Raw genomic sequence first — 72,089 nt, forward strand, 5'->3', positions numbered from 1 at the left:
GATTTTCACAGTGATGGAATGTTGGGTTTTCCCAAGTGCAAATGGGCCATAACAGGCTGGTGAAGAGAGGCAGATAAAAAAAGGTAGTGGTGGCATAGATGCTGGAAAGAGAGACTGTCAATCAATACATTCCCTTCCTCCTCTTTGTAACTTGGGTTGGGAAGAGGTAAAGATCAGGAATTTTTTAGGCCTCCAGAGATACTTTCAGTCTTGGAGTTACAGCTTCCTTACTAGTGACAAAACAGCCAATTTGGGGTAGTGGTTAAGACATCAGGCTAGAAACTGGAAATCCTGCCTTAGGCATGAAGCCAGCCAGGTGACCTTGGGCCAATCCTTCTCTCTCAGCCCTAGGAAGGAAGCAATGGCAAACCACTTCCAAAAAACCTTGCCAATAAAACTGCAGGGACTAGTCCAGGCAGTCTCCAGAAGTCAAAAACCCCAAGGAACACACACATACTTGTAAGAGTCTGATGATGCCAGTTGCTTGGTAGCCCAACCCAGAATCTTAGGGGGAAAGATGGACCTTGTCATCCTGCCCTGAAGTTTACACTCATAGATAGACATATGATGATGCAAGGAAAGCCTAAATTTGCTTCTTATAATGGAAGTAGAGTGAGTGCTGCTTCTCTACCTTTGTCAGTATTGTGGCAACTGCATCACTTCTGTGACATAAGAGTGCAATCTTAGTGAGTTTAGTAGTGAAATACGATGGACCTACGGAATTTAATCAATCATCAGGAGGTAAGTCAAGCTAGCCTTCCCAGTCCTGTTAGATGAGTTGAGAATGCAACTCCCAAAATTCTTAGCTAGCTGGCTGGCATTCTGAGAGTTACAGGACCAACAATTTGGATGGTGTCAGATTGCAGAAGGCTGAGTAAAACAAATGCCACAATGATGCTACTGTAAAACACCTCCATGTGATGTGATCTTCCTATGCTGGCAGTAGGGATATATGACTTCATTTCATTTCTTAGATGGGATATGGGTCACTTACCACAAAGAAGTGAGACTGTAGGCTATATTCAATGTTTTGCTTGTCTTATATGTGATCTACTTGAGGAAAAATTAAAATATATCTCATGTCATATAGAATTATTTCCAAATTAGGGAGCTGAATATTTTATCTCTGTAGCCATATTTTGGGTTGTGCTTACTGAAAGCCTTTTCCTTCAAAGTTGGGCAATAAAAAAGCACATTCTGGAGCCAAACAGTACATCCAATAGATTGTAGCTTTTATTTATAAAATGGCAAGTTATCTTACTGTTCCATCAATAGCTCAAAAGAGCCCCTAAGCTGTGATTCCAGAAATAAATAAATACATTTAAATATAAGAAATCCCTTAATTGTTTAAAAGGCAAATGATTAGTCAACTAAGACCACCCTCTCAGCTTTAAAGATTTGATAGCCCTGGAATTACCTAGTTTATATAACCAGTATATGTGAGGAAAACACATTACAACTGGGTTCTATGTTTGCATTTGTTGTTTATTCATACAGTCGCTTCTGACTCTTCGTGACTTCATGGACCAGCCCACGCCAGAGCTTCCTGTTGGTCGTCAACACCCCCAGCTCCCCCAGGGATGAATCCATCACCTCTAGAATATCATCCATCCATCTTGCCCTTGGTCAGCCCCTCTTCCTTTTGCTTTTTCCATTATTCAGCAGATATTGGCGAGTTGGTCCCTAGTTCCTCTGCCTTTTCTAAACCCAGCTTGTGGATCTGGCAATTCTTGCTCCATGAATTGCTGAAGTCTACATTGCAGGATCTTGAGCATTACCTTACTGGCATGTGAAATGAGTGCCACTGTTCGATAGTTTAGTGTTTCCCTTTTTTGGTATGGGGATATAAGTTGATTTTTCCCACTCTGATGGCCATTCTTGTGTTTTCCAAATTTGCTGGCATATAGCATGCATTACCTTGACAGCATCGTCTTGCAAGATTTTGAACAGTTCAGCTGGGATGCCGTCATCTCCTGCTGCCTTGTTATTAGCAATGCTTCTTAAGGCTCATTCAACCTCACTCTTCAGGATGTCTGGCTCTAACTCACTGACCACACCGTCAAAACTATCCCTGATATTGTTATCCTTCCTATACAGGTCTTCCGTATATTCTTGCCACCTTTTCTTGATCTCTTCTTCTTCTGTTAGGTCCTTGCCATCTTTGTTTTTGATCATACCCATTTTTGCCTGGAATTTACCTCCAATGTTTCTAATTTTCTGGAAGAGGTCTCTTGTCCTTCCTATTCTATTGTCTTCTTCCACTTCCGTGCATTGCTTGTTTAAAAATAATTCCTTATCTCTTCTGGCTAACCTCTGGAATTTTGCATTTAATTGGGCATATCTCCCCCTATCACTGTTGCCTTTTGCTTTCCTTCTTTCTTGGGCTACTTCTAGTGTCTCAGCAGACAGCCATTTTGCCTTCTTGGTTTTCTCTTTCTTTGGGATGTATTTTGTTGCCGCCTCCTGAACAATGTTGTGAACTTCTGTCCAGAGTTCTTCTGGGACTCTATCTACTAAGTCCAGTCCCTTAAATCTATTCTTCACCTCCGCTGCATATTCCTTAGGAATATTAGTGAGCTCATATCTAGCTGATCTGTGGGTCTTCCCTAATCTCTTTAGTCTGATCCTAAATTGTGCAAGAAGAAGTTCGTGATCTGAACTACAGTCAGCTCCAGGTCTTGTTTTTACCGACTGTATAGATGTCCACCACCTTTGGCTGCAAAGGATGTAGTCAATCTGATTTCGGTGTTGTCCATCTGGGGAAGTCCATGTATAAAGCTGTCTCTTAGGTTGTTGGAAGAGAGTGTTTGTTATGCAGAGTGAGTTGTCTTGGCAAAATTCTATCAGCCTATGTCCTGCTTCATTTTGTTCTCCCAGGCCATGCTTACCTGTAATTCCAGGTGTCATTTGACTGCCCACCTTAGCATTCCAGTCTCCTGTGATGAAAATAACATCTCTTTTAGGCATGTTGTCCAGTAGGTGCTGCAGATCCTCATAGAACTGCTCTATTTCAGCTTCTTCAGCATCTGTGGTTGGGGCATATATTTGGATCACTGTGATGTTAGATGGCTTGCCCTGAATTCGAATTGAGATCATTCTATCATTTTTTGGATTGTATCCAAGCTCTGCTTTAGCCACTTGACTATTAATTATGAAGGCTACTCCATTTCTTCCGTGGTCCTCTTGTCCACAGTAGTAGATCTGGTGGTCATCTTTAATCTTGTCATCTCACCAATAACCACATCCAATTTGCCCTGGCTCATAGATCTTACATTCCAGGTTCCAATGGTGTGTTGATCCTTAGAACATCAGATTCGCCATTCACCACCAGCACCATTGGCCACTAGCCGTCCTTTCGGCCTTGAGCTAGCTGCATCATCACATCTGGGGCTAGTTGAACTCATCCTCTGTTCCTCCCCAGTAGCATTTTGACCATCTTCTGACCTGGGGGTCTCATCTTCCGATGGTATACTGACATATCGCTGATTGTACTGTCCATTTAGCTTTCACGGCAAGAATACTGGGGTGGGTTGCCATCACCTTCCCCAGGGATTGCATTTAGTCTGACCTCTCTGTCATGACCTTCCTGTCTTGGGTGGCCCTTCATGGTTTAGCTCATGGCATCATTGCGGTGCTCAAGCTCCAGCACCATGGCAGGATAACGATCCTTTGCTGAAAATGTTTGCATAACAAATGCATTTTCCACAGCCAGAAAGGCACTTGACACAAAAAAAGTCACCTTCCCTCTCAGCGTAAGGTTATCTTTTATGAATGGTTTCAAGACTGCGGGTGTGCATTAGGAAGTTTGACACACAAGTGGCTACTTAATGAGATTTGAGGGAACAAACTTCTTAACACGGACAGGTGAAACCAATAGATCTACAAGGGCATCCTGTGAGGAAGGAACACTTTTTAAAAAAGAGTAGTAGCTTTCTGTTAGAGACAGGTGCTGCACCAGATGCCAGAGGTAAATCTCTAGCCTTGAAATCTTTCACTGCAGAAGTAAAAGGTCCATTAAAGCCAAATGTGTCCCTTTAACCATTCATTACACAAGTGCATTAGTCGTAGTCAATTATTGACTTCCTGAGTGATTGGAATTGCTCAAGGTTGCCTGGACAAAGCAAATGAAGTTTGTATCTAAATGCAGAGAACATTGCTGGAGTTGTACTTTATTCCATCTTCAAAAAAGGTCATATTAGGGTTCTCAGCACCAGCCAATTTATGTCTACTCATAAGTAAGCCTCATTGATTTCATTCAGATTTACTTCCAGGTGAATGGTAGGTGATTGAAACCACAGGTGAAGAGGATAGGAAAATAAAATCTAAATTGTGAGATTAGAGGAGATTTCTTCACAGAGACCATTATAAGTAACTGTCCTTGCCAAAAAAACCCTGTAGTTGATTGAAAACTAAGGTGATTTCACAGACAAGTTCCAGTTGTCTCTCATCTTCACAAAACTAATAATTTGATGTTCAAATTTGATCATGTCATGATAAGATCTTTACATTGGTGCCATTTTTATTCACAATTAGATGCAAGTCTGAGACATTTCAAGGGCCTGCAATGTGGGACCATCAGTCAGTGGAGAAATACATGCTTCCTTAAATGGTTGGAAACATATAATACTGCAATAGGTAGAGCTACCATATCTTGGTTGTAGAACTCTGGACTACTACTACTACATGACAGCAAAATGGTAAAGTGTTCAGCTGCTGTTTAAGATCTTGGCTTAGAGCTTCCCTTTTAACTCCTGTTGATCAGAGGTAGAAGGGCAGGGGCCAACTCTGGATCTCCACTGTAATTCAAATTATGCATTTGGGAGTGGGGGTAGGAAGCTAACACCCCAACTCATGATGTAACATTACCATTAATAACATATATACTTGGATAGATAGATACAGTCTCAGTTAATGATGGAGGAGTGAAATAATATATAAATTATAGCTGTAAAGGTAAGGAGAACTAATGGTACCACAGCTAGAGAGGATTTCCTGAGAAATGTGTTACACTGGAGTTAGAAACCAAATTGTGAGAGCAGAGGTGCTCCTGAAGAATGCTTAGCCTTTGAATGACATGCTGAGGCTGGATCAGACAGAGCTGGAACAAAAACTACATTTGATTTAATTTAAATTAACATCTGATTAAGTGTAATTAAATGTAGTTACTATGACTATTATGTCTCTAAGTTTTGACACATCCTGTGGACACATAAAAAATCAGTTTCAGAGATGAATAAATTGTATGACTTATGTCCTGTAATGGTACTATGATAGTTATTTTTTCAAGGTCTGTATAATTCTGTTTACAATATTTGAAAAGGAGATTGATATTTTTAATGGGCAAAAAACACCTAAATAGATCACAAACAAAGAAAGCAATGAAAATTATCCTTTAAACAAACAGCAAAACAGTCCATGTGAAAATGCCTTAGCAATGATTTAGTAGTGAAAAATGGAAAAATGCAACATTGCCCTACAGAAAGTAAACAAGAAATGTTATTTTTTTCAGTGAAACACAGATCTATTCTATTTACTCATCAAAATACCATGTTATTAAAGGAAATCCTCCATTATGTTGAGACACTCAAATATAAGGATGCTAAAGTCATTCTTATCACAGCTGCTGCAGAAGTACAAGCTGCAAAACAATTTGGATATTGCCTAACTTGCTTGTTTTAGTGTAAAATCTATTACATTCTATATTGGATTCTGTCATGCCCCATTCTAAGGCATACATGCCCTACAACGTGATCATGCCTTCCTGTTGGAAGGAAGGGGCAGGAAGCATGTATAGGCTGCCCCCCTCAAGAACAGATTGCACGGGTGGCACGCCCAAGGGCGGGCGGCCATCAACATAATCACCAGCCACTCCAAAGGGCCCCAGGGCATTCACCTGAGGCGCACACAGAAGGAGGATAATGGCAGTTGGACGGCCCCACCCGAATCACCCATCAAGAGGGCCGGAAACGGACACACGGACAGGGGGGGCGGAAAGGGGCAAGGCCTACACACGTGTATATAAAGGGAAGGAGCCCAACACATGCTCATTCCCATCTTTCTCTATTGACTGCATCCTTCACAATAAACCAGATTTCCTTAGCCAGCCTAAGTTCAAGTCTGCGCCTTATTGGGGAGAAGCTACTCATCACATAAAGACAGGAATCAATTTTTTTTTTTTTTCTCTCGCTAGCACCATTCCAGGTATTCCTGTGAGGGAAGAACGCAGCGATGACCCATCTCCCGACGCAACGCGGCGGAGGCCCAAGAACCAGCGTCGGCACCCCAACCTTTGCAGAAGGGGCCAGCGGATGCCAGGCAGGGGTGGAACCGAGCCACAACCTCACCTTGATGCCCACCGATGAGACGCTGCCGGAATGGGTTACCCTCGACGGCACGGGGGATTCCCTGCCCGTGATCCTCAGGGCGGCATGGGAGCCGTTGCACACGACCTCAACCAGCGGCAAGGATCAGTGGTGGAGCAAGCAAGCCATGGGAGGCCTCCTGGAAGACGCAAGCGACGGGGCCACGGAAGTGTGCCTGGTGAGGATCGGGCGGCTACTCCACGACCTGGTGCGGGAACGCGGAGGCAGCGAAAGGGGCACCAGCAGCGCATCCCCGCCCCCACGCGATTCTGCAGCATGGCAGCGGCAGCGGCAGGAGGAAGCCGAGGACGCTGATGCTTACCGCGCGGAGGAGAAGTTCCCCCCCCCTTCGCAGGGCATTAGCTGGGAAGAAGCCTACGACGAATTGAGGGCAGCGAACAAGGTGAGTATGGACGGGGCAGCAGAAGCGCGTCCCCGCCCCCGCTCATCCCCAAAGCATGGCAGCTGCGGCGGCAGGAGGAGGCCGAGGGCGCCGGCGCACATGGTGCAGGGCTGCCGAGGAAGGGCTTCCCCCCCCTCTTTTGCAGCTCATCAGCTGGGGAGAGGCTGGAGATGAGTGGAGGCAGAGCCAGCGCCACCCGGAGCCTCGTCAAGGGAATCCCCACGCCGGAACCACAGCGGCCTACCGGAAGTAGGGATGGTGGCGCGCCCGGTGGGGGAATCCCTGCCCGAAAGCTTTGGTGCAGTGCGGGAGCCACCCCACGCACACACAGGCAGTGGCAGAGGCCGGCGACGGAGCGGGCAAGCAACGGGAGGTGGCCCAGAGGTCGTGCGCTGCGGAGCCGAGGAAGCGCGCCTGGCGAAGATGGAGAGGCTGCTACAGGACCTAGTGCTGGAGCGTGGAGGCAGCGAATGGGGTGAGTATGGCCGGGGTGCCAGAAGCCCACCCCCACCCCCGCCCGACCCCGAAGCATGGCAGCCACAGCAACAGGGTGTAGCGCGGCAGGAGGAGGCAGAGGACACCGGCACACACCGCGCAGGGTTGCTGGGGAGGGGTCCCCCCCCCTCTTCTGCAGCACATCAGCTGGGGAGCAGCTGGGGACAAGGGGAGCTGAAGCCGGAGCCACCTGGAACCTGGCTGGGGGGACCCCCGCATCGGAACCACAGCTTCGCACCAGAGGAGGAAGTGAACACGCACCCGGAGGTGCCCTGGAGCCCACCAATGATGGCAGTGAGAGACCTCACGGTGAAATTCAACGGCAACCCGGCCATGCTGTCCTTCTTTTTGATCAACGTGAAGAACTACATGGCGGAATATGGACCCTGCTTCCGAACGGAAAGGGGAAAGATCAACGCTATTGCAAACAGACTCAGAGGGACGGCGGCTGGCTGGTACGTCCACCTATGCCAGGCAGACGCTCCAGAACTCAAACACGTGGATGCATTTCTCAACGCCCTGGACTGCCATTTCCGAGACCCCCTCGAGGCCGAGACGGTGAAGAGAGCCCTACGGGGAATCCGGCAAGGGGAACATTCCATGGCTGACTACGCCAGTGAATTTCAAGCACTTGCGGGCAAACTGCGGGACTGGTCACAATCCACCCTCACTGAAAAATTCAAGGAGGGACTCAACCTAACCATTTTAAGGTGGGCACTGAACCGGGACGACCCCGCCACCCTCCGTGAATGGATTGAACTCGCGGGGAGGGCGGAGAATGCCCAGGAGACCTTTCGGCACATCCAGAGGTCCCTGCAACCTGCAGCAACGGCGAGAGGACCCCGACCCAGTGGCGCTCCAGCAAGACAGACATCCTGGCCCTGGGGGGAGGAACGAGAGCGCCGGTTTGCCCAGGGACAGTGCTTCCTGTGCAGCAAAACGGGCCACAAGGCGGCAACCTGCCCAAACGCAAAGCCACCAGATCGGCAGAGATGAGCAGCAAACAAACCGGCCGCAACAGGAAAAAAGACTGCAGTAGCCAGTGGAGTAGTAGGTGTAAAATCCCTACATTACTCTACTGAAGGAGACGACAGCGTAGGATGGCGAGCCAGTGGGAAATGCCAACCACCTGCTTTAGGAAGCGCCACGAAGCAGGTGGAGCCGAACAGCAGGCACAGCAGAAGCTGGGTGAGTGACGACTGCCCCACCTTCTACGTAAAAGTCAACCTGCAGAGCGAGGCCAACCTGGTCAACGCATGGGCCCTCATTGACTCTGGCTGCTCGCGGTGCCTCATGCACCTGAGCCTGGCTACAGACTTAAAGCTCCGCCGCCACACACTACCGCAAAGCCTCACGTTCACACAGCTAGACGGCTCAGCCGCGGGGGGGGGGGCAGTCACCCACTGCACCAAAAAGGTGACTCTGCAGCTCGGCAGCCACCAAGAGAGACTGCAATTCGTGGTGGCACCAGTCGACCACCCCCTAATAATTCTCGGGATCCTGTGGCTGGTGCGCAGGAACCCGCACATAGTCTGGGTGACCAGAACCATTACGCTTCCCGATGGCAGCTACACAGCACCCACGGGTGAGCAGGTCCCCCGCGCGGCAGTGGGGAGGGCGACCTCCACAATGGTACACTCAGTCCCAGAGCCCCTGGAAGGCCTACCCCCCCAGTACGCAGATTTTGCAGACGTCTTCGGGGTCAAGGAGGTGGACAAGCTCCCCCCCCACAGGAAAACAGACTGCTCCATACAACTGATCCCAAACGCACCCCTACCTAAACCGAGGATCTACCTGATGTCCCAGAGAGAGCTGTCAACATTGCGGGAGTTCGATACAAACCTGGCGCGGGGTTTTATCGAACCCACAAACTCGCCCGTTGGGGCCCCGGTCCTCTTCAGGGAAAAAAAGGATGGCACCCTGAGGCTATGTATGGATTACCGGGGCCTCAACGCAGCATCCATTTCTAACAAATATCCCATGCCAATCATAAAAGATATCCTCTCCCATTTGGCCAAGGGCAGGATTTTCACAAAACTGGACCTGCGTGAAGCATACTATCACATCAGAATAAAGGAGGGGGACGAGTGGAAGACGGCGTTCAACTGCCCGCTGGGAGCATTCCAGTTCAACGTCTTACCCTTCAGGTTGGCAGGTGCACCTGGGGTCTTCATGCAGTTGATCAATGAAGTCCTGCATGAACACTTATACAAAGGCGTCCTCGTCTATTTAGATGACGTATTAATCTACACAGAATCAGAGGAGGAGCATGAGCGCCTAGTGAAACAGGTACTCAGGAATCTCCTCAAGACTGGACTATTTGCCAAACTCTCAAAATGTGTGTTTCATCAATCCCAGATCGACTACCTGGGGTACAAAATTTCAGAAAGAGGTGTCGAGATGGACCCGGACAAAGTCCAAGCCATCCTGGCATGGGAACGCCCACGCACAAGAAGACAATTACAGTTTCCTGGGTTTCACGAACTTCTATCGGGCGTTCATACCGGGCCTAGCAGAAATCGTCCTGCCCTTCACCAACTTGTTACGTACCTAGGGTTTAGGGGACACGCGCAAGTCACGCAACCCGGGAGCGCTCCTCAACTGGACTCCGGCTTGCCAGATGGCCTTTGAGCGCCTCCAAAAACTCTTCACCATGGAACTGGTCCTCCTTCACCCCGACCCTACGAAGCCCTTCGTGGTCCAGGTTGATGCTTCCGACTTCTCGATCGGGGCAATACTCCTACAGAAGGATCCCAACGACCAGCTGTGGCCCTGTGCATACCTCTCCTGCAAGTTTTCCGAAACGGAATGGAGATGGCACGTGTGGGAGAAGGAGGCTTTCGCTGTCAAGGCCGCCCTGGAGGCATGGCGACACCTATTGGAGGGAGCCGCCTGCCCCTTTGAGGTCTGGATGGACCACAAAAACTTGGAAGCTCTCAGTACCCCAAAACGGCTTAGCCCTAAACAAGTCCGATGGGCGCAGTTCTTTAGTCATTTCGATTTCAAACTAAAATTCATACCAGGGAAAAAGAACTTCCTGGCGGACACCCTCTCCCGCTGGCCGCAAGACGCCAGCCAGGCATCCAACATCATCGGAACCGTATGGACTAACTCGCAACTGGGCTGCCCAGCGATCACACGCAACCACACGGAAACGCAATGCACCAAAGCGCAACCACCAGCGAGGGCGGGGAGAGGCTCACACATCCCCTCCGATATACAACAACAGTTTGCCCAGGCACTAGACACAGACATCTGGCTGCAAGCAAACCGCTCCAACATCACCGTCAGAAACAGCCTGGCATGGCGGCAGGACAAGCTATACGTCCCAGAACAACTGAGGCCCGAAATCCTGCGGCGATCACATGACGACAAAACGGCTGGCCACTTCGGATTTGTTAAGACACTGCACCTCATCCGACGACAATTCTGGTGGCCTCTACTGCGGAAAGACGTAAAAGACTATGTCGCAGCTTGCCCAAAATGCACCAGGGTCAAGCACAAACTGGGGAAACCTCAGGGTCTCCTACAACCAGTGTCAAAACCCTCACGCCCATGGGAGGAAATATCCATGGACTTCATAGTCAACCTCCCACCCAGCCAGCGAAAAACCGTCATATGGGTGGTAAAGGACTACTTCTCGAAGCAGGCGCACTTTGTACCTTGCGCCTCCACCCCCTCCGCGCAACAGCTAGCATGCCTCTTCCTGACCCACGTATACAGATTACACGGGACCCCCTCCAGAGTGGTCACGGACAGAGGGACACAATTCACTTCCAGGTTCTGGAAGGAATTCCTAAAGTTACTCGGCACCAAGCAAGCACTGTCCACTACTTGGCATCCCCACACAGACGGGTCGACGGAAATTCTGAACTCCACCCTGGAGCAGTTCTTACACGCCTTTGTAAGCTATCAACAGGACGATTGGGTAGACCTACTCCCCTTCGCAGAGGTAGCGTACAACAATGCCGTGCACCAGAGCACGGGCCACACACCCTTCCGGGTGGTATATGGCAGGGAGTTTGTCCCCATTCCAGAACTCCCACAGGCAGACACTCTGCCCTGCTCCCCCGACGACTGGGTGATGCAGCTGGCCAACGTTTGGTTGGTCATCCAACTGGCCCTCTCCGAGGCCCAGGCAACATACAAGCGCTTCGCGGACAACCACCAAGCAACACAACCAGACTTCAAAGTGGGAGATCAGGTCTACCTCTCCATGAAATTCATCAAATCCCCGCAGCCCTCGAGGAAACTGGGGCCCAAGTTCATCGGCCCATTCCTGATCCTGGAGCAACTCAACCCAGTGACATATAAGCTAGACTTGCCGCATAACCTGCGACGAATACACCCAGTTTTTCACTGTGCTCTGTTGAAACAGGTCGTCCCGTCCAAATGGCACAGCGACCCCCCCCTGCCTCCTCCCATAATGATTGATGGACACCAACACTTTGAGATGAGGGAAGTGTTAGACTCCTGCAAGCTCCACGGCACCCTCCAATACCTGGTCTGCTGGAAACACTTTCTCCATCCAGAGTGGGTACAGTCCCAACATGTCGCAGCGCAAAGACACATAAACCATTTCCACGCAGCCCACCCGGACAAGCCAAAGCCATGACTTCCTTGGGGAGGCAGTATGCCATGCCCCGTTCTAAGGCATACATGCCCTACAACATGATCATGCCTTCCTGTTGGAAGGAAGGGGCAGGAAGCATGCATAGGCTGCCCCCCTCAAGAACAGATTGCACGGGTGGCACGCCCAAGGGCAGGTGGCCATCAACATAATCACCAGCCACTCCAAAGGGCCCCAGGGCATTCACCTGAGGCGCACACAGAAGGAGGATAATGGCAGTTGGACGGCCCCACCCGAATCACCCATCAAGAGGGCCGGAAACGGACACACGGACAGGGGGGGCGGAAAGGGGCAAGGCCTACACACGTGTATATAAAGGGAAGGAGCCCAACACATGCTCATTCCCATCTTTCTCTAGTGACTGCATCCTTCACAATAAACCAGATTTCCTTAGCCAGCCTAAGTTCTAGTCTGTGCCTTATTGGGGAGAAGCTACTCATCACAGATTCAGTAAAATGTAGCATGGAAGAAAGGAAGCTTGACTGACAGTGAACTAAAGTCTGTAATGGTTAAGATTCAGGACTAGGACTGGGGAGGCTTCAGTCCAAGTCCATCATCAACCATGGACGTTCATTGGCTGACGTTGGGCATGTCACACTCTCTCAGCCCAGGCTGTCTCACAGGATTGTTGTTGTGGAAAAATGAACAATAACAACAACAACAACTTATTAAAGAGTGCAATGTATTCTATCTTGAGCACCTGGGCTTGGATATCTATCTATCCAACTCATAAATTAACAAACATTCTTACTCTCACTACTACAAATAATGCAGATTTATTAATCTGTTATTTAGTTCAAGTTTATTTATATCTATTTCCAAGAACTGTACCTAATGTGGCTCATAGTAAATACTGTATAGCATTATGTTTAAAATCACTGTGAAGGTGAAAGGTCCCTTGTGCAAGCACCGAGTCATGTCTGACCCTTTGGGAGGACACCGCTTTCACGTTTTCTTGGCAAACTATAGCGGGGTGGTTTGCCATTGCCTTCCCCAGTCGTCACCTTCCCCAGCAATCTGGGTCCTCATTTTACCAACCTCGGAAGGATGGAAGGCTGTCGACCTGAGCCAGCTACCTGAGAACCCAGCTTCTGCTGGGATTGAACTCGGGTTGTGGGGAGAGTTTCAGTTGCAATACTGCTGCCTACCACTCTGTGCCACATGACACCCATTTAGAATCACTATAAAAGTTATTACTTAACTGTTTTTTTTAAGAAAATCAGTGAGTTAATTTTTTTGTAGAATCAGGAAATGTAAGAGTTGGAAGGAACCTTGGTGATCATCTGGTCCAACTCCCATAATTAAGCCAAATTATAATATGGCTTAGACCAAATGTTGAAGTAAGATAGCATTACATATTTACATAAGATATCCCAGCTTTCTTTACTTTTGAAAGTCATGCTAGCATGGAAAGTATCACCCATCAATCGTCCTTTGTTAGAGTAAGCATGGTGGGTTATTTCACTACTGAAATAATGTGTGCTTTTATATGATGATGGTCTCCAAGGCCATGGAGCCCACAATGCCTTGAACTTAGGAAAAAAGCCAGAATTAGGCACTGTTATTCCCCCAGAAGAAGATTGGTCACATTTAGGGCAAAGTTAGATATAACTTCATATGCAACTTTATATTAACCATGCAATTTTTAAAATAGGCAATTCCAGGTGAACCTCAGATCCTAAACCTTCTTCTGGAGGAGGAAGATCCAGTCAGGACCTAAAGATGTTACTGCTCTGGATGCAGGTATTTTTTGCAGGAATTTTGCAGGATTTTCTTCCAGTCATTCCATCTTGTTGGAATTAAATTGAAGCCCATTTTATCCCATTCAGATCCTGGATGTGTTTTCCCTTTTTGATAATTAAAAAGGTATCAAAAATGTTCAGAATTTTGCCCTTCTTGAAGCATAAACCCTGATCTTGTTTGGCTGGTGGCAGCAGAAGGGGACAGGCAAGGGAGGAGCAGAAGCAAGAAAGGATCAGCAGTGACACACTGTCCCAGCCTCCTCTGATTGAATCATTGCTGCTTGACTGAGGTGCCACCACTGCACCACAGAAGGTGGAAATGGGAACATCTAGCACTACATACAAAGGTACTTGGCACAAGCTGTGCCAGAAGGCACAGCACAGTTTAAGATTTGGGTACAGGATTGCAGGTCTGCTTCTGATTCAAAAGCCTTCATCTGGTTATGATTATTCCAGTCTAGGGCAGGATTCTCATGTTCAGAAGAGAACCTGAAACATTGCTCCAGGACTTCTCTGATTTGGAAGAGATTAATACTGTATATATATGCTCATCACTCAAAGGCAGCGGTTCTCTGATTTAGAAGTTAAATGTTATTTTGGAACACTGATTATTCCTTACTTCTTATTTATAGAAATTCAATATAGATTGCATGCAGTATACAGTATTTTATAGAGAGAACAGCGCAGCAATTCAGATGATATCTCCAAAAGGTCTCCTTTGGAAGGGATGGAGACTGCAAAGGAAGTACCAGTCAGAATGGCTTATTCTTTGTCCAGGATCATCTGGACCCAGCCCAGTCCTATGTTATTTACACAGTTATTTGTTCCATATGTTCACAATGAATTAATTTGTATATATACTATACATCACATACCAATACAGTATGAGTTTGTCAATTCTGACACAGATACATACCCCTGTCCAGATTCTCTGCTCTTCAGAAAGTTTGTCTATGGTTTACTATAACATTAAATTATAAGCAGCACTTATCTGACATGCTGAATTTGACTGTTGATTACTATATATCACATAACAAAAAGTAAATACAAAAAGAAAGTTAACCTGGCCTTGCTGTTTTCTCTAGCAGCTTAATTTAAGTGCACAGTAGTTTGGGACCTTAAGGGCAAGGTCTATTCAGTTGGCTAAAGAGTTTTAGATCCTCATTTGTCTTCCCACAATGGTTGTAAGAAATTGGGGTAGCAGAAAGGAAGGACACTCAGAGATGCAGACTGGGAGAAATTATCTACTAGGAAATTACTTAGAAAATAATATAGCAACAGAGATGGAAGGACACTTAAGAGTAAGGCAGTAGAAGCAATCTAGTGTAAATAACCAATTTGTCTTCTATAAAACTCTTTTCTGGTTTTTAGATGGCTGCAAACACTACTTGAAACAACAATAAGTCTTGTTGCCAACCACCAGGGTCCAAAATCTAAACTAAATTCTTGCATATGTTTCCACAACTCCTTGTCTAGTTTTCCATTACTAGTGCTTTCATTGGCTATTTAAAACCTGATGGATATATGCTGAAAATAAAAACAGGATTTATTTCAGTGTGCTAGCAATGTGCTTCATTGCTGAAACTGAGATTGATAACTTTCAGGAAACACTGATCCAGGCATATAGCAAAATTATAATAGGACATTAATGCATCCTATTTTGCTGCTTCTTGTGATAGGATATTAGAGATATGTACTCAGACCATTAATATTCCTTTGTTTATTATACAGTAGTGTTATTCCACATTTTCATTATTCCAAATTATAATTGATTTGTAGCTAATTTTGTTCTCCTATAACCCTACTCACCCATCTCTGCTCCACAGCAATTAGTCCATTACTATGGCTGCACCTTCAGCTAAAAGCTTTTTAATTTATCCAGTGCATTGATGAAGGTGTTTTTAATTTGAACTCTCTTTGAAACAGTGTTTCTGAAGGAGGTAGAAGTCTTCTTAATTATGTTTACAAGACCCATCCCTGCATGAAGGGCATCTGTCTGTTGCTCTATTCACGTGTATAGCAGGGTAGAAAGGAATACCTAGTGAGAACTTTTCCCTGGCTTTGGGGAATTACGTTTAGTTAAGCACAAGCTAGAAATTGTCTCAATATATGCAATCCCCTGGACATAAACTCTTAGTGCCAACTCAGTTCCATAGCACTACACAGCAGTATCCAGCCCACTGGACATACCTGCTGGAGTCACATACACACATGCATTCACTATTTTTGACTCACTATTTTTCTTCTGTTTCACACATACACACACTAACAGTCAATATACACCACCTCCACTTCTTTATATGTTCAAGCACACAAATGCCTCTCAGACAAAAGGATTGTACTTTTTAAAACCTTAGCTGATCAAATGGAGGATTTTTTTCAAACCTACAATACAAAGGATACATTTTTGAAGGGATTCTTTGCAGGGGTGGCCAAGTAAACAATGAGAGGATGCTTAACCCTGTGCTCCCCAGGAGTGACTCCTCAAAATGTCCCCATTCAGCATCTGCGTTTTTTAAAAGCATTCACTGATAATACTAGATGCTTCTCTTTCCAGAAAAGAACTGCGAGAAGTTTTTCTATTCAATCAGTTCCTAAATGCAGTTGAGAGCTTTTTTCTGCTTCTGAGACCTGCATGGGTCAAGAGCTCAGGTCTCAAGAAGGAGATGAGTAGGACCAGAATTTTTTCATTGCTACTTTAGAGGATGTAAGATCAGTTAGCATGCTCTCCCCTTCATGTGCTCATTTGCATCCAAATGAATGAGTGAATAAAGTTTATGTGTTTCTATATTCACTAATTTAGCAGTAATCTATTACCAAAGTCACAAAAGGGCTCCAACCCCCTCTTTAAAGACCACAAACAAATCATCTTCATTATCTTTAGGCCTAACCATTTCAGTCATAGAATGAGATTCTTTGATTAAACTATTCTTTTTTCCCCTTATATGATTTCCCCAAGCCCCTTTAGGTTATATATTACTTTACTTTGTCTTTGTAGTATGGGACAATTCCCTCAGTGAATGAAGCATACAATCAATAGTAAATGATATTGTTTGATTGTTCAAGGCTGTTCACAGCTTGTAGAGGACTTGATTAAAGGTATCAGTGAACTTTGCCCATGCCAGACTCAGAAAAGAAAGTTAGGAGTATGGTTGGAAAGTCAACCTCAAAACGAAAGCTCCCTAAATTTTACGTGATTCTCATCCTCTCCATCTCAGCTACCATATTCTTCCAAGAAGAATTAACACCCATGCCCATACTTGCCTTTCTCCTCATCTCTATAAATTATTTATCTCCCTAGCCCCACTACCATACTGTGAACAGCCTGGTTATGCGACTGCCCACAGCATACAGTGCCCACTTGGAAAACTAACACAGATGGAGCTCTACACTGGATGGCTTCAGTTTCAACACATGTTTAAAGCCACACAGCCTGAGTAACCTGGCTCATGCCAAAGGCACTCCAGACTTCATCACTGGTCATCCAAGTTCTGGTTTGCACTGCTTTCTTCCTCCTGAACATGGTGCCTCCTCCACAACACTTCCAGAGTTTTCAACAAATGGAGGAAGTTCCAGATTGAGTATCATCAGTGCATGCTGCAAGACAGCCTAGCCCTGAAACCTATAAGTACATGTCAAGAGGGATTCATGCTCTCCCCATCCAGGATTGCCTGCAGTGGGCATCACAGCTGCCCAGCACTGGGAACAAGGGAATAAAATCATTTCGTTTCTCTCTAGGAAACAAGGGGATGACATCGCTTTTGTGAAGCAGCTTTAACAGGGTTTTTTTGTTTGAAGCTTGATCAAAGCAAAGGATGTCTTCAAAGCTGTGCACAATCCTATGTACTATATATAAAGTATATTTCAAAGAAGTTGGAAAATCAATCCTGAAATATCCAAATATTTAAAATCTGATTGCTCTCAAAGCATTCCATATCCCAACTATATATAACTCTGATATAAAAATTGGCTATTCCATAATTTAGAACTAATCAATTTCAGAAGATAGTATTTCAAAATTACTTTTTTTCTATGAAATACAGCAAGTATCTATCTAAACTGACTGCTGCAAGGAGTGTGCACAGCCAAATAAACCACTGTGTTCTACTTTTCCCCCCAAAAATACCTATGTTGCTTCTGCATGTTATTTGCTCCAGTGGAAGACAGCACAGTAGGTGACTTTGCTGTCACTGTGCTTTGCGATGAGCTACATAAATGAAATCAGTGACCCTTGAGCTCAGACTGAACCCTCAAGATACAACCAAAGTGAGAATTACAACCCACAATAGGCAATCCAGAGAGGAGGAGGAGGAGGAGGGAGGGAGGGAGGGAGGGAGGGAGGGAGGGAGGGAGGGAGGGAGGAAGGAAATTGGAAGCTTTGCATGGTGGGTATGATGTAAATACATATTAATTTCTTTATCGAGCAAGAAGAAAATTATGGCACAGTATAGTGATTTGTTTCATTGAGAGGACCTGTAGGAATTGTAATAGAAATCTTAGTCTCATTCAGAAGCTCAGGCTCATATTTCTGCTCAGCTATGAAGCGTTCTGAAACTTTAGATCCCAGAATCATAGTATCATAGAAATGGAAAGGCTCACAAGGATCGTATAATCTGTAAAATGCAGGAAAACCATTTAACCACCCATGAGAGGTGGCTGTTCTTCTTAAAAGTCCCCAGAGATGGAGAGCTCACAGCCTCCATAGGTAGACAGTTCCACTGCTGTATAAAACATATCTATAAATTGTGATGTTTCAGTCTAACTTACTTTGCAGGGTTATTATAACAGATTCATTTATGGTACATAGATCATTGGGTGGGCATGCAACATAGTTTATGGCTTTGATATAGAAAGTATATTCCCACTTTTCAGTAATATTTTGGGCAAGATGACCAATAAGAATTTTAAGAAAGAAGAAATATATCAAGGTATCTGGTCCAATCCCTGTTAGGAATCAAACAGTGACAATATATTTGATAATGGCTATAAAGCCTTGCTGAAATAGCTTCAGAGAAGCCATCACCTGTACAGGTAGCATGATGAATAGTTGATGACCTGGTTGTACTCTTAAAAAGTTTCCACTAAGACTTTTCCAGAATCTGTAATTCCCACCCCTGAGTTCTAGTTCTGCATTTTCTAGACCAGTGGTTCCCAACCTTTCTGGCACCAGGGACCGATTTCAGGATGATTCAAGCACTTCCTCTTTTTCCTGACCTTTTATTATTTTTTCTTCACGCCATTTGGAGATAGCAGCCAATGGGCTTGCTTCCTCTCACAGGAGGCGGAGCTCAGCCCATGCTAGCAATGGGAAGTGGCTGTAAATACTCAGGCTGTAAATTTGCTCACTTGCCCACTGCTCACCTCCTGCTATGTGGCCCGGTTCCTACCAGGCCAAGAACCGGTACCAGTCCATGGCCCGGGGGTTGGGGACCCCTGTTCTAGAGTAATGGGAAACAAGTCTGTTCCATCTTCTGCATAACAAATAAAAATGACACCTACCTGAAATCTTGGTGGAAGCAAAATTGGATATTTTGCTGATACCAGAACTCCAGGCAGGACAGCTACTTGTTGTTTATTCATTTAGTCGCTTCCAAGTCTTCGTGACTTCATGGACCAGCCCACACCAGAGCTTCCTGTCGGTCGTCAACACCCCCAGCTCCCCCAGGGACAAGTCCGTCACCTCTAGAATATCATCCATCCACCTTGCCCTTGGTCAGCCCCTCTTCCTTTTGCCCTCCACTCTCCCTAGCATCAGCATCTTCTCCAGGGTGTCCTGTCTTCTCATTATGTGGCCAAAATATTTCACTAGGACAGCTACTAGCCAGGATAAATTCCAACAGTATCTACCCTATACAAAAATGCATTATGAGGATAGGAGGTGACTCATATTAATACTTTAGGAGATGGCTGAGATGTGCCTCCTCCTCCTCCTCCTCTTTCTGTCCATCCATCCATCCATCCATCCATCCATCCATCTCTCATGTTAAAAACAGTCAAGACTTTACCAGATACAGTTTTTTTTTTTTCCCCCCCCTGGCATTTCCTGGAACCATCATATGACCACTCACTATTATGTGATCACATGCCAGTTCAGGGGAACTTCAGAAACGATGGATTCTTTAAAGAGTCACAAGCATACTTGGCTTTTTTTACAGTTAAAAAACAGTGCAAGAAGGGACATCTTAGTCACCTCCTAACACTTCAGATGTAAGTCAAGCACTTTCTCATCCCCAAGTCCAAACAAGTAAAATTTTAGCTTAATAATAATCAAACTGTAGAGGAATCAGCCCTTTAAACAGGAGAGTACAGAAAGGAAGCAACTTACTCAGAGTGGTGAATTCCTACATCGTAGTCCTTCAGAAGTTATTTCTTTAAAAAAAAAAAAAAGTATGAATTTATTGTTTTATTCCTATACACTGCATTGAGGATTTTGTGACTGAATGATATTACATAAACATTGCAGTCAACCAGTCAAATCTCATTATCATGTCTCTCCTCCATCTCATCATCTTTAGTTGCTTTATTGAGGCTGGTTTCACCATCCTTGACTCCTCTGGAAGCAAACTAATTTGTCAATGTCCACTGCAAAATGAAATCACCCAGCACTGAGACCATTCCCATAGATACATTCTAACCAGTACAGAATACAATGGAATTATTATTTATGGTGATATGAGCCTTCTGGTTTTGCTAATGCACTCCTAGGTATCAGAATGGTCCACAGTTCATAGGTAGAATTCATGTTTCATATGAACAATATTCCAATATAATTGACCATTTCCACACTACCGATTGATACTGTTACTCAATTATATTAAGCCTGTCCACCTTAGCGATATATTGCCACAGTGATAGTGGCATAAGTGTATAAACTGATAATTCAGAAATGTTGGGCTTAGGAAATACTTTGGCCAGAAGCTTTAGAGACTCACTGCCAGTGTCTGACTCAGAAGGATCCAGCTTTTTTAGTCCCTTTACAGTAATTCATTTAACATACTGATGCCCTTTCATTTACTGAGATATATTTCCAAGGCAACTTACAGGTTTTCAATAAAAGCAGCAAAATATCTGAGAAAAGTAGTTTTGGGTTTTTTTTGTTTTGGTTTTCCAGGGCAAAATCATTTTGTTTCTAGGCGTATTCCTCTAATCTGTTTTCACAGACACATTTATATTTTTACCAGCCTATGGTATTTCATTTGTATTTGACTTTTTTTAATTGAATAAAGCTGCAACAAAATTAAGTACTGTGAATGTAGATAGTGACATTCTAAATTGAATAGCAAAACTACCTTGGCGCTTTCTTTCCCCATCACCCCTTCCCAAAGCACACGGCACATTGAAGTTATCAGACCATATCAAGCTTTAGGGACATTAAATGTCAAGAGAGCAGACATACTATAGAAGGCTGATGGGAGCTCTGGGAACTTTTAGCATCAAATGTTCTCCTCTATAATAATGGGCGGCAACATCAATCTCGGGAATGCTGCTACAAATGTCAGAGAAAGCCTTACACCAGATACTGATTAAGGTTGCAGATAAAAGTGCAGGCCCAAATCAAAGCCTTAGCATTCTTTCACAGAGAAATCTCACTGCAACAATTGCAATTTCTTGGTTATCAAAAAATAGAATCAGGAACAGAGAACTCATAAAGTTTCACATGTTGGCATTATCAAGAGGCTTATGTTGGGGTGGGAAAAGTTATTTTTCATCCCTGAAAATACAGCTGAATCTTATTTTAAAGAAAATAGATTATGGCGGGGTGGGGGGGGGAACCGGAGGAGGAGGAGGAAGAAGAAATGACAATATTTACTTCAGCCAATTGACAAGCTTGAACAACTTGTTTTGAGTTCTGTGCAAATGTAACACTTCGGCTTTGTTTGAGTCCCTTCAGTGATGCCTAGATTTAAAGCAGTATATAAAGGAATATGTCCTCCTCATGTCATTTAAATGTTCATGGATTAAGAATATCTCCAAAGAATGAAAACAATGTGTTATGAAGAACAACAGTAACAATAACAAAAGAAAAAAAACAACAACTAAGGAATCTTTACAGATAGTAAGAAACCCTTAAATCACATTATAATTCTAGGATGCTTCACCTAGTGACACACAGTTACCCTAAAACATTTCATGATCTGAAGCCACCAACTCCCTTTTTGAGAGAGAGTGAGCAAGGCTACCCACAATCATTTTTCCTTTATACTTTCAGCCTGTAGTGTCTGTCCCTCAGCATTCCCAAATCTACAAGGAAATTTGCTATAATGGGATAAGGCAGCTGCCACAGGGAATAAATTCTGGGCACCATCAAAAAGAGAGCAAAAATGGAACTCCTGCTTAAAGATAAACTAAGTTCATACTTACTCAGATATGATCCTAATAGTTAAATCTGAGAAGGCTAAACATGACCAGAAACGCAGAAGGTATGGCAGGGAAATTTAGCGCTTTCCTTTCCATGATCTTGAGGAAAGATGGGCAGTGATATAAATTTAAATAATAAATAAATAAATAAAATCCCTCATTTGAAGATGCTATCTGAACTAGGAGGACGTTTCTCATTGACACTATTGGCTGGTCTAGACTAATACTTTGAAAAGAACCTTTGAAATCAATGCCATCAAATAATCATGGCTAACTTAGATTACACTGGTTTCAAGTGGCCTAGCCTACATGTCTGACTTTTCCATTATGAACTAAATATAGGAAAATGCAAAATAATGAGACATCACTTACCCAACAATGATATGCAGTAAGAGAGAAACTTTCTTTGAAAAGAATGGCTGTTAAAGTGGACATCAGGAAAGACTATTCTGTCTACAATGTCTAATTCATAAAATGCAATTTGTGGGACCCTCCAGACAAAATATAAATATATAAATTATTGCTATTGTATTGTGTACAGCAGTGTTTCTCAACCTTGGCAACTTTAAGTTGTGTGGACTTCAACTCCCAGAATTCCCCAGCCAGCAGGTCTGGCTGGGGAATTCTGGGAGTTGAAGTCCACACAGCTTAAAGTTACTGAGCTTGAGAAACAACTGGTATATGGCGTATTATTGGAAAGAATATTTATTAAATGTATTTGTGCAGCTTCTCACAATTTGTAAACCATTCTTGTAGAAGTACTAACCCATAAAAATAGCTAAACATATTTTTTTTTTGCCTAAAAACAAGACTAAGAAGAGGGATTGCATGCTTGCTTGACTCTTGCTCCTCCTGGCCTCCTGGTTAATGGAATGTATTCTCCACACTTAAAGGTCTAGTCATAATACCTCTATTGAAGAAGCCCTCCCTTGACCTGGATGATTTCTGTAATTATAGGCCAATTTCAAATACAGCATTCTTGTGTAAGGCAAATGAAAATGGTAGCTTTACAACTCCAGATGCATCTGGATGAAACTAATTATATGAACTGAGTTCATTGGGAATTCATCTAGAATACAATACTGAGATGGATGAACAATATTAATTGTTCATAATAGCTTTCAATACCATTGACCATGTTTTGTTCTGAGCTGTCTGGCAGGGCTGGGTATTGAGGATACTGTTTTATGGTTATTTTGTTCCTTCCTCTTTCCAAAACCACTCCAGAACTTAAAGTTCAATTATTGCTATTGGATACCTAGGTCCTATACCTGTGGTGTTAGGATTCTATCTTGTTCCCTTAGCAGTTTAATATTTACAGAAAACTATGGGGGAGATCATTAAGCAGTTTGGGGTAGGGTGTGATCAGTGTGCTGATGATGTCCAGCTTTATTGTTCCTTACCATCCAATTTCAGCAGAGCAATCAGTATCCTTGAACACTGCCAAATTTGAGTAATAGGCTGGATGACGGAGAACAATATGAAATTCAATCTAAAGAAGAAGTTCAGTAGGTAAGGAGAAAGCTGGGCTCAGGGACTGAGGTGAAGTCTGATCTGGATAGAGTTGAATTTCCTCAAAAAGAGTAGGTTGACAGTCTGGGAATACTGTCACTGGATTTTATGGTGGGGGCTGTGGTAGGAAGAATGTTTGTACAACCATAGGTAGTTAACTCTTCCTGAGCTGGTCATGCTTGATGACAATCACCCATGCCTTGGTTACAACCCATCTTGATTACTGCATTGCTCTTTACATGTGGTATCTCTGAAAAATATTTTTTTCAAATTTTGAAAATTTGAAAAATTGCAATTAGTGGAAAGTGCTGTGGCCAGGATATGAGCAGGTGCAAGATGCAGGGACTGCATTATGCCCACATTAAAAGTTCTTCACTGATTGACAGTTGTGTACTAGGGAGAATTTAAAGTGCTGGTGTTAACCGTGAAGGCCTAAATGTTATATGGATTGATTATCCTGCTATGAAACTGCCTGGTTACTTGGATCTTTGGAAGACAACCTCACTGCAAGAAGCCCAGATGTTTGGCATGTAAGAAAGAGTATCTTCTTTCATGATTCTCAGGCTGTGGTATGCAGTTTCCCAAGAACTCTTTTCCCAAGCTTTTAACTGTTAATTATTTTAATCATATTATTATTATTATTATTATTAATTATTATTATTATTGCATTTATTGTACTGTTATGCTTTACATTTTGCATTCTATTTGTGAATTACCCAGAGTTGTTGGGAGCCAAGTGTTGTAAAATATTTTTTTTTTCCAATTTTGTAAACCACTTTCAGTGTTTACATAAAAATTGATGGATAAATGTAATTGTTAATAAAATCAGTCAAGTAAAATAACTGCCTACCTATCTTATCTCGGATAGACTATGAAAAAGAGGAGGGCTTCTCCTATGAACAACTTTCTTTTAATTTTTCACTAATATCTTTATTCTGGCTTTTAAAGAATAAAAAGCTTCTGCTCTGCTCCCCTCTCTCCTCTCCCTCTCCCCTCTCCTCCTCCTCATCTAAAATGTACATCCTACCATAACACAAAACAGATTAAGTAGCATGTTCTGGAGTGCAGTTCAGTAATATGAGCTACATACAGTTTTGAAAGGTATGTATTTAAAGTATATATACGTACTGTGACCGTATTTTCTTGGAAAAAGTAAAGGGCAAACCTGAAAAAGGGGCAAATGTGAAAGAAGTTCGTAAGGGTAAAAAAATTGTTTAAGTTTATAACTTTGCTTTACAAAGGAAAATTCAAGAGCAACACCAACAAAAAAATTACAAAAACTCATATTCTAATAAAAATATCTAAAATCAAAAAGTATATGTAAAATTTTTAAAAGACAAATCAGTTTCCATATTTTTCACATGAACGTGAAAGACTGCATTAAGTGGTAACATTTGCATGGTAAAAGTTAAATGACCAAAATAGGACAAAGGACAAAAGTGAGCTTTGAAAAATAAATCTGAATTTCTGAAATCAAGGACTGTCCTCTGTAATAAAGGACATATGGTCACTGTATGTATATGCCACCCTAACACAGGAACAAGGCAAATCTCTGGAAGGGCTATGCCATAACCCAGAAACACCACTAAAAAAGTCCTGTCTACTTTACTCCTCCATTAGCATACCTTATTTGGCAGAAGCATCCATAGAAAGAACTTCAAAAAGTCTAAGTAGGCCAATGTAGGAGGATGCAGTCCTTGAAATATTCTGACTTCAACCCTTTGAAGGTTAAGACCAGTATTTTGAATTAGGCTCAGAAATGGACTAGAAGCCAGTGCAAGAGGAAAAGCATGGGTGTACATTGACAATTTTATCCAGACAAAATCCTGACACCAGTAGTAAATGATTTGACTATCCCTTGGCTATTCAATAATGGCAGACCTAAGCTTCCCACCACTTGAGATGTAATGGCCAAAAACAATCTCCATCACCATCTTACTCGATGCCTCTGTCCAAAGGGTTCTTCCTCAGAGTAATACATCTGATTAGTTTCTTCTAAGCATGGCTTGCTAAACATATCATACCATAGTGGCTATAAAACATGGTTGATATAGCAGCATGGATGCTCCACACTGCATACTATATCAAGCCTAAACAAACTGCATGATGGCATAGGTGTGATGTGTATGAATCCAGCCATGGTGACAATTCTTTGAGGATTGCCATGATAAAAACATCCTCCATTGACGTCTCAGTCACTGTGCCCTGCTCTATGGGAGAACTTTTCAAAATGATGCAGTTAGTCTTGATGGCATTGTTCCCAGTCCTTTCCTGTTACTCTGTCATAAAAGAAAGGTAGCCAGGACTCATCTCTAAAGTGTCCAGTTTCCTTTTGTTCTATGACCCTCACAGAAGAATGGTCATGAATTCTTATCAAGAATGTTCCTCTCCTCTGGAACAGCCTATCCCCAAATATTCAGATTGCCCCCTCTTTATTAAACTAGAGTAAATAAATAAACGAAACAGAGTAAATAAAAGAAATAGCTGGATTTTCCAAAACTACCCCAATGGCTTCTACTGAGGTGTCACAACACCAGAACATTCTTCTGAAGAATCTTCAAAGCAATAAATCAGGCAGACTTTTAGCAGTTGGAGTGGAGTAGAAAGGCAGTAGGAAGTAGAGTATCCTGTTGTTCCTAATCCATGTTGTGAAACAGAGGATTTACATTGTCTCACAAAAGGGCTACGTCCATCAAGAAAACCAGTTTGAGAGTGTCCCAGCAAAACAGTCTCATATTATCATGGCTCTGATATAGTTTTGAGCCTCTTTGATTTCCCAGCTCTAAGCAACAGGGTGGATTCTTCTTTCTTCCTCTTCCCATCATTTAAACACTTCTCCAAATCTGCTAAAGAGAGTTAGAAGGTTTCTGAAACAGAGTTACAGCACACGAAGGATATAGGGAAAAATTAGAGCAAAAGGAAGTCCTGTTATGTGGAAAAGTGCCCTCAGCTAAAATAGAATACTCACTTGTTTAAGTTTAATTCCACTATATCTGTATCAAAAATGTAAATTTGAATGATTTTTTTGTTATGATTTCTTCTTTTCCAGGTTTGATTAATTTCAGCTGAAAAAGACCATGATGCCTAAAAGGCATGTTGCTTTTAGTTGTTTGTCTTAACAAATGAACAACTTTTGGGCTCTAGTACTCACAGGAATATTGATGTAAACAAATGAATATCTTTGCCACATTTTCTGATTAATGTCAACCATCAGGTGTTGTGAATAAAATGTCATTAGTGTTTTGATTTCTTTCAAAGAATAATTCATTACCATGCAAATAGAATGCAAATAGAATAGGATCTTGTTTCTAGCCTGGCTAATTGCCACCAAACATAAAATAGTAAGAATCAAATTTTGGTGCTACAACCAACCTCAGTAAATTAATCAAAGAGAGAGTTTTATGCAATTGAATATAATCTTTCTTAGAATCAGAGTATCTTTTAGAGAAGACATCAGTTATAATAAACATGGATTGATCCATTTGTTAATTCATCTCTTATATTTTCCATAGTTACATTAAATTTTCTAATTCCCTATCTTTCATGGTATATATTGACCCAACATTTTATTTTCAAGCAGCACCCAAGTGCAAGCAAAAATATTCTAGCAGCAATATGAGGGGACAAATGCTTCAGAAGAGTGGTCAGAGGTCCAAAGGCATCTGGGGGGAGCAAGAGAGGCAAATGTCAAAAGAAATATTGCCCATTGTGATGACACACACATGTATGAAAGGAGTGTGCTTTTTTTGTACCATCATGATGCTCGTTTCATAATTTTGGCAAAATCATCTGATTCTGCTGGTATCTTACAGGTATCATAATCCCAATTCACATTCCCTTGCAGTGGTGTTTTTTTTTTTTACAAGTACTCCTGGAATGTACAGTATTTTATTGGTCTGACCAGTAAAACTGTATTTATTATTAGTCTGAAATGTCATTTGTTGTGGATTCTGCAAGGGCTCCATCCATTACTATTTCAATCAGCTCTTTTCATAAACCAATAAACTTCAATCTGAGTGTTCTAGCCTATGGATAGATACACCAACCAACTTTTGTTTCTGCCTGTTTCTCATTTTTCCTGTGTTACATCGGATTGTCCATTTTTGTACCTGTTTGAGAATTTCTAAGTTTGTATTAATATTTGCAAGCATTTTGTGCCTATTTTTTCCTAATGTGTGCATTTTGCATGCAATATTCCTCAATATGATATACTATTGTATAATAGAGAGACATTCACACACATAGATACATACACATAGATGTATTAGTATTGTGCACAAAACTTTGGAGTGTTTTGAGGTGGCAGGTTCCAAACAATCAGGCCCATTCCCATTGGGTAGAGCAGTGTAGTAGAGGAAAAGTTGTATTTAAGGAAAGGTTCATTAGTAGTATCCCCACACTTGAGACAATTGTTTATTAAATGGTCAGATGTCCTACTTGACAAAAGAAGGTCTGTCTGCAGAACTATCATATAATAGTCACTGTCTAAAACTGTTATCTGTCTGAAAAGCTGTCCACTTCAAGTCCAAGATAAAAATAAAGAACCAGGGTAATTGATTCTTGAATTTTTATATCCACAGGTTCTGAACAGAAGATTGAGAAGGTCTCCCAAGCTTTTCTGCTATCCTGGATTATATTTTTATTTAAATTATGGCAATTAATGCTAAATTAAATTATATTATAAATATATGTCCTTTTTTTAGATGATGTGGTCCTTTTCTGGGGCCCATACTACATATTTGCTCACTGGTAATATATTCTATTATCTCAAAAAGGATCAACATATAAAGCAAAAATGCTCTAGCACTGATGTAGTATATATTTTTATAATATTCAAAATAGAAAGGAAGGAAAGAAAAGATGAAGAAAAGAGAGTACAAGAGAGGGAGGGAGGGAAAACCAACTGGTTGCATACATAGATTTCATGATTATTAGAATTTCAGTTCCAAATGCATAAACTATATTTGATTTTTTTTATATTATCAACACCACTGGGAGGCCTTCTGTAATAATCTCTCCAGCTAGCAAAACTTGTTTTTCTTCTGCTATCATCAACCAGCGCAGCTGTCATCCATAATCTTTCTGATAATGTGAGCTGCTGTAATACCCCAGGACTCGATTATTTTGTGCGAAGTTTGTTGAAATCTGGCCAGAAGAACCAGTCAACAGATCTGGATTCTCAAGTGAAATTACAGCTTTAATTAACTTAAGACTGAAGCATTTTCATTGGCATTTTCCTATTTAGATAAGCCTGTAAGAATGCTATTTAGTGGGGCAAAATTAGAATCATCATTCAGACAAATAATCAATCAAACAAACAAAACTGCTCTCCTTAACTATATTCATACTATTCCCAAGTCCAATTCATTTCTATAAGCTGTGCCTGCTTCACATCATGAAGAATTCACCCCAGGGATCCTTTTCCCCAAGCTATGTTTGCATTTTTTTTTTTCTTTTTAAATCTTCTGGGATAAGAAGTGATAAAGTGAAATGCTAAGCAGCGTTCAGAAAGTAAAAGAATACATAAGCAAATAAATGAAGGGAAGCAGAATGGCTAAGGAAAAGAGTTGGATGTAAGGGAAAAAGAGCTCCAATAGGAACAGAGTTCTGATCATCTCTGAATAAATTGCCAGAAAGGATCATAAGATTAACCCCTTGTATTTGGAAAGAAGTCTGACTGAACTAAGTAGGACTTCTTTCCAAATATACATTCATAGGACTGGGTTGTTAGATGTTCAAATTAATATCTATGTTTGGTAAAAAAAAAAAGAAGAAGAAGAACTTTTCTGTTTTATTTTGACTAATTAATCATCTCCTGGATTGAATATCCATATTTAAGTTTCTAGTGCTGATGTCAAATGGAAACTGTTCCTAGTAGATGGAAATATGTCTGTCAAGTTGAAACATACTATATCCTTAATATTGTTCAAAAGGTTTAATGGCTATTAGCTATGAAGTTTCAGTTGGTCCAATGACCCACCACATTGCTTGGACCTTTTACTCCTTTGGCTCTCAGTATACGTCATTATAATTTTGGCATTTTGTTTCATCTTAGCACATAACACTGCTTCCTCAAAAGAAGTATGAGTATGTATGTATGCAAATCCAGAAAAAGGGTAAAAAGTATTAATAAAAATAAATTAACAAGTCATAATCAAAAATAAATTAAAGGCTGGGAAAAAAAAGCAAAAGAAATCTAGCTAAGTATGGTTTATGCCAACTGCATACTTTTCTATTTTTGCAGACATCCTTGTTTCTACCACATCTATCCACCAATTCATATGTTGTATTTTATTCTTAATCTTCTCACCTTTCTCTCCTTGAGAATCTGATTGACACCATCCAACCATGACTTGCTTTCCCCTTTCTGTCATCCTATTCACTCTTCCTTCATATATTTATTTTGCAATTCAGTCCTCATTCATTCCCTCTCTATATCCAAAACCTCTCAACATACTTCTTTCATATACTGTAAGTCACTCACTTTTGTATTTAATCCACATTCATTGATTGTCCATTCATTCTTAATCCAATCTCTTCTTGTTTTACTTTTTTAGGGGACAAAATCCAGCTCTTATTTTGAAAACTCTCTCCTGGTGTGGACTTCCATTCACATTACTTCTATGTTTCTCCTGACATGCCCAACTCCCAATTCCATGTAATAAATTAGACATAAATATTCTCTTACGCGTAATTATTTGTGTAAGTGTTTACAAATATTCATCTCTTACAACTGACCACATATTATCTATTAACATTTTGTCCACATTTGCACATGATAACATTTATGTATCAATGTTCCCATTTTGAGTAAACTTTCTGCAAAGGTACATAAATTCAACTATTTATTTTAGGGTTGTTGCCCCCCCCCCCATTTATCTGTAATGTGCAATCATTCAGCCTGTTTTCCCTATCAAATACAACTTAGGTACATTAATTTTCAGATTTATGCTCCTCATTGCAACATACAAGCTATCTAACATTCGCTGCAGATAATTTTGATGTTCATGTTCAAAAAGACAATTCATTGGCTATTTTGCATCAGCTAGTCCTTCATCCTAGCTTTCCAGGAAAAGGAAAGCTAGAGTGGACCTGCCTTCACAATTCCTGTGTAGCTTGCAGATAACAAACTGTCAAAGGGCAAAGCCCTAACTGAGGCACTAAAGAGGCATGAATCTGGCTCAAGCCAAGAGTTCAAAAGGTGAAACACTCTTGGAGCAGAAGCCCAACTGTATATTGTGAAGATATTTTTCACAGTTATCTCTGCAAGCAGACATAACAGGGAGTGTTCTTTCAGTAAACTCCCTTAAGGACATATATGCTATGGGTTCACACAAAACACACAACATCAGACAGAAAGAGGTCAGCACTGAGATAATGTAACACCTTCCTCAACCTCTTTCCCCCCCCACTCCTCTCCCAGCTCTAAAGTAGGTAAGACTGTGCATATATTGGTACGGAATAAGTCTGAAACTTAAGCCTTGGAATTTATAAATTGGTACGTGGTATCAAAGCTTGCTAATTGCTGTACTCTCTATTATTTCCTTATTTGCTTTCTTGTTTGGGTTATGATCCTTTTTGTTATGTTCCTATTTAAAAAGAAATAACATTTTTTCTGCTCTCTAATGAACTTTGTCTTGTGATTTTTTTTTTGCCTCTGTATGAGCATTAATTATCCTATACAGTGAACCAAGTAGAAACAAAAGCCCATCAGATTTATGGTAAGCTTATATCCTGAAGCAAATTTCTGCTGTGTGAATTATCCATGGAATATCCTGGTCCTTAGTAATCACTTCAAGTGAGGAATGAGAAGAGATGTTTTGTTAGACCCTAACCTGACAAGCCAACAATATGGCATTGTCTGCATTCACAGTGCATACCCATCTATGTTCCCAATCAATACACTTCTATCATCACCACATTCAGTCCTTATAGATTTATCCATCAATACATTAAACAAGCAAGGAGACATCACACATCCTTATCTTACCCTACTCAATGTCAAGCAAGTCATTAAGCATTCCATTTATTTTCTCACATTCTTTCCTTCCATCATATACAATTATTATCACATTCAGCAAGCAAACTTACATCTCATATTTGTGCCAAATATTATATAATTCAAGCATTACTTTATCGTATCCTTTCTCTATATCAACAAACATACAGCAATCTTTTTCACATTCATACATTTCTTAATGACTTGCTGATGAGTAAAAGATGTTATCTCCATACCCTCTGCATTGCAGAAAGCCTCACTGAACTTCCTAAATTTTGTTCATTGTCACTTCTTGTACCCTTTCAGACAGACTTCTGCCAAAGACCTTTCCCAGCACATTTAACAAAGTCCAAACTCCAAGCTTTGGCCCCAACTTTCTTTATATCAACTTTTTATTCATTCTGATATTAATTTATCTTCTAGTATTTCTTCATACAGGATTCATACTTTCTCTTCCCATGTTTTTCTTTCACTCATGTTTATTTTGTTTATTTTCTTATTTTCTTCCATGTCCATCATCTCATCACCTTTGTTTCTTTCACTATTTTCTGAGATTTTCATCATAAACAGTAACATCAATCATGCTTTTAGATTTAAATGTCATCTTTTGTCATGTGTACATATAGATAAACCTATGTTTAAACCATGTATTTGAACTAACCTAACCTTTTTCTATGCAGAAATTCAGATCATAATTCTCATTTATTTTTGGGTCTCCTAATGTCTCAATCATTTTTTCCTGTACTCTCTAATCTCATTCCCATTCATCCACTCATGTCACTTCACAGAATACTCCCCCTTCCCCAATCATGTTTGTTAGAAGATGACACAAATTTTCCTAATACTTATGTCTGGTTCTTTCATCATAAACATTTGCTGGACATGCAGCTATTGTCCACCTATGAATTCTTACTTTCATACGCACCTACAACCATTTAGATGATACCAATTCAGATTTTTTAATATACACCATCACTTTCATTCATAATTAAACCTACACTTCTGTCTCCTGGATGTATTCATCAACTCCACAAGACCTGGCCACCCTCATCTATTGCATTCCTTTATTTTATCTTAGTTTCGCAGACACACCGCTTATCTGTTATTTTACATCATTAATTCATACCCTTTACCATGTATTCCTCTTATATTCCAAATTGCAATCATTCATATGCCATGGTTGTCAGCAGAACGACCCATGAATATAGATCTCTACCTTTGGTCAATTGAGGCCAAATTACATTTTTTTTAGTAAGATAAAGGCAAAAATAGACAGGTTCCCAGAATTCCCAAGTTCCCAGGAATGCCAGGCAACATGCAGCATTCCCTGCCAACCTTAAGAATAGGACTGGTTAGTCTTGGCATATTTTGGCCACTATGTTACAAATTCAGCAAAAGCCCAGTTTTATTCCAAGCACATTTATGCTATTCCATGCAATCTAGGATCTCAGATCTAAAGATTACTTTGTAAGTTAGGATAGCATTGCCCACATCCCCTTAAGAAGTATATTTATTTATTTTATTTATTTAAATTTGTATCACCGCCCATCTCCCCCAACGTGGGGGAAAATGTAGTGATTAGCACATTCAGTCAGGATAAGTATTTTTTTTTAAGACTTCTTTCTTTGCAACTTGCCCTAACATAGTTTTTATATAGATTCTCTCAGAAATCATTTTTTTTTCCTTTGTGTAATTATTATGTAAATTCCTTTGAAGTATGCTTTCTTTATTATACGTTAATCAAATGTACTCTCTTTGTATTTCAATTAACCCATTGTGTTGAAAAAAAATCAAAAACATATATTTTGCGGGGAGATACATTTCTTGTTAACAAATTCAAGAAAATGTGCCATTTGAAGGCTATAGAAATACAGGCACTACCAAATCCCATTCAATGCTATTGTCTATGTTGTGTTAAAGTATATTTTTATTTATCTCACATATCCATTAAAGACAAATTTCTTTCTTTCCTTTTTTAAAGTATCCTATGTTGGAGGCCACGTCTGCTACCAACAACTTTTCTGAATATTCAGCTTACTTGAGTTTAAGTATTTCTCAAATTTTAAAATCAACAAACTAGATTTAAGAATCTCAAAATTGCTTTTTAAATATAAATTATAAACCAAACTTTGAATTTTGCTTCCATCTCTAAGATTTGTACTTCTTTTAATAAGACATTATAAAAATAGCTTGAGTTCTCTGGAACACAATATAGTTTGTAGGGATGCACCAAGGTGTGAAGAAACATGTCTAGTTCATTCTTGCATGGTACAGCTGCAGGCAAGAAATGATCAAAATATGATGATTAGCTAGAGAGTTTGGGGTTAAGGATTTTGTGGGAACTGGGGAGAAAATGCAGAAACAAAATCTAAATTAAAATTAATCCCTTAGTTTGACATTAGATGGAACAAGCAAGTGGGGCAAACCACTAATCTCCTACCACTTTATCCTAAGTGACATTACCTGTTGGACTGGGGTTTTTTTTGGACTGTTGGACTGCTTTTTGTTTTCCTGCAGTTGCTAAACTGTTTCAGTTTGGTTATTTCTACTTATAGAACATTAGCTGAAAGACCAGGGTTGATATAGAAAATAGGGAGATAGCAAAAGAGCTGCATCAAGGGGGTAGCAGATAATTATGGGAGGACTGAACCTGCAACTTCTGGTGTTATCCCAGTGTGCTTTATCTCCTAGGAAAATGTTCATTCCAATCTTTGATTTAATTTGAAAAACCAATCAGTCAATTCAATTATTCAGATCAGTTTGGGAAACTAATTCTCTTAAAGTTGGGCACTTAAATTAACCTGTCAGAGTTGATTGATTCATTTTAGGTTTATGACTAAATTTAGAATAATCTGTACTATATACTGTAGGACAGAATAAGATGACCTATATGTGTGTGTGGCAGCATCCTAGTCACCCAAATCATTTCAGAATCATCCAAGTCAACTTTCCAGTTAGATTCAGAAAGATTATTTGATTCAGAGCTTTGATTGACTAGCTATTAAATCTCTGAACTGAATTTTTGTTCAGCCCTAATATCTACCATCCATTTTATATGGCAAATAGATCATCATGAATTCAAATAATCCATTCAGATGGCCAGTACTGCTGGCTTCCAGGTTTGAGTCTGTCATGTGTTGTCACTGAATCTTCACAGGAGTTCACAGTTGCTCCTTGTTAGATGGAATGTTGGTTAATTTGGGAGCATGCATTACATCCATATTTGCTATTTTTCACTTGAGTTATGAACATCTTGTGACTTCATCTTTAATTTCTGACATAATTTTGGAAGGTGACACACAGTATTAAGTCTAGTTGAGCTCTTCATGTACAAATACAAAATTCCTTCCCTTTCCTTACCATCTGGGATATTCTTTATCCAGAACAATAGATAACAAATCAAATCAACAAATTTAAAATTTAAAATATCATATCTACAACAAATTAGATAATTTTACAAGGCAGCTGCACCATTAAGCAGATTAATCTGGCCACCTCAGGGATGTTAAGAAAGGACTTAGTTCTTATGTCATTTAATTTATTGGTATTAGAAGGGGTGGTGGGATTTTCTGCTCTACAGGCTAAAATAATTTGGGACTCAGGCAGCAAACTCTCTTGACTTGGGGATTAGTGTCCTACCTAACCCACAATGGATATGATAATGAGAAAAAAAAAATTGTTGAGACCATAAAGTGACAGTAGATATAATAACTGAACAACTGAGCAAAGTATTTTCAGCTTCACTATTTAGTTTCTTAAGCAAATCAAAGCAATTGTTATGCTTGTAGGTGAACAGATTTACCAATTATTCCAAAACAACCTTCTTTCTTTTTCAAAAAAAAGGTCATGTTTCAACACAGAAGTGAAACTCAAACCTTTTGGCTTTTTCTTTTTATGGGAGATGGGGGAATTTGTCATGCATTCTTTTAGTTTGCATAAGCAATGAAACATTTTATTTGAGCAGTTCTGTGTCCTGAGGGGTTTCTTTCCAAAACCATTTTCCTAGCCACTTTCATAGAAAATCTACAGAGAGGTGAACTGGAAAAACAAACTATAAACTAAGGCGCCAAGAGAAATGAACTATAAGTAGGAAACATGAAAGTAGCATGAAATAAATAAAGTAGTGTTTTCATGACAATGAGAAGATGGCACAAACACCTCCAGGCTATCAGCATTCTTACAGCCAACTCCCTAGGTTGAAGAGAAATTTGAGATCAAACTAGTATTTGGGAGGAAAAAGAAGCAGGAACACTAGTATAAATTAATAATAAGAATGAGCTGGAGATACTCAGAAGTTTTCTTCAATATCAGAGTTGTTATTGTTATTGTTACTATTTCCTTGTGAAAAGGTTTAGCAATGCACTGATATTCTGTTTTTCTCCTGCTTTTTAATTATATTCATCTGCTGAATTCTACCATCCCAGAACCAATCTGGTTGGCTACTAGAAGCTAGTTCTGTAGCTTCTCTTAAGAACTTTTACCTGTCTGAGTATCATACTTCCTGGATCTCATCAGGCAGACACATCTATGACTAAAGGAAACAATAGTATGTCATTTTCTCCCATACTATTACATAAGAACATAAACTTCTAGTTCAGCAGTCTGTTCTCACAGTGGCCAGCCAACTTCACAAGGAAGCCCACTAATCTCCCAGCAGATGGGCTTCAGAGGCAGTGATACTGCCATCAAGGCTAATAGCCATTGTTCCCCATGACTTCCATGAAGGGTCCAACCCTTTTTGGAAGCCAACTGAGCTGGTAGCAAGCACCCACATCTCACGGTAGCAATTCCAAAGTTTAAAAAGATGTGCTTAAATGTATTTTAAAATTCCTTTTGTCTGTCCTGATTCTTCCAAGATTCAATTTCATTGGATGACCTCTGGTTCTGGTATTTTGGGAAGGGGAAAATAGCTTCTTCTTGTCCACTTGATCCACACCATGCATAATTTTGTACCCCTCAATCATCTCCCCTCTCATTCACCTCCTTTCTAGACTTAAAAGGCCCATATGTCACAATCTTTCTTCATAGGGGAGCTGCTCCAGCACCTTGATCATCTTAGTTCCCCCTCTCTGAATCTTCACTAGCTCCATTATACCCCTTTGAGGTACACACAATACTCCAGATGTGGTTGCACATAAGGACATTTTAATATTTGCATTTCTAGTTTCAATACTGTTTTTTTTTTTTATTACTATCTCTAACATGCTGTTGGCCTTTTTTACAGCAGATGCACACTGTGTTGTTACCTTCATTGAACTATTTATCCTTACTGCAAGATCTCTTTCCTCATCAGTCTGTGCTAGCTCTGGTCCCATTTGTTTGTATGAGTAGTTAGGATTTTTGGCACCAATGTGCATCATTTTACATTTGCTCACAGTTCTCCATATTTTGTTCATAAAAGGTGGGAAAACTAAAGCTCTCCAGAAACTGCTGAACTATTGGTTCTCAGCATCCTTCACCATCGAACATGCTGGATTGAGCTGCTGGAGTTGTAGTTCAGCAACATAGAATCACAGAGTTGGAAGGGACCATGTAGGCCCTCAGGGTCAACCCCACTCAGTGCAGGAGTCCAAATTAAAGCTTCCCAGACAGATGTCTATCTAGCCTCCACTTGAGCACATCCAGTTAACGTAAGCCCACCGTTTTTCTGAAAATTTATTCCACTATTAACCTTTTCTTTCTATTAGGAAATTTTCTTTAATTAGTTTTTCTTAACTTAAGAATCTGTCTTCCAACTTAAATCCATTATTTCATGTGCTGTAGTCTGGAACAAAAAGGATAGATCTTGACTTATCTTCTGTATAATATCCTTTTAGCTATAGTCATAGAGACCATAGGTTTCTTTCCCATGTGATACATCTTTGACCATTTTCAGACTCTTCTTCCAAGTGTCTCCATTGTTTCCCATGTGGCTGATGTTGCTTCAAAGGATGCCTTCTTAGTGGAAATGATAAGACATTTTTCAGAGAGTACCATCTGTCCTGTCACCATTATTCATTAAATAACAAACAACAAACAAAACGTACCAGGACTTTTAGGCATGGCATTTTAATCTGTGATTGTTTTAAGCAGCAGTTTTTATTTGTGCCCTTTCATTTCATCATGCTGTTTTTAATGTTTTGTTTTATCATGTACACCATTCTTCCAAACAATAATGAGGCATAAATGTATCTAAAACAAATGAAGGAATGAACGCTACCACAATAGTAACATTTACAGTATGTGTGCATATTGTAAAAGCATCTCCCTAAAACAGGTGTCTGTCAGATATATTGGACTTCAATACCCATAATTTCCAGCTATTCCCACCAATAAATGGGAATATGAGGCTTGAACACCAGTCTGGGAAAGACTGGATCATCTCTCAGCCAGCTTCAAGTCATGTGGTCTGATAGAATGGAAAAATCAGAGAAGCAGAACCATTTTACACAAAGCTTCTGTGTAGTTCAGAGATGTCAAAATACTGCCTCTGATAAGGACTCTTAGAATATAATAATCCAACTTCCATTACTCCACATGTATTACTATTTAAGTTCTGCAAGTAAAAAGAACTCTGTCTTTTCTGTTGAAGAATGTGAGCGTTCTGCATTAGCCACTGTCCTCTTAAAAATAATCAAAACTTCTGTGTGGCCTGCTTGTTGCTACATTATGACAATAGGATTGAGGATGAAAATGCTTGATAATTTGGATTAGGGGAGTCAACCTCACAACTGTAGAGGTCCTTTTGAAGTCCAGCTCAAACATTCTCATGAATATATAAGGTCTAAAATTAACTAGCAGTAAAGCATTCATGTTAGTCTCACCCACAAATTTCATATCACCAATTTCTTTTTAGATTCTTGCATACTGAGTGTGAATGTTTGAAAACGTTTATGATGAGTTTATGATTCCTGATCATAGAAAGACTGTAAGCACATAGATCACAATGGTCTTAGAAATTTTCTTCAGATTTCCCCAGTCAACATGCAACTATTTGAGGAACTCATACTGTCAAAGATATTGGGATGATGCTTCTATGCATGACCATCCCATTGTTTACTTTAGCGCTCACATATTCAGAAGAAAACCTGAACAAGAGTGAATTGTCAAACTGAACTCATACAAAAGCTCCACTAATTGTTCCATGCCCCAGCTCCTGTGACTCTAAAATGCAGCCAAAAGGAGCAACTTTCTATTTATGACTTCTTTTACAGTTTCTTCTTTTGTGTGGCTTGGCTGATATCAAAATCTAGAGTTCTGAGGGCCAGTGGTGCAGATAGGAAATAGAAAGCAAACATATTCCAATATAAGGAAGGTGTCAGAGAAAGTAATTGTAGGTAAAAGTAAAAATGGACTTACGCTCTGTAGAAGGTGACAAATATTTCTCACAGGACCCGCTGTGCAATATTTATAAGTAAAAGTCTAAATATTTCAAACAAGCAGGTCTCTTGAAAGTTTTCCCCCAACCATTTTAGCTGTATATTGGTACTTACACTGAAAGAGAGCCCATAAAGAGGTTATTCTATGAAACAATTTGGGTGTTCCATTTCTTTGTAGTCATGATTAAATTAACAGGGCTATTCCCAACCTAAGTTAAATATGAATGTTGGACTGAAGGATATATTATTTATTTTTATTTATTTATCAATTTTTTATCGCCACCCATCTCCCTCCACAAGGGGGGACTCTGGGCGGTTAGGCAAAATAACCCATTAGGCAAAATACTGCTTTTGTTTGATATATAACTCATTTTATTGCCATTAAGAATCAGAACCAAGATGACATGTAGATGACAGGCAGTCCTAAACTCTGTTCTAGGTTGGCAGGACCTATAACCATCATGCTCTTATGCAGAGCACTTAAAAAAAAAAAAACAAGGTAAGAAATAGAGAGCCAAAGATGTAAAAGGCATGAGATTAGAAAAAAAAAGAAATGTGGCTAAAATGAGTTTTCACCAATACCCTCTACTATATTCCTTATACCTTTCTATCTTTACAAAACATCCTTACTTCCACCAGCTCCATACACTGATTTGTACATTGCTTTTTGGTTTTTGAAACTCCTCATCATTCTCTTTAAAGATCTGATCAACTCCAACCAAGCACAACTTGGATAATGGAAAGGAAGCACATAGTATATGGAAATTTGGAAGTAATGAAGGTGGCAGTGTGACCTAGCACTGTAGAATCATTTCCTTCTCACCTGATACGCAGATATAGTTTGGGGTTTGTATATTAACTGACTTTGTAATTCCTCACATATTCTTCTCTTTGGGTATATAATCTTTGGCTGGGGGATGAATGATCACTATAGTTTACACCTGAGTAAAGAAGCTTTGCTGCATCTATGGTTCTTTATGTAATGAATATTCTCCTCGCAACACAACATTACCTGTCTGTCCCAATGAAGATCTTGCCCAGTACAGGTTGTTGCTATCTCCACTGTTAGAAGGTTGATGCAATCATATTCCTGTGAAAGAGAGATTCTGCCTCTGTTGGAAGAAATAAAAGAGTCCCTCATGTGCTTCTCTGCTATCCCTTCTATGTGGCATGGCAAGGCAGCCTAATAATCCCTTTCTTAATGCACTCTCACACCAGCTCAGTGGAGGTGAATACAGATAGTCCTGTATTACGACCGTCGCAGCATTCCACAGTCACATGAATTCCATTTGCGTAATTCATAACCAGCTTTCGACAAGCAGAGTTAAAGGAGAAAGTAGAAGTAAAATCACAGGTCACAGTCACGTGATGTCTTGCTCAATGACAGCAGTGATTAGTTTTATATATACAGAGAGTATCACACAGTGTTAAAGTTGTCACTGGAATAACTTAAACAATGCTAAGTTTTTAAAGTCAATGGGATAAATCTCATAAATCCTAAGTGGCTTGCTCAAAGCCAAAGTTTATATTTCCCGCTCCCTGCCCCATAAACATAACAGAGCCATTTCCTTATAAGTGCACTACATTTCAATAGCACAGTACTTATTTTGCTAAAATGATTCTCCCCACTCCCTTGTCAATAATGCTTGCTGCAATAGCTCTCTCTGCAAAAAAAAATCGAATGTAACCAGGTTTCTGATTGCTTTATCCCTCTTTCTGGGTTGAACTCCCAATCTTTTTTTTTCCTTTCTCAGATCATCAATGCTCAGACGTTCCTCAGCTGATCCACTGGGCAATTTCCTAGTCAGTGAAAATTGCCAGCTTCTTTCTCACGCATGGCATCCAATCTCCTGAGTCCTTTGCATAGGCATACATTCTCTCTCCTGTCTTCTCTCTCCTTTTACTTTCTTAGCAGACTTCCAGCTAGCCAAAGTACCACTGGAAAGAAAGCCTTCTTATATTCCCTCTTTTTACCTCTTACTAATCTTTCTCCTTTAACTTAAAGCTTAGTCTCTTATTCTCTTTAGGCTTTTCCCCCCCTTTCTAAGCTTTCCTTCTACAGCTGTCTGTCTGTCTGTCTCTCTCCCCCCTGCCCCCCCGCCCCCCCCCCCATTGGTCTTCAAGCTAAAGTTCTTTTGCTCCTCTCCCCCCTCATCCCTGTGAGTCGGTGTCTGTCTCCCACAGCTTTTTCTATCTATCCTAACTCTGAGTTTCATTTCTTGCCTCTTTATTCTCTGGGCTGACCCCTCCCTTTGAGAGGTCTCCTAATTCTGAGTTCCGTACTGACTTCAAGCAATCTAACAAGACGCCTCTCATCACTTCCTTAATCTCTACCTCTATTTGCTTTAGTATCTCTGGGAATCCTACTTCCTCCGATTCTGACTTCTTCCAATTACAGAACTATGCAACTAGATCTTCAGCACCCAATTTAACTTTCTTATTTTTCCTGTCATACTCTTGACAGATTGCACCAGATTTACTCATGTCCCATTATATGTTGCTCTTATATTGAAGAAAATGATGTTCATGTTACATTCCTGGACATTTAGAAAAGATTCCAGGAGAGAAGCTAGGAAAGCCACTACACTAAAAAAATAAGGAACACATTTTGAGGAAGCCACCTTTAAATGTTGTTCATTAGAATGCTTTAGCCTCTAAAGTGCCACAGAACTTAACTTTTCTTCTCTTTTTTTGAGTGCAACATCTAGGCAAACATAGTATCAAGAGAGGAATGTTGTGTGTGGTTGTGTGTGTGTGTGTGTTTAAATCACTAATTACAAGCTCCCTTAGGAAATATTTTCTTTCACTGTACAAGATTATCCAGATGGCTGGAATTGGATCCCACAAAACATGGTTATGACTGGCAGTTAGAAAAAAAAGCTCAGTAATTCCACACAAAAGATGTATACTTTGTAGTCAAGCTGCACACTGAAGGTACAATTCTCAGCTGAGCTCATTTGTTGTTGGGTACAGTGAGACTTGAGCTGGCAATGCTAGAACATAACCAAACTGGCATATCTGGCTCTCTGCCAGGCTGTTTCCCTCTTCTCATTTCATCTTGTATCAATATATTTCCACAAAACCCATTGCTCATGCATCTCCTGTAAACAAACATGTGCAACTGATTTAGGGCAAGAAAAATAGGGAATATCTACATTCTTCTGATATTGCAATGATGCTGTGCAGCTCAGAAAGCATTTATTTCATGAGCCTGTCACATAAACATTAATAAATATTTTGTAGATTCCATGACAACGAATAGCTAATGAAATTCTTTCTTCAGCTTGAATCAGCAACACTTCTAATAAACCACTGATGTAGACAGATGCAATCCTAATTACAGAGTGTTGACTGGCCAACACTTTAAGGTATCTGTTGCAACTGCAAGGCATATCACTTTGAATTTATAAGATCTCATTCTGATTCACATTTACAACACTTACAAAGTAATGGGTTATGATTTCTATAAACATGCTGATCATGTCTCTTCACAGCTTTACAGTCTTCATTCAGTTATTGTATTGATAATGATAAAGACTAGGTGCCTAATTCAGTTTCAAGACAAGATGCCCAGTTGGTCTCAGCTCCCTCAGGACTTTGTAATCTAAATCTGAGATGGACAACCAGTAGCCTAGAGGCCTTCAAGTAGCCTCCTCCTTTGAAGCCCTATTTTTTCTACCCCATGCTGCTTCTAATACAGAAGCAGGGGCAAGATTGACTTTCACCCCAGAAAGGGAAGTTCAGAATATAGGTGTAACTGGCACTAGCCAATCCTCCAGTACTTCTTTGTCTTACTTCACAAACACTCTCCCTTCCTACACCAAGAGAAGGATCATAGGGAACCTCAACCTCTTGGAGAAAGGGCACTTCATTTCTCATTGAGGTATATGCATGCCTGATGAACCAATTTGCTGTTCAGCACAGAATACATAGAATACAGTAGCTTCCTGTCCTCTCCAGCATGGAGAAATAATTTATTTCAAAGAATGAAGTTTAAGTGAGAGAGCCTGTGTAATTCTACTAAGCCCTGCCCCCTGACATCACCAGCCTGCTTCATCTCCCAGATCAAATGCATTTCATTGAGGAAAGCAGAAGTAATGTCAAATAGTCTAGAATTTTGTTTGATTTTATTTTGGAGTTTTTAAAAAGGTAATTCCTAAATCAACTGAATAGGCTAATTAATAAATTTATACTTGAATCATATCAACTGGGTCATTTTACACTCAAATCTGAGCATTTAGATATGGCTTCCCACATAACTATTTCACATACATCAACTTTCTCTGGTACAAATCCTCCAAGTGAGTTGTAGAGCATAAGATGCATAATTTCATGCAGCTATTACCTACTGTAGGTTCAGATATTAGAATTCCCAGGCCTGCCACGCAGAAGTCACTATATTCAACAATAGACTGTGATCCCCCAGAGTTAGTGAATTGTTATATGTACATGATACATATCATGAATATACTTGCCTAATAAACCAAAATATGAGGAAGATATGTAGTCTCACACAACTACTTCATTCCTTGTTGGTATGAGTTAATAGACAGTTAATTATTTAATGGATACAATTCCATCTGGGAAAACTAGGCAGGATATCAAGCCCATTTTCCTTCAAAACAGTCTTATTTGAAAATTATCTCTTTTTTTCCCAGTTTGACATAATGACAAAAAGGATTCACATAGGTCATATGTTTTACTCACATCTTAGTAATCATTCACCAAATGCAGCTGCTGCATATTATGGGGCTTTTGTTCTACCTTGTATTTCACGGTATGCATTGACAAAAGGGGAAGTCCTCTTCAGTCTCATCCTTCGTCCAATAACCTGCCACACATGCATAGAATTGAACTAGGGTGGGGGTAGGGAAAAATCTAGTTTTTGGAATGCCATACCTTGTTCAATTTTCCCTCAACTCCATCTGGATAGTATTTATTGAAGCAAAGGTATTGTCCTAACTACCGGGAAACACACTGAGACAAAGACTTGGTCTCTAATATTTATTAGTAGTACTTAACAAGAATCCTAACAAACTGAGGAAGCGTGGGAAAAACCCAACCATATAAACCCCAAAGGTTAAGGCGGTCCCGATCTGTGTCTCTTTGAATGGCTGAACAGTTCCTCAGTGCTACGCATGCGCTTGACAGTCTGGGTGGGAGCCCCCTGCTCGCCATCCTTACTCATGACAGGTATCTCTATCTGGGGAAAGTGACAATGAAAGTCTGGGAGATCCAGACTGAGATAAGACCCCAGTGAGACCATGTTCACCCCATTTGCAGCCTTCTACAGTGATCAAAGAGGCAATACATTAGTGATCTTAAGCCTGATAGATATTGAGGGTCACCCAATGAATTAACTAGTACACCTACTACAGGCTTGCAGTACTGGATATCACATATTCAGGGAACAGGGTTTTCATAACTGCCCAAGAAGCTGTGTTGTTGGAAAAAGGAAACTTCCTTCTCTTTGCTGGACAATACCCTATTCTGCAAAATGGGTGAACTGAGATGGCCAAGAAATGTATAGCTTTACATCCCTTACAGGTGTACAGCCTATAGTCCTTTAAACCCTACAACACATTGGCATCAGTGTTGTGAGTGTCCAAACACCACAGTCTGACTTATTCTGCCTAGATCCAAAGGCACCATAAGATCTCCCAACCCCAAGTTGTCAAAGCTATGTTTAGGGAATGAATATATTAGTGGGACTTATTTTTGACTGACGAGTTTTATGTTTAGGATATAATATTCATGATGGGAATTCTTAGGGTAGAACAATTTTGTGCAAGTTGGAAAATTGGTGTTTCTATGGATAAGAAAGGAAATATTGAAAATCTCCCCATGACACTTCTTCCTCTTTCTCTGCAATATTAAATATATTGGGTGTAGCTTACATAAAGTTCAGTAATGGTAAAGCTTTAATTAATGTAATCAGTTTGTTTAGCTCTTAAAAAGAAACATTTCTGAAGCTCATCTTATATTTTCCTAACATTGTTCCTCTTTTACATAAATAATACAATAAACTCAGATTTTATATTTCACATTTAAAAGATTTCTGACCATTTAAAATCTTGAATGCTACCATCAAGTTAAGACAGGCTAAAATTCTACACTTAGAACTATACATTTGTATGTTTCCCTTTGAGTAAAGACTAGCCAGCATAAAATGACAGGAGGCTATATTTAGCATTCAAGATATAAGATAAAACATATAAGGCATATTAGTATTGCTGAAATGGTTTCAGACAAAGACATGGGTTTCTGTCACTGATTTCTTGCTTAACTTATATTGCACATACCTAGAATAAAACATATTTTTCATTTAATTTTAATGCATTGGTGTATTAATGTTGATATAATTAAGCTAAGAGAGGATATATCTCTTGAGTTAGCTCTCCTTGAATGTTTAGCTGTGTACTGCACATTTCTTACAAACTACTCAGGACAGAGCCTATAGGAGAACTAAATATAAATTATTATTGCAAGCTTATTTGATGACAACAGAGATTACAAATGCTATTAAAGATTTTGCAGGGAGGAATGATGGAACACCAGCCCAACTATTTTTTTTCCAGATGCCTTAGGATATGTGAGCACCACTATTGTTATAATTAGGGTACTGCTATGAAGTTATTACTGGAGGCACAAAGATTTCACCCATGCTTCCCAGATTTAGAGATTTTATCACCTAATTTCTTTTTCTATTCTACAAGCTTCAAATACTGTATTAAGAAAGTAGTAGGAAGGAATGGGAAAGAACTGCAAGGAAAGAACCAAGAGCATATCAAAACATGTGTCAATTTAACAGAAATGTTTAGGACACTGACTTTCAATCAAATATGAAAATGCTAGTAAAACTGTGTTTGTTTGAATTCTTGGATTTTAGAGTTCTGAATTACCCAGTCGTATTTTCAAAGTAGAATAGTGGAATTTGGAATCCTGCATGCTTTCATTTTATTGTTTGAACTTTTAGGCACAGCTCTTAAAGTATGCAGACTCTTTCAGTTCCTTATATTTATCTTGCTCTTCCATGCTTTACCAATCCACAGGGATAAAACTCTGCACAGAGCATTATTGAATTGCATTAAACTCTCTCTCTCTGTGTATGTGGGTATGTGTGTGTGTTCTTGATGTGATGAATCTGTATGGTTGTATTAAGATGCTTTTGAGGTGCTTCCTCACTAACACAATACAAAATTAATGTTGATATAATCATGCATCCTATCCCATCAATATTGTTTTTGCAGTATTTTATGAATTCTTGCCTGTGTATCTGTAATACAGAAGGAAACACATTAATGGAACTAAAAACTGCAGCACAGTACACATATTTCAGTTCCAGAATATCTTAAATTTCCCAGAACAAAACCATGCAATAATAAAGGAACAGAATTAGTTAGTTTAGTGTATTGCTTGTTTCTCAAAAACGTGTTCAGGCAACTTACATAGACATAAAAAAGATACAAAAATAAAACCACATGAAAACTACATTCCCAGAAATTAAACATCACAGCAGAAGATAAATGACTGCATTAAAAAAAATAAATTAAAAAAGTAATTCAAAGTCATATGTTTGTGGGTGCATGTATAGTATAAGTTATTAAAATATTGAATTGAAAATACTGCATTTTTAAAACCTAGCATCAAAAATGCTTTTAATGCAGGTTACTGAACTAAGGAATACAATAAGAAAAAGGGAGGAGCCTAATTTAGTTCTTTTCATATTCTCCCCAAATAAAACAAATGTCTGAATAAGAGAATGAGACTATATCTAATGACTATCTTGCTCCTATACTATCATATGAAGAGCCCAAAGCATATGAAATGAGATTTTGCGCACTCACATGAGCACATGAAACCTCTATGTATATAGATACATTTTCAGATATGCGGAGAGCCATTGGGGTCATAACTACCACTACAGCAGCCATCGAGTATTGGGTAGAGCAAAGCAGGAGGACTAAATGAATGTCTTAAAGCTCTTAATGCCCTCTAAAGCTCCAAGAAATGGAAAAAAAAAAATGACCACCAAAAGTTATCCACATTATCAGTTTTTAGAATTAATGGAATTACAGTTGCTAATTGATTGTTATTTAGCCACCTTGTACAATTGCTAATTGATTGCTATTTAGCCACCTTGTCTAGCACCTAGGCAGGTCAAAGGGATAGAAAACAAATCAAGAACATATGACTGATAATCCTTCTAAATTACTAACACATTTGTGACTGTCAATCATTCCTTTTGATTGATTATGTACCATCAGGTCAGTGTCAACTCCATGACAATCTGTCCCTAACTTGGTCCTTCAGGACTTCCAACAGTGTACCCATCACCACTGCAACTGAGTCCATCCATCTTGCTACTAGTCATCCTTTTCATCTCTTTCATTCCATCTTTCCCAGCTTTAGACTCTTCCACTAGATCTTTGCATAATGTGTCCAAAGTAGGATAATTTGAGCCTGGTCATTTGTGCCTTGAAGAAGACCTCTGAGTTTTTTTCATGGCACAAATGTATGGTCCCATTCACTCAATGGATTGAAGAACTGAGTACACTAGCCACCCATGAGCAGATTGCCTATAGACGTAGACTTTGTATGGACAACTAAAATGAAATATGGGACTCAGTTATACAAAATTCAGTAGGTTAAAAAAGCATGATATTTATATAAGTGTATTAGAAATAAATACATACATACTTGAATAGTATTAGCATTAGATGAGTAAATATAGAATTGTGATTCTTTACTGATATAACAATATAATACATTGTTTCTTTGTTTTTTCTGTTGTATTCTTTTCACTTTTTTATAGCACTTTCTATTTGTTTTTATTATTTTTTTTGACAAAAAAGTATGAGGTTTGGTCAAACCTTGAGTCCATAAAAAGCTATATTAAAGCTCTGAGCTTGGTGGAACTCCCAGCTTTGCAAGAAACTGCAAAAATGTCAGTTTCTGCCATCTTTGTTGTTTATTCGTTGAGTCGCTTCCGACAGTTAGCGACTTCATGGACCAGCCCACGCCAGAGCTTCCTGTCGGTCGTTGTCACCCCCAGCTCCCCCAGGGCTGAGTCCGTCACCTCTAGAATATCATCTATCCATCTTGCCCTTGGTCGGCCCCTCTTCCTTTTGCTTCTGCCATCTACTCCCCCCCCCCAAAAAAAAAATCAGCTGTCCAGAGTACATATGGGTAATCTCAAGATCTCTCCTTGGTCCAGAGAGAATTTTTGGCAGTCCAGATCTAACATCTAGCTGCCTTTTGGCCATAATGTCTCCCACTGTCCATGGAACATCAATTCACCATTCCCCAACAGAAGCTTCTCAATGTCTTCATTGTCAATTCTAAATCTGGTTGTTGTACCTGTTACCATTAGTTTGGTCTTCTTTATATTTAATTTTACTCCCATTTTTTCACTGTGCTTCTTGACTTTTATTACTAGAGCTTGCATTTTTGGCTATCAGAATAGTGTCATCAGCACACTGAAGATTACTGATGCTTCTTCCTCAGATTTTAAAACCATGATCATCTTTCTCCAATATAGACACTGCTAGGTTTGCAGATCCTGGCATTACATTTGATTTGACCACATCTGAGCCTTTGTCTACCTATTCAGAAATATCCAGTGCAGACTTCTCCTATCCTAAATGCTTTTAAGAGAAGCTTTAAATCTCATGGTAATTTTCTTTTCAGTTTGCATTGGTCTTCAAATGATCCCATCAAAATAGTGAGGAAGAAAATGCAAAGGAAGGAGGCATCTCATTCTGAACACTCACAACAGAACAAAACAAAGCCATTAAGTGGTTTTTGAAAGGGGTTTATTTGGCCTTAATTAAACTGTAGAATGACTAAAGAAAAACCCAACAGCTGTTGGCAGCTTGAGGCAGAAGCCAGACAGCCTTTTGAGAGCTTTGTCTCCCAATGCCCTTCCAACTGCAGGAAGATTCAGCACATAATATTCTTACACCAAATGAGAGGGCTTTATGAAGGGAGAAACTATGCCTCAGTGGTATACCCTGTAATATGCATATAAAAGTTACCAGGTACAGAGCCACCCTGGTAGGCAAAACTGGTCTGACAAGAAAAACACTGTGATTCACTCACAGGCATCTGGCCCAGACAAAACTTGTGTTGTGATTCACAGTGTACATTTTGGCATCATTATGGTTCAAAATGGAGGCCTATGGAGCTGCTGTTAGGCAGTTTCCCATGAAACAGTATTTGAAAACTGTCAGTGGTAAGTTGCTCAAGATAGCACAGATATTACCCAAAGTACCAAATGAAAATGGATTTCTACTCTATTATTATTATTATTATTATTATTATTGGAAATATTTCAAACACATTCTTCAAGTTAGAACTTTGTGGTCTAAAAAAGAGATACTTTAAGTGGTCAGGGAAAAAATGACAAATACTTCTTTAAAGGACTGGAAGCCTTACATGGACTTTTTGTAGTAGAAAAGACTAAACTGATGACTTATGGATTTGGAGATTAGAACAGGTTAAAGAGGGAGGGGAAAGGGAGGAGAAAGAGTAAGGTGGCAACTACTCAATAGAAAGAAGGGCAGAAGTAAAAATTCTGTGGTTATTTCCTTTTTCTAATTTCCTATTTGTCACTATACAAAGTCAACAGGACACTCAGGACCTTCCTCAAGAACTCAATGGGACTGTGGAAGACAACACTGGAAGTCAACTCAAGGCAGCTTGCACAAGTGGCCATCAAGTGTGGCATATACCAAGGTGATGCACTGTCCCCACTGCTGTTCTGCATGGGCTTGAATGATAATCTTGCTCCCCCTCAGTGAGATTATCACAAGAACTAGATATGGATGCAAGTTCAAAAGTGGAACTACCATCAGCTACCTCCTCTATGTGGATGACATCAAGCTGTATGCTAAGAGTGAATGAGACATAGACTCACTTGTCCACCTGACACAGATCTACAGTGAGGGCACTGGTATGTCATTCGGACTGGAGAAGTGTGGCCGGATGGTAGTAAAGAGAGGGAAGGTAGTTCAGACTGATGGGGTGGAACTACCAGCAGGCTACATAGCAAACATACAGACCAGCTACAAGCACCTTGCTATCCCACAGAAGCATGGGAACCACAACAAGGAGGCAAGGAAGACAGCAACATCCAAGTACCACCAAAGGATAAGACAGGTCCTGAAGAGCCAGCTCAATGGGAAGAACAAGATCCATGCCAACAACATGTAAGATCCCTGCCAGTCATCAGATACCCTGCCAGTATAGTGAGCTGGTTAAAGGAGGACATGGAGGCTGCTGATGTGAAGACCTGAAAGCTCCTCACAATGTACGGAGGCTTCCACCCCAAGTCCAAAACCCAGAGACTATACACCAGTCAGAAAGAGGGCAGGCAGGGTCTCGTGAGTGTTAAAGCCATTGTCCTGGATGAGGCCAAGAGCATCCAGGGATACATCAGTAAGATGGCACCTAAAGATGAGTTATTGAGGGAATGCCTGAGGCAGCAGCAGACATGGAAGGAAGATCAAGCAGAGGAAGTGCCATGGCAAGACAAGACCCTGTATGGGATGTACCATTGGCAGATAGCTGAGGTGGCTAACCTTGGGAAATCCTACCAGTGGCTGGAAAGGGCTGGACTAAAAGACAGCACTGAGGCACTGATCATAGCAGCACAAGAACAGGCACTAAGCACCAGATGCATAGAAGCAGGGGTCTACCACACTAGACAGGACCCAAGGTGCAGACTGGAGAGGCGGAGGGGCCTCAGAGGCAGTCCAACACATAGTGGCAGGGTGTAAGATGCAGGCAGGAACAGCATACACTGAACGGCACAACCAAGTAGCTGGCACTGTGTACAGGAACAACTGCACAGTGTATGGGCTAGACCCTCCCAAGTCCAGATGGGAGATTCCACAGAAGGTCATGGAGAATGACAGGGCTAAGATCCTGTGGGACTTCCAGATTCAGACAGACAGGAAGGTAGTGGCCAATCAACCAGACATTGTGGTAGTAGACAAGGACCAGAAGACAGTGGTGGTGATAGATGTAGCAGTGCCAAGTGACAGCAACATCAGGAAGAAGGAGTATGAGAAGCTGGAGAAGTACCAGGGCCTGAAGGAGGAACTAGAGAGGATGTGAAAAGTGGAGTCCAAAGTGGTCCCAGTGATGGTAGGAGCACTCTGGCCTGTGACTCCTAAACTGGGAGAGTGGCTCCAACAGATCCCAGGAACAACAACAGAGCTCTCTGTCCAGAAGAGTGCAATGCTAGGAACAGGTAAGATACTGAGCAGAACCCTCAGACTCCCAGGCCTCTGGTAGAGGACCCAAGGTTGAGGAAGACACATACCACCCATATGGGTAAGAAGGAAATTTTATTTTTTTTAGAAAGGAGATACTTTAAGTGGGATGTTTGGAGACAGCAGTGACAATAGTTGTCACCCAGATCCTAGCCTAATTCCCCTTCCTATTTGCTCCTCCCTATTAGAAGTACCTATAAATGTTGCTAGGTCAGTAAAGGTCAGAAGATACTAGCTTTCTTTGCAACTTGGTAATGTTGTGCCAAGTATTTCTATTAGTTCATTTCTTGGCTTGTTCAGTTTTCATCTGCCATATGCCATCTTCTCTGTCTGGTTGCTTTCTATGCTGCCAGCCTGAGTATATCCTCAAATTTTCATTACAGCCCTATATTCTCAGCTCAGATTCGGGTCTATGCTTGATTCCACCTTGATCCAGCAAGGATGATTCAAGGGAACATCCACCTACAGATTCTCATCTGGATCACAAAGTGTGTGAACAAAAGGATGTGTGGCTTGTGTATGACCTTCCTTGCTTGTTTGTTATCAATAGTCTGCATCCTCAGTCTTCCCTTGCCCCTCATCAAGAAATAGATCCAAGCTGGTTTAACAGCAAACAAATGTAAGCAATTTTCTTCAGTTTGGGACTTCTGTGTGGGTGGAAAGTACCTTACAAATTAGAGCATTTGTGCTCTGCCATTGAAAAGGTTGGATTGCAGTCTTTGTTTATAAAGATGGAAATTGAAAATCCCGTGAGAATTAAAAAAAGGTTTGCATTCCATAACTTCCCAGAGATTTTGGAGAGGTCAAGTCAAAAGAGAGAAAAAAAAATATATTACTTCCTCAGTCCTAAATCCTTTAGAAGTAAGTCAAGTGAGAAATATAACATTTATAAACAAATGCTCACTTAGGACTGCTCATTAAGGCCTACCCTGTCTGGGCTGCAAAATCCACAGGGCCACTATATGGTAGTAAAGAATTTGAATTCTCTGTATTTCTTTGCTATCATCTAGTGGTCACCCAGATTTCTGTACCTCAAATGTGGTAGCTCTGTTCCACCCATTGGTGGCATAGACCTTCCTTAGAAAATTACAAAAAGATCATACTGGTTCATATTGGCTGTAGTGAGGAGGATGAGACAGAAGGATAAAAAGAGTCCGAATCAGTGTGGGGGTTCTTCAGCCCATCAAGCTGTACATTTTCTAAAAGCCAGGAAGGGGGGAGTGGGGACAGTGGGCAACTTACTGGAATAGAAGACAATAGTCTGGATTTAATTTGAAAGTGGAAAAGGAGGAGGAAAAACAAGAGGAACAACTCAGCTAGGTATGCCATTTTAACTAAATCTCTAAGCAATAAAATTAGAAGGGAGTCCAAAAATTGAATTAGACATAGCTGAGCATTTAGAGTCTCTCAAAGCTATATCTGACTACCCACATGCAGGAATAAGCCTTAGGCTTTGTCATGCAACATGGTGATAGAGCTGCTGTTAAATAAATACTGCAATGAGACAGCTAAAATAGATGCTGCTCATTCCTCCATCACAGTCATCTCTCTGAAATCTTATCACTCTTTTGTTACTCCAGCCTTTAGCTCTCTTCAAAATGATCCTAAGATGAGCTTCACTCTTTAGCCCAAAGATGGGCAACACTGGGGGTGGGGTGGGGGGAGACCATAATTTTCCTTTGAGCAGAATAGCAGGGGCCATGTGCCAAATAGTTTGGGGGGGGGGGGGTCTACACAAAAACTAAATCGTATTTTATTGTAATATTTTATTGTAAAAACAAACAAACAAACTACATACAGCTAATATTATTGCTTGCCAGTCCCATATTTATAATTTTGCCCTTTGACATAAGAATCATAAGAATTTGGTAATTATTTTTGAAGTCATTTTTTACCCTCTTAATCTATTTCTGCAGAGATAGACCAGTTCTGGTGTTTTCCTACTCATGATCATCCTGGGCACAAAAAAAACTGGAATTGCTCTTTCCACTGGTTATTCCTCACCTAAAGCAGGAGTAGCTTACCTGTGTACATCAGGCTCTGTCTTCTGCCTTCTCTCAACATATAAACAGCAAAAGGGATGCAATGTTTGGGATGGGACCACTTGAGAGGGCAACCTCTCTCTTTCTCTCCCCCCCCCCAACTGATTAAGATTGGTAAAGATTAAGATTGCTTTGAGAATAACATCACAGTAGAGATAGAACAGAGGTGATATTATAGACTGTCTGCATGTAACTCCTTGCAAACTTTGGGCAGCTCCAATGTGGGCTGGGGGGAACACTACAAAATGCATCAGAAACATCCAGCTGAAAGCCCTTCTCAGCAAGTCAGCAAGGTGTGTGGGCAGACAGATTATCCCAAAGCAGTTTGAGGCCACTTGATTTGCTTCATTGAGGCAAACTGAGCAGCCTCTTCACCCAATTTGATGAAGCAACAATCACAACCGAGATCACTTGATTAGTGTCTTCACATAGGTCTAATCCTGAATTATTTACCTAGCTCCTTAGGTGCATATCTATACAAGAATCATGGGAAAAGTACAAAATGTCCTTTTATACCATTCCTGTTTATATCAGAATAATTTTTATAGCACAGTCCTGGGCTTGGTGGAGATGATCTCATCTAGCTGTTCCCACAGGGTATTTGGTCCAACACCAACCTAGGCTGGAAGACCAGGGGGAGTGAAGGAATGTTGCTGTGATCTATTTTCAAGCTCACCAACAAGAACTTAGCAAAAATTCCCAGGCACTGAATTTGGCATGGCTTGACCAGTCTGTTAGCGGACTCTGAGATGCAACACATGGCATGACTAGATAAGAATCTTTATTGCATATGAGGATGGAACCACTATTGGTTGCCATCTGTCAATGTAAAGTTGAAGTCCCCTTTTATACCTGCTGTAAGTGAATTCCAGTACTGCTTTTTCTCACTCTTCCCAAAATTTAACAGATTTTTTGACTGGTACTTTACTTGAAGCTGCTGATTGTTGGTTGTTGATGTAACTGACTTCTCTGCTCTGAGGAACTATGGCTCTCAACTTCTATACAGAGTCCATTATCCTCACAAGAAAACCCTTCTGTCCTAGCACCAGTTTGGAGGACATGGATCTTGTGATGGATGGGGAAAAGAAACTGGTAGGAAACGCTTCAAGCATAATTGTTTCCTGATTACCTTCCTGTCTGAAGTGGTCTCAGAAATAACACTGGACAGACCACTTCCTAATGAAACTTGGATTGGCAGCAGCAAACTCTCCTTGTCAGCCTAAAGAACCCATCACAATGCTCCTATGTATTTCTGAATCTCCTATGGGATTTTCTAATTCTGTGTGCCGTGATGTTCCATCTTCTCAGGATCCAACTTCACTTTATTGGCTCTCCTACAGCAAATTATAATAATCAGACATTAGTCTAATGTCTGCAAATTCTGACTAATATAGGGCTAAAACATAGGGCTAAAGCAACACAAAATCAGGCAAAATAAAACAATTTAAAAAACCCAAGATGAAATCAAGTCCAGCCCACAATCATGCAGTACTGAAACCATTACAGATGCATTCATCCAATCTCAGGGGAAACACCAGATCTTCAAGGCTTGACAAAAAGCCAGCAAGACCAGAGCCATTCAAAGGGTAGGTGCTGCGGTAGAGCAGGGTCACTCCTTCTGTTCTGCCAGATGACGTTCTTTTATAAAATGAACGCTGGGCCATGCCCACCCTACTGGCACTTGTAGGATGGGCAGATTGAATTGGAGATAGGCATTCCCATAGTAACTTCAACCCTGTGCCATGAAGGGCTTTATTGGTGGTAACCAGGACCTTGGGAAAGAATCTTGATGGCACCACCTGGTCAGCCAGTGTTAAAGTTGCATATCATCTGCACACTAGTAGTTTATAGCCTAATCCACAAATATTCTCATCTATGTGGGTGACACAACTGCTTTGATGCAGAGTTAGGGAGATCTGTCTATGAAGCACTCCACTGATTTACTTGCACAGTCCTACTTCGTCTTTCGTTCTGAACATAATAGATGCCTTTTAGGCCAATAGCAAGACATTATACAATACATTTATATTAATTCTAGCTTTTGGTCCAGTTTAGTTCTGTGAAGGAAGCTTAAAAAAATTACTGTATGCAATTTAATGGTTCCTAAAGGAAATCAGTCCTGTGTTCATCCTGAACATTCTGAATAGTATGTTCAGTTTTATGAGTGACTCTGAGAACCTGTAAATAATAAGAATTTTTTTGTTTAATTCATTTATTATATGTTAATGGAAATGTTTAGGATAGGTCTGCCCAGCATTACAGATCATGTGCTTATAATGGTATTGTGTTTCAGATTAGAAATAAGAGTCTCTATTATTTTGTTCATATTGATCCCAGTAGCAAGCACAAGTGGCCTTTAGATAACCTTGCTTAGACACCCACTTTACTGTCTACCTCCAGAATTGTCATTACATCTTTTATCATTCCATTTCTGCTCCCTCAATTTTCTGCTGCTAGCAACTATCTTTACCAGCGGTATATTTTTGAGAATTTAATCAAAGATATTGAGCTACCTAAGTTTCTGGGTATATGCACCTATCCTTCTAGTTCTAGGCCTGATGAGGCCAGATTAATAATTCCAGTAATGTGTGTTCCTGTTGCCTAATATTAGTTAAGGGCAGTCTCAGCTTTTTTCAGAGGCATATTCACAACCCATTACACTCTTCAGTCTTTCTGGCTTTTGTAGAGAAAGTGCCCTACGATGCAGTGATAAGAATATAGGGCTAGGATTGGTGTGACCAGTGTTCAAGTCCACATTCAATCATGAAGCTCGCAGGGGAATTTAGGTCTGCCTTAATCTCTCTCAAAATAACTATCTTGCAGGCTGGGATGTCTCCAGAGGAACACTGAAAGAAGTTAAGTTGGCAGCTGCAACCACACAATCAAAGCCCTGCAGCAGACTTTTGATTGTGTGGTCACAGCTGCCATCTTAACTCTTTTTGGCTTCTTCTGCAGATGCCTCTGTTTGCAAGGTTGCTGTGGAAATACAGTAGGAGCAGGAACTGGGCACATGGTTTTGAGTTCATTGGAAGAAAGGCAAGGAATCTATGTACTACCATTTGTTGTTGTTATTGTTGTTGTGAAATATAATGCACCATGAAGCAGTGTAAGATAATGATTTATCTTATACATATACGTGCATACACATCTCTTGGTGTGGCTGTCACTGTTGATTACACAACAAAAATGTATTCATATGAACCAAAGAAACTGTTAGCCTGGCTTTCTACCAGGGATGATGGTGCCTCCCTCTCTTTTATAGTAGAGGGGCTAAAAGGCTGGTAGTTGGTTGGCCTTGGACACCAGCAGGAAAATAAACCTTTATAAAGCTCAGATTTCCTTCTCTGAGCCTTTTCTTCACCACGTGGCAACATTCTCTCTCCTTTTGTACAGTGTGATTGCATACAGTTGCGATTGTATACAGTGTAGATTGTAGGAACTTGCCCTGACTGTTGATTGATTGATTGATTGATAGGTAGTAGATAGATATCCTATTTATATCCTATTTATATGGCCACCCATCTCAACAAGTGACTCTGGGTAATGAAAAGAGTTAAAATAAAATAAAACAATTATAAACATTACAAAAGTTAAAACATACAGCACCTGAGCAACATCAGCCCAAATCACTAGCATAATAAAGAAGCGGGTCCCTTCACACACTTGGGGCCCCAGGCCTGGGCACAGAACCAGGTCTTCAGAGCCTTACAAAAGGCCAGCAGGGTTGGGGTCATCCTAATCTCCAGAGGTAGAATGTTCCACAGGCTGGGCACTACAGCAGAAAAAGTATGCCTTCCAGGCCCCACCAACCAACATTCTTTGGCCAATGGGACCCAAAGCATGCCCATCCTGCCTGACCAGATCAGACAGGTAAAAACAACTGGGGAGAGAGGGTCTCTCAACCCAGCCCTAAACCATGAAAGGTTTTAAAGGTGACCACCAGCACCTTGAATTGTGCCTGGAAGCACACTGGCCACCAGTGCAGATTAACACCAGACAAACAATCAAGCAGAAAACAATACCCTAATCAAAGAACTACCAAGGGGAACCCCACCACCACCACCAAAACTGGCAGGGCAGGCTATATAAACAGGGAGCAAACCCCACACTTACTCACACTGATTATATTATCTAGTTGAGTAATGAAACATCCGCAAGCAAACAACTAAACTCAGAGAGCACCAAGGACTCCAAAATATACTGTTTGCTGTTTCATCACAATATGGCCAGTAGTACAGGAATCATGGAACATTTTGGATTACCCGAGAAGCCTTATGAGACACCAAGAGGTATAGGAAGGAAAACTTATCTACCTTTGCTCTAAATTTAGAGACTCAGACCATCTTTTGGGACCCTCTAGGCTATATACTGCTGATCAGCAAGGATGGATTAGAGTACCTAAGGGTCATCCCTGCTTGCCTTTATGTGGGCAGATAATGGAAGAACAGACTGATTAGCTGATTGGTTTAAAGGCTCATAGACAAGAAGGAATTGCCTTAAAGTAGTTTGTCCAATTTTTATCTGGTCTAAGACTGCATTTAGCCTTGAAGTGGCATGCTGGTAGCACACTGCTACCCAAAGTCAATCAAACTAGGAAATCTGTAGGATTTCATTTGCAAATACACTGAATGAAAATGAAAACTATTAGAGATTTCAGGAGATGGTAGCCCCTGGTGGGCCTTGTCTTGGTTTGGAAGCTAAGTAGGTTTTGCTTGCTACTTAAATGGGAGACTTGTAGAGACTCCCAGAACTGTAAACAAGAATGTTGAAAAACATTCTGGAAGAAGGCAGTGGCAAAATACTTTGGTTCTGTTGCCAGAAAACTCCATATAGTCACCAGTAGTCAAGCTGAATTCAAAGAGACATTACTTATGTATAATCATTATGATTACTCTCCAAGTATGTACATAATAAGACAGCCAGTTTGGTGTAGTGGTTAAGGCATCAGGCTAGAAACCAGGAGACCATGAATTCTAGTCCCACCTTAGGCACAAAGCCAGCTGGGTGACCTTGGGCCAGTCGCTTTTTCTCAGCCCTAGGAAGCAGGCAATGGTAAACCACTTCTGAAAATCCTTGCCAAGAAAACTGCAGGGACTTATCCAGGCAGTCTCCAAGAATTGGACACAACTGAATGGATTAAAAGACATGTACATAATACATTGTATCTTTATCACATTAAAAATCACAATTGGAAAGCCAATTTTTGAGGTCTTGGGGGACTACACATAGCCGCAGGACCTCATGCTTGGTACCTCTCTGTTAAAAGAGAACAATTTAAAAGATCTCTTGCCAACTAAGAAGGAGAAGAGGAAATATTGTGAATATTCCACTTCTCCAGTTCTAAGTATGTAGCACTTACTTAGTTTTGATCCTTGAAATGTGAGTAGTTTCACACTGTTCTGTGATATTTTAGTTGCCCTTAATCAATGTTTTGCTGAACCATGGATTCTCTGTGTGTTTGGGGAAGAGACAGTCTTTGGGAGTAAGTTGTTGGAAGTGTAATGCTATTTTGTAATGTATGGTTATTTAGGAATATATAAATTGACATTAATTAGGTTATGAATGCAACGTATTAATGGGAAAATATCTTAAACACTCCAATTAAGCCAAACTCCTCTTCTTCCACCTCAGATCTCAGGAAACAGCTAGCCCCACCCACCTCTAATTCTTGGCTTTATTTCCTGAGTGTTCTTCAGGACATTTCAAATTGTAGCCTAATGTTTGCATAAATCCTGGATTAGTTTATCCTTGGTTGTTACTAGAAAAGATGTTTCTTCTCTGCCTGGTCTTCTCATTCAAAACAATCTCAGAGATATGATTTCCCATGATAAGATACCACCCCACCATTAACATTCCTTTATCTAGTTTAGTTGTTGCCTCAGGGCATCTCATATAAATTAGAAGGCATTTGCAAATTTCCACTCCTCTTTGAAGTTTTCTTTCCAAAGCCAAGGTTTTAAATGTAGATTAGGTTGAGAACAGTGGCATTACTACAGTGAAATCATTCAGTCTTTCCCTTTTTCTCTTAATTCAAGGAGGATCGACTAATGGCCCCATAACCACATGTGGGCCCTTCTGAATCCATTCCAAGCACACTGCTGAATTTTGACAACGTGATTTCAAAAACAGGAGTTTTAGTTTTTCATGATTTGTGTTAGAAAACATAAGAAAACTGTAGATGTAATGCAGTGTTAGAAGCCCAAGAACCCTCTCTGAAAGGACTTTTAAAATTCTGGCTCCAGCATATGACTAATGTCCACCCACTTCACATGGATGCCTGATCTACTGCAGCTGCTGCCCCTTCCCTAACATTCGGTCTGGCCCCAGCCAGCCAGAAGCTGCTTCTCGCAGAACTCTATTGTTAAATTTCAACAAAAATACAGGGCAAAAAAGGACTTCTTCCACCTCTGTTAAGTATACATATCACAAAAAGAAAAATACAGATAGATATACTGTAGATGGCATAGAAATATATGTAGATATATAGGTGGATAAACATAAATATATGTTGCAAAATGGGAGTTTAATGTTAACCGCTGGGAGGGAGGGAGGGAGGGAGGGAGGGAGGGAGGGAGGGAGGGATAAATACTTTATCATGGAAGAATGGACCACTTTTAAATTGAAAATCATGCTTAAGCAACTTGATTTTGAATGTTAAGCAAAAAGGAGGTCACACACTTCACATACTGTGTCTGGGTTCACACATTTTATTTGCCTGAATCTATCACTACCTCCAATAAGCGCTTACCTTGATGCTCCAGTAGGAGGTTACAGTGAAGAACAGGGTTGAACCAGTCAAATATGAAGCAACCATTTTGACAAGACAACCCCTCCCCCCCATTTGCAAAGTGGCTGGGAGGCAGTTAATTCTTATTCCTCTTTTTTTATATTTTTAGGAGAAAAACCCATGCTGACACAACCAGGATCAGGGCCAGATAGGATTTGGAATGGGCGGGAAGGTTTTCCCACCTAGCTTCCTTGTTGCTCTAACTGCCCCTGGCAACCATGGGGAGTGAAAAGCTTATTTTAAAGAAATGCAAGAGACAAAGAATGCCAATAACAGCCCAGGTTCCATATTCTTATTGCTTCTAGCAGCAGGAAGCCAAGTGTTAAGACCTTCCATTTTATCATGGCATGACTGACAGGGAAAGTTAATTTAAATCAAAACTATCTAAGGTTATTTTGGGTGACAAGTTAACCTCTTTAACCACAGAGTTGACTGTGACATTGACATGATGGCATCCTCTCCTCCTCCACCACCTCCTCCCAATACACATACATCTTAATACATTTAGACAAGTTGTGTGTGTCCAGCCAGTAAACATTCCACCAGTTTTTTAGGGGAGAGGGGTTAGGTTTACTGTTACCAGGAGCCTGGCATGTTGTTAGGCATATCAGACACCCACTTGGAGACCTTCAAGAAGAATAGCTGGATTGTTCAAATAAAGATTCATATCTTCTTAAGAAGTTAAGTACTATGGGTAACTGGATCACAAAGAGTTGCTATGTAAAGTATGTATCTGGTGTAAGCTGAAACCACATTAACATCTTTCAGCACACCCAAATTAGGCCCTTGGGCAGGAAAAAATATCTGAATATTACCTGGATTGTACATCCTTCTGGTTTCTCTGGCTCACTAATTTGACACTTTCCCTGTGATTGAAAAAAAAAAACAACAACAATGGCTCCTCCTCCACGAACAGATGGAATTAAAATCTCCCTTTTTGATCATAGTCAAAAGAAAAGCAAAAGAAATTGCAGGTGGCAAACACCTGTTGTATTTAAGCATCAGCCTGCTGACAGGCATTCTATGTATCTGTAAGAACAAAATAAATTGGAGAAAGTGTGGACTAAGTGGAAGCTATTTCAAAACGGTGTGCCTTCCATTTTCTTTCATCAATTTCACACTCAAGATTGGTGCTAGACAAGCCAGGGGCAGACTGGGGTAGAATGGAGAAAGCATATTGAAAGCAGCTGGAACATAGGATGGGGGAAGAAAGTAGCTGTTGATATTTCATATGGCAACAGCAACTCAATATGCAAAGTACATTTAAATCTGAATAAACTGGAATTTAACCTGTGTTCCTATATCCAACTGCCACAGTGAAAGCCCACTGGACTGAACTGGATTTATTTCTGAGTGTAGGTTTGCACTTACAGCAACCACTACCTCCTCGTGCTCAGCTGCTTTCTCTGCTTTGTCCATCTTGTAGCAGAGTGCTGGAAAGAGTTTGGCCCAAGAGATCAGAAAAATCACACACCAGGCATTTCTATAAAAATAAATTTATTTACAGAAAGCACAAAAACATATTTTTACAAGCTGTGCATTCACACGCGCTCAGAGAGGACTGAGCTGAGAGGCTGCATGTAGAAAGAAAGAAAACTGAAACTTAAAGCAAGTTCAGGCAAGGTTGCTCCCCCAGGCAAGGCAGCTTTTAACACCCAAATTGAGGACAAGTAAGTTCGACCTCTTCACCCTGCCAATACTTAAGGAAGTACTCAGTTACCATGGTAACATTAATTTCTGTAGCAGAAAACAATATACCAACACATCTCTCTCTGTCCATCTCTCTGTCTCTTTTCTTCCCCCCACCCTCCTTCTGGGTGGCACAACAGGGAGGATTTGGCTGATCACAGTGAATTCAGTTAAGGAAATAAAAGCATGAGAACATTACTCTTTCCATGCACATGTTTGCTTCATCAGCAAAAGAGATAAGTGAGCAAGTGAAGGCTGGTGCTCTCCATTAACTCTCCTGAACCATCTGCAGCTACCTCTTCTGCCTTGATGGTTCTGTCCATGTTGCTTTACAAGTGCCTTGCACAACTTGGAGCAATAGAACAGAAGCATGTTTTTTAGACAGCAGTGCCACAGATCAGTCTTCCCCATCTCAGATATGTTTGAACTGCAACTCCTAGAATTCACAGATACAGAATCCTGGCTGTGTTGTAGCCTCAACACAGCCAGAGGGCACTGGGTTTTCAAAAGCTGCTTTGCCCATTTCTCTAGGACTAGCTCCACTGTAAACCATACAGCTTCTCCACCCCCAACCCCGGGTGGTAACCTATTGGAATGCATTGTCTGTTGGGTAAATTAACATTTCTTTTTTCCAGCTGTGGGTTGGAATTAAAAGGAGCTAAAAACATAGCAACAGTTAAGTGTTTTGTATGTTTCCACCCTTATCTCAAGCATGTGTCAAATAATAGAATGAGCAGTAAAGAGAAATTAGGGCAAATACTTCAGGGCTATGGCATGCATTTTATGTAGGAGGCACTCAGAAGAAGCCAAGTTGCTTCCATTAATGTTAATGTGAGTTAAGCTAGTATGTAGACTGACTCAGTAGAAACATTAGCAAGGGCATTATTCTGTAAGAGATTACTGCATAGGTTTGGGAACGAAACTAAATCAGCACTCACCTTTCCTCACACTCAACTCCCAAGCATCTCCACCTTTCCCCCCTTTTTCAATTTAGAGGGAAGTTCCATTTTCTAAGTTTGTTGTGAAGAGAAACAAGTCTCAGAGTTAAGCCAGATTGATATCAAGCAGCAGAGACTTTGCTTCCCCCTCAAAATGCAATTTATCATCATCTTCCATTTAAGTTAATTTCTCATCATTTCCATCATCTTCATTTCACAGTTTGAACCTGGCTTTTACTAAACAATTCAGGATGCATCATTTGTATAGTAGTGCTTGGTCAGTCTGCTTGGTCAGTCTTCCATGGCTTGTAACCTTTAAGTGAGTTGGAAATGCAGCTCTCAGAATCCCAGAGAAATTTTAGGAACTGTAGTCCCAATGCATCTGGAGGACATACCATTGCAGAAAGGCCATTCTGATCAAAAATGGTCTTTATTGGTCAGATTTATAAAACCTGTGTAACTTGAATTCAGGGGTTCAATCTCTTCTAAAGACTAAAGTTTCTCCTTGTTGTAAGTATTCTGTTTTGTACCCAATTTCTTGTACCAGTCTTACTTGAGATAATTTCATCTCTAGGAGAAGACACTTTCATTTTGTTTCATAAAAGTTTTGAAAATTCAGTTTGCTTACTTTCCTGCAACATTTTAATCCTCCCCATCACTTTCTGTCAATCCTGACAGCACAATCTTTCTTGAGGAGGACACACAAGTTGAACAGAGCCAGCAGGCACAGATCTAATGCTCCTTTTCCCCAGCTGCCTTGGTGCACTGCATAGTTGCCTGGAGCTGGCAGAACCCAGGAATCACACTGCTGATTCAGTATTAATACCTCTGAAATGGCTTAAAAACAGAGGACTTTTGGAACAATAAAATGTTAGGGTTTCCTCCAGACACAAAGTCTTTTGCATAAGCTGGAACCCTAACGATGGAAGGTTTCAGCTCTCATTTGTGGGTAGGTGAAAACTCCCCACCGAAACTCCCCAATCATTAATTAATGATTGTCCATTGGGGGGTCCTTTCACCTACTTACCTAATTTTCACTTAATTAATTGTGATTTAGAGGCTGCCTGACTCCCAGACAGCTCTAAGTGCCTTATATTTTAAAAGTAGGAACAATATAATTGTAATCAAAACCATGCACATCCAGAAAAAAAAATCCAAAAGAAAACCAACAAAGGCTTGACAACCATCTAGCTTCAAGCCTGAGAGCAAAGTCAGGTTTTCAGAGATGTTCAAAACGGCTGTAGAGTGAGAGCCGTGCAGATATCCAGTGAGATGTTATCCCAAAGGGCAGTGCTGAGATAGAAAAGGCACACTTTCTAGGTCCCAATAGATGTCATTGTATGGTTGAGGGAACATGGAGTGAGCTATTCTGCACTTCCGAGGTGGGCAGAAACTATTGGAGATAGCTGGTTCCTTAAATAAGAAGGCCCTATGCTGTGAAGGTCTTTATATGTGATTACCAACACCATGAATTGCACCCAGAAGCCAAGTGGCAACCAGTGCGGCTCACTAAGCAGCAATGACACAAGGGCATTTTGTGGCACTCCCATCACTACCTGTGCTGCTGCATTCCGGAATAGTTGTAGCTTCCAAGTGGTCATCTAGAGCAGCCACATGTGAAATACATTGGAGTAGTCCATTTCTGATGTGACTAGGGTTTGAGTGACTGCCTGAAGAAAAGGGTATAACTGGCATGTTAGATGGACCTGTGAGAAGGTTCTCCTGGCCACAGTCAACACCTGCTTTTTAAGCAGGAGCTGTGAGTCCAGGATCAGCCCCAGATTGGGCACCAATCTCAAAAAATCAAATCTTAGAACTGGTATGTTTTGATTAAGGCAATGTAAATATTGAGAGATCATACTCAGCAATGAAGCTCCTGATAACTTTCATCATTTTATCAAGCTAGTTGTGATGTTTGTGACCCCCCACAATCAATTTCATGTGCTGGCCCACATATCTCCCATATGTAACCAGTACCTCAAGATGACTGTGCATAGTAGCAGCAGCTAGACTAGGTTTTTTTATTTATTTATTGATGTTCAGCTTACAAAGTAATATTCTACTTTTTGATCTCTAGAGTAACTTGATATTTGGGCATCCATAAATTGGCTGTCTATCATTTCCTTCCCTTCATTGCTCTATTCCCATAGTGCCTTTTGTCTTTGCAGTCATTCATCCATTCAAAGTTTGAAGTTTAGAAGTGAAATCTATTTAGGAAGTTTTATGGTAAGATGGGACACAGCATTTCTAATAAAAACCAGAAAAAGAGACATATTTCATTTTACTCCAGAAATACTTGGGCATAGATGCCATACTACTCACATTATGTTTTTGCATCCTGATATCTGACTCAAGGATGTAAGTCACAGCATTTGCATAATTACATTTTCAGACATTTCTCTCCCCTTGACTCCTCTTAGATATACAAGGTAAGGGACAGCCCCCCCTGTATTTTGAACCTGACAAAATAAATTGTATCCTAAGTAATTTGCTACATTCAGATACTTTTGTATATCTAACAATTCATTTCAGTTCAAATGCCTTCTCCTTCCAGAAGGTTGACAACCATGAGTCTCCACCTTTTGTTGTTTTGGCTCATAGTTGACTATGGGGTAGAAAGATGTGGTGAGGCCCCAACCTCATCCACTTTCTTTGTCATTCACCAAATCAGGTTGGTTCATCCCTCTTTCGGGGAGTTTCCTCACCCAAGGAAACAGAGTGCCCTAGAGATTCATCCACACAAGTTGGAATTGCAGTTTTTTCTTCTTTTGACAAGTTGTCACCTGGTCTTCACAAACATCCATTAGCATCCATAGTAGCAAAGCTCATGTGGAAGGTCCCAGGAAGCAAGCATGTGGACTTCTGTTTATCTAACAAGATTGTGCAAAGATGCTGCCTCCCTTGAGAACTATCACTGATATCCTCTTCTTATTATTAAATACATACATACATACATACATACATCTCTTTTCTTTTTGGCAGTTTCCACTATCTGCTCTGACATCCAGTTTGCTTTTTTTCTGTTACTTAGTCTTTGGCAGTCTCCTTTCACATTCATACTTAACAACTTATTTGGTTTCATTTCACAGTTCTTCCAGTTCCCTATCAATGAGGTTGAGGACTTCAAAGCAATTCCTGATGTTCTCCTTGGAAATGATTGACACATGCTCAAGAACATATTGTGGAAACCGATTGGCTTTGTTTTTCCACTTTAGCTTAGCCTGAAACTTACATATGAGCAGTCCGTTATCTGTTCTACATTCAGCCACTGGCCATAACTTTAATTATAATTGAGCTCTTCTATTTCCTTTTACCAATAATATTGTCAATTTTACTTGTATATTCCATCTTTTTCTAGAATTACACAATAGCCACACAATCTGAGGAAAATACACATTTGAGTTCAGAAGGTGCTGATAGAGTGTGATAAGCCACTTTTGAGTGGGCATAGGTACACTGTTGATCTCTCCTTCATTCAAATCCACATACAATACACACACACACATGTGTGTGTGTTTGTGTGTATTTCCCATGGCCTTTTGAAGTTTTAATTTTTAGTGCTTCATATTTCTTGTTTTTAATTATGATTTTTTTGTATTTTTGTCAGTCACCAGGAATAATTAAAGTAATGGGTAGAATATACATTTTAAAAAAATAAATAAAACTCCCGAACTGTAGCAATATACAAAATAGGAGAGATTTATTATCTCTTTTGGCCTCCTTAAATTATTGCATTGGTCATCCTTCTTTTTCCTCAGTGCGTACAGAGACATTGCAGCAAGTCAGATAACACAAGTCCTACTATTATCCTACACTGCTACAACATATCACTCCCTATTCCTTTTTACATTTCTATTTAAAAAGTGACTTTAATAGCAACAGCATGCATCCTCTGGTCAATACAGAGAGAAGAACTTGGAAGTAGCATCACCTTCAACTTGGAGGTAGTTAAGTATAACATTGCATTCATTGGTTTGGAAGAGGACACAGTGCTGGACATACTACATATAATATGAACTCTCTCTTTTTTTATTCACCATCTTATCTTTCTTGGAGCCTCAGGATTACAAATTTTCATGATACTTCTCTAAAGAAAAAGCACAATATCTTGCTCTGCAGCCTAATTTGAGGTGTTCTTAACTCCACACAAGCTTCCATTGCAGGCTGGGGAAGTAGATTTGCAGAGCCATTAAAAATTGTCCTGAAATCACTAAAATTGTCTAGTGTAGTCCTAGCACATAATGCATCCCCCAAGTTAGGCTGTCAACCTCGTCTTGTCTATGCTTTGCACCACATAACATGCTGCAGTGCTTCTAAGCACTGGGCCATTCATGACACCTCCTTGAATGAGGAAGTCAATAATGCAATATGTTGATGGTGGGAAGAAAAGTAAAAACTCTGAATGGATACAAGACTCTTCTATTATTCACAGCATTATTATGGAAAGATGCCTAGTACTCATAAAAGATAAATGAGGTATGAAGCATAAAGGGTGGGAGGTGAGCTAAAAAACGAGCAAGAGAAGCAGAGAAAAAGGGAATGAGAGAAGTGGTGTTAAATTTAATAGAAGTTCCTTCTTTAACTGGCAAGGGACTGCAGAAGACATCAAAGCAGTTTTCCTATAAATCTATATGAAAATGAACTTCAGAGGCTACTTTCCTTCTTTTATTGCTTTAAGTTCTCTTACACACTGAAAAGGAATATACTTCAGAAGCTTTTGAAATTGCTTTGAGATATATAATAAACCTAGCCTATGTGGAGTTAAAGTTTATAGCTGCCTCCTCTTTCTTCTCCTTCTCCTTCTCCTTCTCCTTCTTCCCCTTCCCCTTCCCCTTCCCCTTCCCCCTCTTCTTTCCAACAACATTTTTTCTCAATCTTTTTGTTTTTCGGGGTATGGATTTAAACCTATACAATCACCAGATTTTTCTTTTTGCAAAATTTATTACAGACAGAAGCCCCTGAAGACAATTTTCCTAGCCCTGCCAGTATATTTCACTTGACAGGGCCATCATTAATAACTTCTCATCTGAGGACAGATATTCTATATTGATGCAGATAAATCAGATGCTATCCTTTTAGAAAACAAAGGGGCAAATTCTGTTGTACAGCAATGATTATGCGTAGAGTTTCTCATTGTTCAGATAGTTTCAGAATAAAACCAATAGAAGGAAATCTGAATGCAGATGAAGGTTGAAAGTGCAGTAGTTAACACATTAAAATGGTTTGAGATCATATGCTCCACAAGTGCATTTGAATTTGTCAGTTCCAAAGTGACAGACAGACTTCAGACATAGAGCATTATGGCTGACTGATTGCCTTCTGATCACCCATTTCCATTTAATCCAAATGGGCAACTTGGGAGTCGGGAGTCAGGGGTATCTGCAGCATGTGGTCAGGTGCACAATGGAGCCCTGGCCATTTTTTGCATGTGTTGCATATATGGCATATCTAAAAATGGTGTGGGGCTTCCATGTCAAGGCTGCCATCTTGATTTTTTTGACACAGTCCCACTGCAAACATCCTGGCTGGGAAGACTTTTGAAACGTGCGGGAGTTGAAACGTGCGGGAGCTTCTCCCCTTCCAACTCTACCCTACTTTTTAATACTAGTATTGTGATTGTAAATTATTGGAATTATTAATTCCAGTCCTGTTTGGTATAAAGAATTGGCAAATCAGTCAGTGTCTAGTACTGACAAAAAGCATAATTTTATATTCCAAAAATGGCATCATTTCACCAACTTCTTTCTTAGGCTACAAGGAAATTGTTCTCTAGAAAGATTCACATCAGAGTTCACCCTTAAGGGTTTGAATCAATGTTTTCAGAATTAGCCACTTAATGCAGTGAGAAACACATTTAAGTAACTGATACAAGAGTGCAAAACAGCTCTTTTTAGCAGATATTTTGCAAACCTGTAGGGTACATCTGACAACTGTTCAAAGCATTATAAGCAGTGATAACATTATAAATGCAGTGAACCGGTCACTGCCACATCTCTCTGGGGATTTATTTTTTTTAACAGCCCCTTTGAAAGATCATGTGAATATTGCAAAAGTCTCCAGTTAAGGAAAAAATCTTCTCTTAAAATGCAAAAGACTTATGCAAATATTTGTTGGGGGTGGGAGGAATGTAATATAGGTCCCTTGAGTTAAACTGTTTACTGGGAAAAGCTAGCTTTTAATTCATTTCTTTGTTGATGTCTATAAAACAGGAATATATTCGGAGAACAATAGCAGGGTTCAGTACTCCAAAGAAAATGCCAGAGAGAGTAGAATTTGCTGAAGGATACTTTTGTAAATGAGAGTTCACACTGTCTTAAGCAATGATGTTCTCTTCTTCCTTTTCTCTACCATGCCTTTGGATGGAGTTAGTGTTCCTCTTATAACACTGCATCCAGCCAGCAGGCCCATTCAAGCTCAAAAACTATATCCTCTCACTGCTGTCTTAACAAGAACAGCATCCTTTTCCCCTTCTCCCATTGAACCAAACAGCCCCTTTCACCTTACAAAGCATTATTTGCTTGCAGTCAGGTGATTTGGATTAAATCAATTGGATTGATGGGAGAATGAAAGAGAACCTAAAGCGAGTACCTGAGGGATCATCCACGTTACAGGTATCATTCACACTTTTCCAAATTTGCCAATGCAGATACTAGGGAGATGTTTATAAAAACACATATTTGTATGAAAATAATGTACAAAAATGCACTAGGGAAACTGCAGTATTAGGCAAAATGGCAATGAAAAATGTATCTTAAAAAAAATGCACAACTTGGGGTGAAATTTAAAAAATAGTGATATAGTTGTCCATGCCTAGAGCTGTTGAGTGCCATTGTATTGGCAAAGTTATGTGGAGTTATCCACTACACAATTTCTCCCATACCCAAATGAAGAAAGCAGTTTTGTCCATCCACTTAAATACAGAGGGATCTTCTGCTTACTCATTAAGTAAGCTTGGGGAAGTAACTTTCTACCTTCAACTGTTTTTGCTGAAACATTGGCTGATTTTGGGCATCACTAGAAACTTGGAGAAGTGACTTTTCTATCTGTCCCAGCTTCCAGGGCCGCAACTAGGGTCTGTGTCACCCAGGGCAAACATGGATTCCATGCCTATTTTGGCGCCCCCACCCCAGTGCTCGTTTTGGTGCCCCCACCCCAGCACGGCACCCAGGGCACAAGAGGAAATGGCTCCAGCACCTTTGGGAGAGGTGGTCATTAAATCATCCATGCAAAGAAAGGTTGCTATACCCAGATAATTCAATACCTATAGACTGATGGCTAACATTCCCATCTGTCATGAGTAAGGATGGCGAGCAGGGGGCTCCCATCCAGACTGTTAAGCGCATGCATAGCACTGAGGAATTGGGCAGCCATTCAAAGAGACACAGATCGGGACCGCCTTAACCTTTGGGTTTTATATGTCTGGGTTTTTCCCACGCTTCTTCAGTTTGTTAGGATTCCTGTTATGTACTAGCAATAAAGCATTAGAGACCAGTTCCTTGTCTCAGTGTGTTTCCTGGTTGTTAGGACACCATCCCTGGTTGACTAATCAGATCAGACTTTTTTCAGGAAATATATTTCCTAGGATTCAAACTTAATTGTGGCCTTGGTCAACACAAAAAAATATTGAGGGAAATATATCTGAGGGAAAAGAAGGTGAATACAACTCTGTTTTTTAATCCTAGATGTTTATTTATTATGGTATCTTCTCAAGAGATTACTAAAGGTGCATATTGGTGAAGTTGTTCTGCTCAACTGGGAAATCTTTGCTCATCCTCATTAATGAGAATTCCATCTTACCCACACTTTCTGTTTTCTCTCCTTTTTTTTTCTATCTTTTCCATTTTGTGGCTTTCTGCTTTCCCATGTGCTTTTCTTTAAAATGTTCAGTGGTATACTGTGCAGTGTAGTAGGGTTTCACCCCAGATTACAAGTAGCCTATAGGTTTCCCATATGACCACTTTACCTCAAGTAACTAGAAAAACTATGCAGTAATAAATTGCTGAACTTATTTTAAATAAATAGGAAAAATAGGAAGGTCAGGGAAGGTGTTTTTGTTTTTTTTTAAATAAAATTTCTACCAGATTTTGAAACTGCAAACTTGCATTTGTGAGGTAAGAATTATAGCTATTGTGCTATTATAGCAGTCATGGTCAAGGTAGCTCTAAAAGATAGTAGAAAATAACATGACAGGAAGAATTTGTAGGAGAGCTGTGTTAATCTATGGCAGCAAAAAAATCAGAGGGAGTCTGGTGGCACATTTTCTGACTAACAATTTTTAATAGAATTTGTAAATTGGTGACCTGAAGCTCACTTCATCAGATGCAACAGAAAGAATTTTTAAGCTGCTGGTTGTGCCTACATATATGTACATTTTAACACTTTGAAATACGTGTGTTGATATTTATACATACACATATCCATCCATCCATCCATCCAGGAAGTTCCACCCACAGGAAGGAATAAAAGTAGCAATTGCTTTCCTGCAACAAAAAGGTGGAAGGTCATAGCCCACCAACCAGACTAAATATGTTGCAAGCCAGTTTAGACTCAAGCCGGCATAGCACAGGACAGGAGCAGCTTAAACGGTAAATACAAATATGCCTTAATGATACAGTAGAAGTACTATTTCTTTATCCATTCTCCCCACAACATATTTTATGGATTTTATGTTTCAACTGAGAACAATGCCCTGCATTAAGAAGAGGCAGTGGGTATATAACTTGCAAAACAATTAGAAGACAAATCTTTACATTTCTGGATACATATAGGCAGAAAACATTTGCAGAACAGTATGCATGTAATATGGACCTAGCAGTTTTTGGACAGTAGAAAATTAATTTTCCTATGGCTTCATGTCATTTATATTTAAAAATATAATCTTTAGTAGTTTGAGGTTGAACTGAGGAAGATGACAGCTTCCATAAATTAAATAATTAAATTAAGAACTTTTGAACACCTATACCTTGGATTATATTTTTATTTAAGAATATTGTTTTATTGTATTTTAATGATTATTTATTCTTGTTTTATTGTAAACCTACCAGAGTTGTTTTTTGAGTGAGATGGGCAGTGACTAAATTTGAAAAATAAATAAATACCACAATTCAATCACTTATTTTCCTTAAGTTTGGACTTCTGAAAATATCTATTCATCTAATTTTATTTGAAGTTTATTTCTTTCTTTTGTCATAGAAGTCTGTTATATGGTTAGTTTGATTGTCCAAAACTAGATGGCTTTTTAAAAGTCTTTAGCCAGTGCATACAAGGTACAATTATAATGCGAAGGAATAATAATTTCTGTATATTTTTATTTTACTGACTCTGTTCTTTGAATTTTAGATAGTTGTTTGATAATGATGATGACAACAATGAATGGCAATAGCAGCATAGAGATAACAGTAGAAGTAATGGTAATATTTTCTGCTTGTATTATGTATTGACCATGTGACACTGAAGGACAGAGATGCTTATACATTTATCCAATAGACAAATATAT

This window comes from Candoia aspera, chromosome 1, assembly GCF_035149785.1.
Source record: "Candoia aspera isolate rCanAsp1 chromosome 1, rCanAsp1.hap2, whole genome shotgun sequence".
Taxonomy (NCBI): Eukaryota; Metazoa; Chordata; class Lepidosauria; order Squamata; family Boidae; genus Candoia; species Candoia aspera.